Source organism: Pyrus communis, chromosome 1 (assembly GCF_963583255.1).
Source record: "Pyrus communis chromosome 1, drPyrComm1.1, whole genome shotgun sequence".
NCBI classification, from domain to species: domain Eukaryota; kingdom Viridiplantae; phylum Streptophyta; class Magnoliopsida; order Rosales; family Rosaceae; genus Pyrus; species Pyrus communis.
The window spans coordinates 4698807-4769397 of NC_084803.1; the positions used below are offsets into that span (position 1 = coordinate 4698807).

The 70591-nt window shown below is 38.4% G+C and overlaps 7 protein-coding genes and 3 pseudogenes across 11 annotated transcripts; 6 read left to right on the forward strand and 4 right to left on the reverse strand.

The window, feature by feature from the left end:
• Positions 1-1390: 1390 nt before the first annotated feature.
• Positions 1391-4270, forward strand: LOC137712025 (NAC domain-containing protein 72-like). The gene is made up of 4 exons (XM_068451177.1): positions 1391-1932; positions 2494-2781; positions 3490-3881; positions 3965-4270. The coding sequence occupies exons 1-3, from the start codon at positions 1492-1494 to the stop codon at positions 3604-3606; spliced, it is 846 nt and encodes a 281-aa protein (XP_068307278.1). The 5' UTR covers positions 1391-1491; the 3' UTR covers positions 3607-3881; positions 3965-4270.
• Positions 4271-9802: 5532 nt separating this feature from the next.
• LOC137741759 (probable E3 ubiquitin-protein ligase RHG1A) lies at positions 9803-14707 on the forward strand. Of its 4 annotated transcripts, XM_068481494.1 has the most exons (7): positions 9805-10047; positions 10830-10904; positions 11285-13105; positions 13518-13571; positions 13840-13938; positions 14047-14184; positions 14265-14707. In XM_068481494.1, exons 3-7 carry the CDS (start codon positions 11375-11377, stop codon positions 14394-14396), a joined length of 2154 nt encoding a protein of 717 aa, XP_068337595.1. In that variant the 5' UTR covers positions 9805-10047; positions 10830-10904; positions 11285-11374; the 3' UTR covers positions 14397-14707. The 4 variants fall into 4 exon arrangements, with proteins under 4 accessions (XP_068337586.1, XP_068337582.1, XP_068337595.1 ...); XM_068481485.1 differs by lacking the exon at positions 10830-10904 and having other exon boundaries at positions 9803-10109; positions 13521-13571; XM_068481481.1 differs by lacking the exon at positions 10830-10904 and having other exon boundaries at positions 9804-10109.
• Positions 14708-16760: 2053 nt separating this feature from the next.
• Positions 16761-19565, forward strand: LOC137720085 (transcription factor SPATULA-like). Of its 2 annotated transcripts, none has more exons than XM_068459098.1 (6): positions 16761-17362; positions 17550-17651; positions 17755-17820; positions 17973-18038; positions 18955-19269; positions 19348-19565. In XM_068459098.1, exons 1-6 carry the CDS (start codon positions 16943-16945, stop codon positions 19429-19431), a joined length of 1053 nt encoding a protein of 350 aa, XP_068315199.1. In that variant the 5' UTR covers positions 16761-16942; the 3' UTR covers positions 19432-19565. The 2 variants fall into 2 exon arrangements, with proteins under 2 accessions (XP_068315199.1, XP_068315207.1); XM_068459106.1 differs by having other exon boundaries at positions 17553-17651.
• A 1996-nt stretch (positions 19566-21561) lies between these two features.
• On the forward strand, positions 21562-22886 carry LOC137714626 (transcription factor bHLH95-like; the record flags this gene model as incomplete). The annotated part of the gene is made up of 3 exons (XM_068453793.1): positions 21562-21837; positions 22238-22660; positions 22788-22886. Coding segments are annotated over 3 exons (798 nt in total), but the record flags the coding sequence as incomplete, so codon positions are not given.
• A 2982-nt stretch (positions 22887-25868) lies between these two features.
• LOC137743648 (probable serine/threonine-protein kinase At1g01540) lies at positions 25869-29195 on the forward strand. Its single transcript, XM_068483583.1, has 7 exons — positions 25869-26778; positions 27038-27142; positions 27326-27448; positions 27527-27697; positions 27806-27935; positions 28016-28225; positions 28777-29195. Exons 1-7 carry the CDS (start codon positions 26084-26086, stop codon positions 28930-28932), a joined length of 1590 nt encoding a protein of 529 aa, XP_068339684.1. The 5' UTR covers positions 25869-26083; the 3' UTR covers positions 28933-29195.
• Positions 29196-29932: 737 nt separating this feature from the next.
• Positions 29933-31330, reverse strand: LOC137714645 (subtilisin-like protease SBT3; annotated as a pseudogene).
• A 1552-nt stretch (positions 31331-32882) lies between these two features.
• LOC137714705 (subtilisin-like protease SBT3) lies at positions 32883-35168 on the reverse strand. The gene has a single exon (XM_068453851.1). It carries the CDS (start codon positions 35166-35168, stop codon positions 32883-32885), a length of 2286 nt encoding a protein of 761 aa, XP_068309952.1.
• An 8044-nt stretch (positions 35169-43212) lies between these two features.
• Positions 43213-48309, reverse strand: LOC137714786 (subtilisin-like protease SBT3; annotated as a pseudogene).
• LOC137714808 (subtilisin-like protease SBT3) lies at positions 48308-49697 on the reverse strand (annotated as a pseudogene).
• Positions 49698-51822: 2125 nt separating this feature from the next.
• On the forward strand, positions 51823-54726 carry LOC137715936 (subtilisin-like protease SBT3). Its single transcript, XM_068455303.1, has one exon. It carries the CDS (start codon positions 52007-52009, stop codon positions 54302-54304), a length of 2298 nt encoding a protein of 765 aa, XP_068311404.1. The 5' UTR covers positions 51823-52006; the 3' UTR covers positions 54305-54726.
• Positions 54727-70591: the final 15865 nt, after the last annotated feature.

Consider the following 70591-nt stretch of genomic DNA (forward strand, 5'->3'; position numbering starts at 1 on the left):
TTATCCTCGTTTTATTTAAAAAAAATATTAAAGAAATTAAAATTCACTTATTATCTTCTAACAAAAAAAAAACATATGAACACAAATTCATTTGCAAAACGTACAACCCTACTCAAGTAACATATATATGAATGTGTAGTATACCTATAAGCAAGACGTGAAATCTAACTACTTAAAAGGTAGAAAAACATAATATACCTATAAGCAGTGTTGCGTTACGCGGCTGACCATCACCCCAATTAGTCCCTAGGCATTTGAAAATTAAGAAACTGCGTTTAGACTTGTCCGCCTAACTCTTCTAAACCCACCTAGGTCGTGACTCTCACTTAGACAGAAAATCGATAACTTTCTACTTGGATGACCACTCATCATATGCTTGTTCCTCATGTTTCCATTATGTTCTAATACTTTATCATATATGTCATTTTATTTTGCAGTTTATGTATACAAATATGTGTTTTTTAAATATAAATAGGCATTTTCTATACAATATAAAATAAGTTTACTTAAATCCGTATAGTCCACTTAGGCGCTAGGCCCTAGCCCGCCTAGTACATAACATCTTTTAGAACATTGCCTATAAACAAGACACATAAATATGTGATATTATAAAAAATATATATATATATCATATAGGCATATAAATATAATTACCTGTGAGTTGATTATAAAAATAAAAAAATAAAAAAGTTTATAGCATGAGGAGACCAAGAATGAACGAAAACCACGAAATAAAAATAAATAATTGTCAAGATAATTAGGAAGAATATTTTTTATGATAAATTTGATCATTAAAGAGATAATTATGAAATAAAATAATCAAATTTAACAAATTAACCTTATTTTAATAAACTTGACTGTTTCTACAATTGGCTCCAAAAAATGAATTTCTATCAAATTTCCCCTTTTCTTTTCGGAATACCAAATTTGAAGAGCATTTCTTGCGTTGGACAATTCCGTCATTCACCAATTTTTAGAATAACAAACAAATTTTTGTCAAAGCAAAACGACATGTTGACTGACCACGACAGCCGACACACTTTTACGAAATACTTGTTCTTTTCCTACATTGCTGGAGTTTTGACCGCCACGTGCCCGTCGTGCAAAATATGTCACACCTCGTACGTATGCGACCAATAATTAAACTTACAAAATGTTCGGATTTGGAATTTGCAATGTCGAACAGTAGGCTTCCCACTTTGACCATGCTACCGCCACCCCCACGACATGTCGTTTCATTCTCAACAGCCACGTAATCCAAATAAAAACACGGCGCCATCGTAATGGCTGAAATGCGCGGGAGCACGTACACCTCAGCCGCACCGGATCGCCAAGGCCGGCACATGAAAGCTTCAGGGGTACGCTATTTCATTTACCTGATAAACCCCAGAGTCCCCGTTTCGTAAACCCCTCTTCGCAGTCGAAATCCTCCGCAGCTCGAATCGGAAATTCCCGAAAACCCTAGAACAAGCTGACGATCTCCATTTACGCATGGGAGATCCTAAAGCGACGTCGTTGCTTTCGTTGGCTCCCGGTTGCCGATTCTACCCCTCGGATGAGCAGCTCCTCTGCTACTACCTCTCCAGCAAGAACGCCTCCGAGGCGGGGAAATCGGGCGGCTACGATTTGATCAGAGAGCTCGATTTGTACGAACACGATCCCTTCGAGCTGCCGGACAGCGCTTGCTATTCTTACGGCCACGGAGGGAGGAAGCGGCACTGGTTCTGCTACACGGTTAGGGTTTTGAAGGAGAGGAGGGCGAAGAGCGGGTATTGGCGGAGGAAAGGGAGGGTTAGGGACGTGTTGGGTCGTGGAGGGAAGGTTGTTCTGGGGAGGAGGTCGAGCTTTGTGTTTTATTTGGGGAATTCGCCAAACGACGCCGTAAGGACTGATTGGGTTCTCTATCAGTATGCTCAGGTCGATCATGTTAAGGTAATTTTCGTACATTGTCGATTTTTCAACATTTCGGTTTGGATGAAGGAGCATTGCGTTAGGGTTTGAAATTCTTGTAGAATTCTTGTTTTATTTGTTCTTGTTTTGTATAATTTCGTTATTGTTATTGTTGTGTCAGTGTCATATATTGCGTGATTCTGGTTGGCTAGGGAAAGGGCAATTTTTGCTTTTTTATTTCTTTGATTAAATTGTTGAATGTTTGAGTTGAACGAATAATTTTCCATGTCTATTGAGTTTGTTTGCCAAGTACGTTAGTTATCAGAAATGTCTCATTAGAACCCAATAGGCTGTGTAAGCAATTAAGCATAGACGAATATTTGTTTGGACACGGTGAGACGTGACTAGGAGTGTAGGTGTTGAAACTCGCTTTTGCAAATTTATTCTTCATGATGTTCAACTATGGTCTAGCTTTGTATCTGATCGAGCATTGTACCTTGTGGCATATAACTGATACACCCTTTAGTCATTACTGCACGGTTCTAAATATAATCGCGTGTGTGCACACGAGTAACATAACATGTCATGTCTGTTCATGTGCAGGCTGCTTTTGTCCTGTGCCGTATATTTGTCAGATCTGGTAGTGGAAATAGAATTTCAGATCATGGTTTAAGTTCTTGTGCTGAAGAAAGCGCTTGCACTGTTCGTCACATTGGAATTCAGCATGATGGATTTCATGCTCCCAATATCAGTGAAAATGAAAAGCATGGTGACACTTCTGTGCCTAGGAAGAAGGAGATGTCAAAATATCCCTTGAGGCTGGACCAAGAGCTTGATGATCGAGTCATGACAGGGCCTGTTTCTATTTCAAGAATTCAGCCTAATGAACAGGTAAAGGCACCTTAAACAAATTCTTGTGCTACAGCTGTTATGCTACTTTCATCCTTCACATACATGATATTCTATACTTAAATAACGACAGAATCTTACATAGCTGCTCAATAGAATTCATCTATCAATTGTTGATATATCCTAACCGTTTCAATAATTTACGCCGTTTTTCATTCCGTTACATCAATGGTACTCTGCCTTATTTTTTAGATCAAAAGGACATCTTGTATTTTTATCCAAGTCTTCTTAGTTTTTTGCCTAGAAAGTTGTGAAGTTCGTTACTGTGATATGTTTAAGAAGTTAATTATTATAGTTTTCTGTTGGGAAGCAGTGTCTTTCATTAGCATCAGACATTTTCTGATGCTGTTTTGTGATAGGTTTGCACGTTGCAGTCAGAAATATCCACATGCTTCCAAACAGATGAAAAAAGCAAAAACCTATTGTTGGAGTCTTAACAATCTCAAAACTGTCATTTCACAATCCTCATAACTTTCCTGTTTTTGTTATTTAATGCACTTCGTGTCTCAAAATTGTTGTCTGAAGTTTGTAAGACGGTGGCGGCTTTTGAATTTCTACTACTGGTGTATACTAGTGCACTATTGATTCTAAGTATATATGAAAGATGTCTTGTTACATTACATGCTTCGTCTTATCCTGTTTTAAGTTATAATTTTTTCTTCTAAATTATTTGGATTTCTTTCGGTGCAGGTGCCAGAATCTGTGCTTGGTGGTAGTAATCCAATATTGCTTGATAATTTGGCAGCCAAGCACGTACTTTGCATTATGGAGGGAGATTTTATAGAGTTGGATGATCTCATTGATTGAGCATCCAATATAAATATTATACCAACTGGATCGTTCTTATTAGAGGGGGTCTTGAAGACTGGATCTCAAAGAGGTGGAATCGACCTAATTTTCAGGCTAAATTACTGAGGTGCTAAATTTTCACTTGAGACAACTGTTCATACACTGTTTAAATGCACGACAGATGATGAGAAGGGTTTAAGTACTGAAAACCCTTTAAGAAACATTAACGGATCTAGTATACTGTTGATTATGAAGTGGAGAGAGATGAATGGCGGGCACCAACCCCTGTAAAGGTAATAGTTATATATATTGTTCTACATATTATATTTCAGTCCGCGCGAGGAAATATTCATTTTGCTTTCATTTGGGGATGCAGATTTGCTTTGTGCCTAAAAATGGGCAAGGGCTTCACTGGAACAAGAAAGACTAATATGTATGATGATGGTAAATCCGATAACGAATCTTTTACTATCAGCTGCTTCAGTGGGTTTAAATCCTGCTGCCTTGTATTTACATTTGGATACTTTGAACTTGTGGAAAGGCTGGGTCTTTGCGTTGTCTTGCGCCTTCCCTTAGCAAGGCGAAATACGCTCTCAGATTCTGTTTTTCCTTTATCTCTCTCTCTCTCTCATTCCTGGGATTTTAAGATATTCCGACATTAATGATGGCATTCATTTGATAATTTGCTATGCAGAAATTAAGCTCGTTTATATAACCTCCAATCGTGTCACATTTCCAATAATTGCTCGAATTCATATATAGGTTACTTTGTTCTCGTGACTTCTGTCATTTTGCGGGAGGTTTCATTCGTTGTTGATATGCTTGTCCGTCTTGTTCATCTTCTGTTCTCTAAGAAGCTTTGTGTTTCTAACCCTTCTATGTCTGTGTGAGACCCTTCTGGTTGGATTCTCTTGTCTTTGCTGTTAGCTTTCAGCTTTGGTTTTTGTTTCCATGTACCTGTTTCTTTGTTCAACCTTGGCTATTGCTGTTTTGGGGGCTTCCTTTGGGCTTTGGGATGAAATCTTTTTTCAGACCCCATTCAAGAAACAAAAATATCTGTTGGATGTTATTGACTAATTCATATCCCTGTAATGATTTTCTTAGGGCCATTTGAACACTCTCTTTGTGAACATGGATAATTGTTTTCTGTTCACTGAAAACGCTTTTAACTAAAGGTTCGGCCGAGAATTTTCGAACCGCTTCTATGACCTAAAAGCGCACTTGGAGTTTTAATAAAAGCATTCAATTTTTAAAAGCGCTTATAAACGAAAGTGTATGAACGATAAAAGTTCAATTGCGCAGTTTTTAAATGATTTAAAGTATTTTTAGATTTTTTTTTTTTTTGAATTTTAAAAACATTTAAAATACTTTTTCAAAATTAAGCCATTTTGGATGCGTGAGAATTCGTGTCACATATGCTGCTGAGACAGTGCTGCAGTAGCTGAGAAAAGATGTTTTTGTTTTAAGTTCCCATAAAAACAAATTGGGGATTGTGTATTTTGAAATTGGGGATTGTGTACTTTGAAAGACAACAAACCAGCTACATGTCTACTTGGCTTTACCATTCAATTCTTGACCAATTTCCGTAACAGTTTTGTGAAATTATGGAAAAATACTATTGTCTTCTTTATTTACTTTGAACGAATCTCTTCTAAAACAAACGCATGTATTGATAAATGTTATAGTCATATCAGATCTTTTCACGACGCTTCCGCTAAATTATAATTGAAATATAATTCATGTCAACACGCATATCAATAATTTTATATTACATATCAATAATATATATATATCGACATATTGATAGTTGATATCGTGTCAATATGACTATCGATATAAATCTTGACTCCTCTAATTAAACGAATTCTCTCTTGAAAGATGACGGCTATACGCTATTGCTATTGAATCAAAACACATGGGTTGTTTGGTAAATAAATACATTCATTAGTGACCAACTTTTGGTAGGAGTCCGGACCATGAGTTGTTCAAGATAAAAGCTGACAAAGAGCAAATAGGTAGTGCCAATTAATTTGCGATTTATTCACATTTTATTGGGAGGAAGTTGCATTTGTTAATCAGCCTCACAGGTCAATTTTGGTGATTGCTTCTGACCCTAAATTTTGCAAGTGGACCTCTGTGGAATGCCGATTCACCTCTCATCTTATTTATTTTTTTCTTTGGATATTTTTTGGATATGTCAATTTCCCATCTACCGCCAAAAAGCACCGGCATGCTCTCTCTACACAGCCAAATTATTTGGTTTAATTCCAGTGGTTTGGTTTTACAATGTGCAATCTGTGTTTCCTTTTTGTGTGCTAATTTGGAGCAATTTTCATCATTTTGTCTTGAGAAAATTTAATTGCTTATCGCAAACTCATTTGCTTGCTATGTGGCAATCTTGCTCCCTCAGCTCCAAAGCACTTAATGAAAAAGTACTTATTAAAACAGCTCCCACCAGTTGGCCTATCTTCATGTGTTCGTTCATATGCAAAACTTGGGGAAAATTTAAAAAGCTTTTCCCATGTGCATTATTATTATTATCCCCCATTCGATTCCCACCTTGGCCCATATGCCCACACCACCTGATGAATTTGTGTTATTTGCAACCCTAGTGATCGTGGGTTTTGTTCCCTTTAAATAAATCTGATTCAATAAATACATAACCGAAAAACCAAATTGTGGGTTAGGTTTGTTGGTTAGCATACGATGAGTGTTTCTTTACATCCAAGTTCATATCTCTTCGTAGTTTAGAATATCATCTTATCCAAAATAAGTTCTTTGGTTTTGTACCTCAACCACATTATTTATAAGGTCACTTCTAATAAAAGCATTAAATCTCTTATAAGTTAATCTTATTCAACAAGAGAGCTGCCTGAATAGGACTCGGTACGATAACTTTATCGAAGTTTATCTTGGTACGGTACCCACCTCTTTGAAAAATTGAGTAAAAAAGATATGAGAAAGTAATTGCAAAATATTTGGTCCTATACATGCATGCTTGCCAACAACCACCACAACTTGAATCTCACCACATTGTTCCACTAACTTGAAGCAAATTTTGTTTATTGCAAGCGTGAAATTGCACGACTCATTAGGTTTGGTTTTGAATTTTGATACATAATCGAAGCCTAATTATATTAATATGGACTAATCAAACATATTCTTCTGGACTGACCCAAAGCCCCCTTGACGTGTACCGTAGCTAGGGTTTTTAGCCTGTCCAAGTTTTCGCCATCTCAAAAGCACCAAAAATTTCTAATATTCTCCGTGGTGGAGGAATCGTCAAATCTTATCTCATTGGTAATTAAGATATATTATTTAATAATTAGTGATGGGTTTCATTACATAAGCAAATTCAAATAGCTGTTGTTCGGTAGATTCTGAACGGAAATATGTGGGCGTTACTATTCCACTTAACATACTTTAGAAGTGGAACATATTAACTATATCAATTACAACACGTAAAATGATATAATAACCGTAGAAGCAAGACATAAAACAAATTGAAATGGAGTAGGATTCTCTCCCATTCTTTCTCCCCTCCTATTTGAACGGTTACGATTAAACCACGTTAACATCTTATATTAATTTTTTTAGAAAAAGAGAAAGATAAAATAGAGAATGTCAGAAGAGGGGATGGAAAAGAATGAAAAAAAGAAGGGAGAGAATCCTAGTCCGATTGAAATAGCTTTGAAAGGGCAAGAGAGAAAGGGTAGAAAAACCAGAGCAGGGGGACCAAAAACAAAACGTAAGAAAAAGGAGGAGGCCCACGATTGAGATATGAACGGTAGGCAAGGAGGATTTTATAAAAAGAAGAAGTTGGAGGGGAAGAGAGAACCTTGCTTGGATACTTATTTGGGACATTTATAAATTAAAGTTCTTTGTTTTCACACCTCTTTCTTTCTTAAGAAAAGTTTTATGATGCACACATCAACACATAAAGACTCCTCCTAGTGTCTCTTAAAGGGCAAAAAGCCAAATTAATATTCAATGAATGGAACTAATTAAGAATTTTTTTATAAAACACGATAAAAAAAATTTACATGACTCTACATATGTGTATTTTTATCAAAAAATTCAAGCGTTTCACAGTATACTAGAAAATTGAGTTTATTTACAATTATATATATATATATATATATATAAATTAAACTCACTTAGATCATTGTGGAAGACCTTTAAATTAGTTTACAAAAAAAAAAAAAAAAAAAAACCTTCAGATTAGTTTGAGACCACTCCTGTAAAGGTTAAAAACATTTATACGTTTGGCAAAAACTTAAAATCGTTTATGGGTCATAGAAACACTTGTCTATTAAACACTTAAAAAAAAAAAAAAAAAAAACCAAGCCTTACTGTCTTGAAATTTATCAACCACCAAATCAGCCATATTACCCATTTAACCCTAAAATTGAACCGACAAAATAATTAAATGACCCATCTGGTAAAATTCAATTTGGGTGCGCTATTATTGCCTCTTACCCAAAATATTGATTTTTGTTTTCCCCTTTTAAGTGGTTTTTTCTTCGACCATCAACTGTGAGAGATGGGAAACAGAGTGTCCCCAAATAGTCAGTCAAAATTCGTACTCCTCTACAAAAGCACCAAAAGCCAGATCTTTAGGAAGGTGAACAAAATCTAAACTCATCAAACTGATGAGACCCCATTGCGTCGAGAAATTTTTTTGTGTGTTTAAAACACGGAGTCGTAAACTATATGTCATTATATAAGTAATAAAAAATTTTATTTCTTTAAGTGTTCCACCACTTGTGTAATGACATATGGTGTTACGCTTTGTACTCCAGGCACGTTAAAAAATATCTCCATTGTATTGTGCCATGCTCCATGTCTTGTGTAATCACACTAATTGTCCATTTTTATTTATTTAAATTACAAAGTTACACGAATAAAACTTGTACAATGAGTCAGCATAGTTGAAATCTACTGGAGTGATTTCGTATATAGTAACTGTCCAAATTTAAACTCGCATAAATTTACAATGAAAATAGTAATATGGTTTGCAATCAAAGAATAGTAAAAATTATTTTAATTTGTTTTTAAATTTTTATGGGGGGTTGTGGTCACAACTCACAACTCAAACACAGCTGAAAGGTTCACAAAGTCAGAAAGGGCTCCTCAAGAAAATGCAACGGCAGAGAAAGCAGGACATGTGAAAATGTGATAATATTGATGCGAGAGGAGGCAACAGCCAACAGGTGCTTGGCGTGAAAGAGTGCCTGTGTGGGGCTTGCAATTTGGGAGCCGTTTCCTCCTTTTTTTTCTCATTTTCTTTCTTTTCTTATAAGCCAGATAAAATTAAACTATTTACATATTTCCCTTAAGAGTAAAAATAAGAATTTGAACGGTTCTAATTTCTTAATTTTTTTTCTTGTATTTTATTATACAAATGATGTTGAAAGAGTGTAATTCGGACTCGAGACATCAGTGTGATGAAAAATATTCTTAATTAACTGAGCTGCATCCTCATTGATTAACTTTTCTTGTATTTACTACTTATTAAAATAATAATTACTCTGATTTCTAAGTAGCGTTTCAGTGACACATATGAAATTTAAATATTAACTATCTATCAAATTACAATCCTTAATTTAAATATTAACTATCTATCAAATTTAAAAATACTTGAAGAGTCATAGACAACTTACTTATCAGAAATAGGCATGCGGGGTATGTATCACCCCGATTCATGGTTTTTCCCTTGTGTTTATTGACACATAGGGAGAGATAATAAATCTTGTACACGAACACGTGGCAAATAATATTTTGATTCATAACTCTCTCGATTCAAAATAGATATACATGTCAGATTGATTAAGAGAACGGTTAATTATATTCTTTATTTCTTCTTTCTCAATTCACGACGTATTCCATTATTTCTTCTTTTCTAGTTCACAACGTTTTTCATTCTAGTTAAGTAAACGTGTTATAATAAAACTTCAACTCACGTTTTAGGTTTTTCAACCAAAAAAAAAATGCAAAATGAGGACAACCTTGGTGAGCCATTTGAATCCTCCTCCCCACAACACCTAGTAGGTGGTGCTGTTAATTAGATTTTAATTTAATTTAATTATATTTCTATAATATTCAATTTATTTCAATTTCTCTGTCAGGAAACTGCCCTCTATGACCATTACTCTCTCTCTCTCTCTTTGGGTTATTTCGTAAATTAAAGATGACTGTCCTCTTTAATCTCTAGTTCTTTCTCTCCTTTTTCTCGCTTCACATTTCATTCCATCCACCCAAAGGGCCAAAGCCTCTCCCTTTCCTCTCAACCCCCATTGCTCTCAGTGGGTTTTGTTTTCCGTTTTTCTCACCTATTTATTTTCTTCTCCAGAAAAATAAAGAAAAGAAGGTTCTTTTCATCACCCACCCGGATTATCCGGGCCAGTTCTTTCGATTTTCTGCTCCGGATTGTTTTCATAGATCGGTTTTTTCATCTGGGTATGTTTTGTTTTTCGATTTTGTTCGTTTACTTTACTGGGTTTTCAATCGATCGGTTGCTGGTAAGATTTGATTTGAAAAGACTCGGCTTTTGGATTCTGGGTTCGATTTTTGTTTTTGTTCTTGTTGCGCTTGTTGTGTTTTATCTCTGCAGCTGGAAATATAAAAGGTTGTACCTTTTCCGAACAAACCCAAGATTCTTACCTTGTTATTGGGTTTCTGTTCGTCTGTGTTGTTAACATTTGATGTCTGTTTGTTCTAGTTTGTTGTCTGTTGTTTGATTATGTGAATCACTTTTGATATCAGCTGCTTTTGGAATTTGGAATGAGATTTTGGCTTTTGAGGTTTTCGGCTATCCATCTTTGACCTTGTCAGTGGGTGAACCGATCTCGAAATTTTACCAGTAAATGAGTTTGATAAGTCATTCTCAGATTATACCGATGATAATTCATTATGTGCTCTGTGTGTGGTCAGTTGCGTGTTCGAAAGGTTGCACCTTTCGATTGTATGACGTTGTTGTGGTCAAAAGTTTCATTTTTTTCAGCTGGTGGGTGCCTAAATTTATGTGAGTTCCATTGCCTCAGAAGTATTTCAGGAGCGGGTTTAGTTTTTCGATCATTCTTTGCTTTAGTGGTGGGAGTAGGTTTGGCCAGGGTTTTTATATGTGGGAATGCTTGTGATTGAATTTAAGGATGCTTGTCTTACCTGATATAGCTGCACTTTCAGTCATTCACTCCTTTACCGCTGCAACATGATAATGAGCGTTTTATCTTGGTGTTCAGGCCAGGATAGCACGGGTGATTTGCCATTACCTCATCACTAGTCGAAACTTAGCGTGTGTCTTCCCATTTGGTCAAGTAGGTGTAGTAGTGCCATTGAAAATGCGGATTCTAGTCTTCAATTTAACTATCACCCACTCTACTCCCGCACCTACGCAGGAGCTTATAGTTAAAAATTAAGCGAGAGGTTAAAAAAAGTACCATGAAAAAAGGCATTGCCAGCAGGCGACGCAACTCACACTCTAGCATCTTCCTTCAGTTAGGCATTCAAGTTTTTCACGCATGGAACACATACATTTCCGAGAACTCTTCGACCGGTGTAGAAGATTTGTGCTTCTCTTACCTATAAAAGAGAAGAAGAAAAAATTATTGCTCTTTACTTTTATAGCAATTTTGTACCTATTACTTACTTTAAAGGTCTTCAAACTTATAACCTATCTTCTACTTTGTTATGTCAGGTCTGCCAAAGTACAAATAACGATTTATTTATACCGAAGATTTCTTCAAGTTCTTTAATTTCTTATACAAGGAGATTCATATTAGCCCTAATGCAAGGGCAGAGGGGCACTATCGGTTCCTTGCCTGAAATGCTAGATTTTGACCATGGAAGTGCATCAAACGATGCTGCTCTAGATCAGCAAATTTGCTGGAATAGCACACGGAATCCTGCCGAAAGGATTCCAGACTATGTACAATCACCTGGTGATATGAATGTTGTGAATTCTATGGGACAGGAGCGACAACACTTGAGTAGATGGTGCCTGGGTGAACCTAGTTCTAGCAACTCACAGAGTGAGGTTAGTCGTGATGAGCGGAAACCAGAACTTGGATGGTCTTCTTCAGTGGATCCTTGTGTAGAAGCTGCTTCAAGTTTAGAGGAGCGACGCTATGAACCAACTAATAACCTTTCACTGGGCAACAATGTGAATACTATTTTTACACAAAGTTCAAGTTCTGATGCAATTCCACAGAATCTGAACTTGAATGCAGCTTTTGCGGGTCATGGTGGTGATAATAGTCAAGTAATGGAATGTCCTAACACATTCAAGTATAATGTTTCTGAAAATGAGCAAATTCGACCTCCTAGTGGTTCTAATCCCTTTATGCTACCTTCTGGAACTGCTGGATTTTTAATGGGAGAGAATGATGGCAGATCGGGCAGTTCATTGGAGGGTCGTCGTGTATCTTGTAAAAGAAAGGCTATGGAGGGAAATATAGGACAGTCTTCTCTAAGTGGAAGTTGCAGTTACTTTCAGCATACAGACAGTGGTGGAAGGACTTCTGTTCCCGCTCACTATAATGCAGGTGGCAGCCTAAGCATATCTACCCCATCAGAACAGGGGAATTCAAGACTTGGAGTAGTTGGGAGAGCACTTGCTTCTGACAGCCTTCCTGATTCAAATGCTGGAAGAAGCTCAGAAGGCACTCATAGGAACTTCCGTGTGAGAATAAATCCTTCAAATCAGCAAAATTCTATACCCTCTAATAGGTTTCCATCGGGGAGGGCTGCTAGGCATTCTAGTATTTCCTCTTCGCATCATTCACCAAGTCTTCTTCCAGTTGATCATAATATGGACTTGAGACCAGCACCAGCGCTAGATAATACGAGTTCACAGAACCCACCAGTTGTCATCCATGTTCCTGCTTTGCCGCAAAATGTGCAATCATTGAGATGGAGTGGAGGGTCGAGCTCAAGAACTGGCAGCTTATCAAATTCTGTGGTTTTTGGAGACAGAGATGCTCCACAGCCTCCACCACTTGAGGAAGGGAGCTCAAGAAGCATGGCGAGACACATTTTGGATCATCCTATTTTTGTACCAGCATCTGAATTGAGAAATTCGGCTCGGCATCCTGCAGGTGCATCTAATAGAAATTTACCTGGTGGAAATGCAAGTATTCCTGGAAATGTTGCTTCAGCATCCCGGACGGGCACAAGTTCAGGTGTTAATCCAGCAGCTGCACCTACGTGGGTTCCTCCTCACAATTCTCATCCCCAATTTCCTCGAAGATTATCTGAATATGTTCGTCGATCATTATTTTCTGCTTCTGGTAGTGAGCCTGGGAGCCATGGCACTAATTATTTGCCCATGCGTTCGGGTCTTGCATCGTCACCAGAGGTTGGGAGTTCATCTGGTACAGGTAACCAGGGTCATCATCAGTCTCACCCAAGGTCAGCATCTTGGATGGAGAGACATGGTGATGGTGGACTTGGGCTTCCGTATTCATTACGGACTTTGGCTGCTGCAGGTGGTGAAGGAAGTAGCAGGCTCGTATCTGAGGTGTGTTGTAGAACTCTCTTTCTCTGGCTGTGAGGTTTTTCTTTCAGAATATTTTTGTTATCCCATTATTTAAAGCATTCTGATGAATATTAGGAGAACCCAGAACCCACATTTGTGCTTAATCACCTATTGATGTGATACCATGAGGTGTCTGATATAATTATGACCACGATGCTACGGGATATGCACTCACCTTTTCCTTTTAGTCAACCATGAAGATAATTTTTTCAGTTCTTTTGATCATTATGTTTCTATCTGTTTTTGTGTTTTTGTCATCTCCAACTATTAACATCATAATTTGTGTTATTGAAGTTTTCTGTTGCTCTAATACTACTAAGTTCATATTATTTTGCTAGTTATGGGAAAAAAGATATTCATCTAAACTTTATGAAGTTTTCTTCTCTCTTTTTAGCAGATTTGCAATGTACTGGGTCTCATGCGTAGGGGCGAGAACTTGCGATTCGAGGTTAGAAATTTATTTGCTTATATTGAAGCACGGCAGTGTAATCACAGTTTTGAAAAAGAATCTGTCTTGATAATGCACAAATGCCTTACTCTCGACACAGGATTCTGGTTTTGGAAGTTTAAGCCATATATTTCTTTTGCTTGTATATTTGGGGACTCAATGTTTCTGTTTTCATGTACAAGAATATCATAACAAAGGGCTGTTAAGAGATGTGAGAATTTTCTTTTTGAATTGTGGTCTGACATTTGGCTGTACTTCTTTGTGTCAGGATGTTATGATTCTTGATCAGTCGGTCCTTTTTGGGGTGGCTGATATTCACGACCGACATAGAGACATGCGACTTGATGTTGATAACATGTCTTATGAGGTAATTGATCTGCCCAACCCTCCCGCTTTCCCAGAAGATACATAACAGTGTGCTCCCTTATCGGTATAACTGAGATTACTGAGACATAAAACTCTCTGATTAATGCAGGAATTATTGGCTCTGGAAGAGCGTATTGGAAACGTGAACACTGGATTAAGTGAAGAAATCATATCAAAGCGCTTGAAACATAAGAAGTATGTTGCAGTAGGATCTCCGGCAGATACAGAGCCGTGCTGCGTGTGCCAGGTATTGACTGCATAATGCTCAATCTGTGTTACAGTTTCATGGTTTTGCGTTGCGTGATTTATTTATACCATTATATGCAGGAGGAATACAATGGTGGAGAAGATCTTGGAACGCTCGGATGCGGACATGATTTCCACAGCGAGTGCATAAAACAATGGCTGATGCACAAGAATTTGTGCCCCATCTGTAAAACTACAGCCTTGGCAGCATGAGGTCGACGACGTCAAATGTTTTTGCAGGCTAGCTTTTCTTCAAATCAGGTAAAGAGGGTTGCTTATGGACGCAGTCTGCCTACATATGGGCTCACTGAATCCCAATGCCTCAAATCCTTCACCTTTCCGTGGCAGTCGAGTTGAAGTTGGTCGAAAGCACTACTTCAAGCGCCGAGCGGCAAATTACATAATTATTTTTCATTTTATTTAAAACCAGGCCTCTTATTGGAGGCACCACATTTCGAAGTTGGAAAAGCACAACTGGGACTGACTTTTCACTTTATCAATGAATGATTAGGCTTTTATGTTTTTGTTATGGTTTGATTCCTTTTTTTGCTGCAGATTTTTCGTTATACCTAGAGATTTCGTGATCTCGAATTCCTTTTCTGAGGGCTTGATAGAAAACTGAACCAGTACTAGGATTTTGTTTCTGTTTAGGTTTCCTTTGCAATTCCATGGTGCTGCAGCATAGGATTGTTCAAAGGTTTCTTTGTTCAAACCATGTCAATGCAGACATGTCTTAGATCTTAGCCTTTATTTAATGGCCTCCCATTTTGATATTTTTGCGTAAAAAGTTAATTAGGCTCATCTGTCGGTCATACGTGCAAATAATCATGGGCTTGTTTGAGACTATTTGTAGGAACCACTTCTGCTCGTACGTGCCTTTGCTATAAAGTGTTTTTAGTAGCAATCCAAGTGTGTTTCATTTGAGATTATTTTTAAAACTCTTTGGTAGAAATCACTTATCCTCATTAGTGCTTTTGCTAGAACTGCTTTCAGTGTAAACAAGTCCAATTTTATAAGAGAACCAAGTGCTTCTTGACAAAGTACTTGGAAGTGACATTACTAGATGCTTCAGGAAGTTCTTTTACGACTAAGAAGTGATTCAAAATTTTTTTTACCATTTAGAAGCGCTTTTAGTTGTGAGAAAACACTTTTAACCCTACTAGAATTCTAGAATCAATCTCAAACTTGCCCTAATGTGGTCTAAGTGTAATGGAAGTTTAGCGGTGAGCTAGTTGTCGGTTCCCTCCCAACCGTGTTGGCTTTGCCGGTCCCTTTGCAACGATCAGCAGGTCTATAATTAGATTGACACCTATTTGGATCAACGTATCATTCTCATCGTAGGAACTTCACATCAATCGAGCAAGACCTCGAAAAATGGAGGCTGTAATCGAGTTCATGAATCAAGATGTTGAAATCATTCACAACTCCACAGGTTAATATAATCATTTTGATGTTTGATCGTGGTTGGGAACCTTTGGATCCGATTAAATTGCAGAACAAGAAACGTGGGATGCGCCCTAGAATTTTCATCCTTCCTCTTCCCTTGTGAGTTTCTCTTAGGTCACTTTTTAGGGCGTGTTGGGCAAACCCTAGGTAGCACCAGAACACGCCACTGAAAAGGGTGGGAACCTCGGGAATTGCACCTTTTGGTGTCCCCTTATTAAATTCTAGTTGCAGGCAAAGGTGACGTTTTTGGTTGGATTAGATGGTGGAGGAGTTTGGAGTGCATGATGTGTTTGACTTTAACCTATTCAGACGTTGAACACTGCACATTTACTCTTTTGTACAATCTCTAGGGTTTAATTGCAAACTTGGCCCCTGAGTTTTGAGGGTCTTTTCACTTTGGTCTTTCAAATATTTTGCATCCCAAGATAGCGGCTTCAATTATTGAGGTAGTCACGTTTAAATATGACCGATGGGGTTTAGTCCTACTTGCTTCATACTTGAAACAACGTCGACTTGGAAAGAGTTGAAGAGTTATTCATAGTGCCAATAACAATTCCCTAGTTTAATTACATATTTGAAAAACTAATTAGCAGCTTAAAAGAAAATTGATCCATTTAGGACTCTTTATACCTCTTCTTTGTGCAACTATGCTTTTCTTGTGGTTTAAGGCAAATGACACAGTCACCAAAGGTTGTCAGTGTTGAAAATTGCAGAAACTTGTAAGTTCGTGTGGCATTGGTCGACATACAAATCAATTCACACCTAACACTAGACTAGACATGAATCATGTATGTCATCTTATGTTAATTTTTGTGATTAGGCCTCACTGTCATCCTCTTAAATTGAGATTTTAAATTTTAAAAACTAAAGTGAAACAACTCAACAAATTTGAGCTCATGACCCGATGTGGTAAATAACAGAAAACTAGGGGCGGGGGTCTGCAATATACATAAAACAATGGGAAGGTCTACAAATTTATAAAATAAGTGGAAATTTCTGCGAATGATGACGTAAACATCTAACGGAGCACTTGACAATTAGCGCGGGAGAGTAATCAAATTGCAAGCTTTACGGCTTTAAACCTTCTTTTAAAAGAGTTTTATGGAAAATGCCAATGACAGAATCACAGCACAGAACAAGAAGAGAGAGAAACAAAGAGGAGAGAGAGAGAGGCAGAGCAGCGACGGAGAATTGGGAACGATGCTAACAAAGAACTAGAGAGTTCACCGTCTCCGGCTGAGCAGCGACGGCTCTGACGGCTGTAAAAGTGCTTCAATTGTTTCTCGTCCTCTGAAGTTTTCAAATTTTTAACTATGGCGGATCTGTACGGAACAGCGCCGGACTCGGAAGAAATCTCGAACATTCTAAGCCAGCTCATCCACGGCCATGGCTCCTCCGCTTCCTCCGCCTCTTCTTGCATGCCCTTTAAACCCACTTACATGCATTCGTCAGTGCCGCCACCAATCCAGGCGGCAACGCCGTCCGAGGTCTTGATTCCGGAGGCCAGGCATGAGGATCATCGCCGGTTTGCTCAATTGGTGAACCAGTCTGGCACGGACCAGCGAGTAGCGGGGGGGAATTCGAACTCTGCTGGTGTGTTGGATTCGTCGACCGCTTTCGATTTCTACGATTCCGGTGGCTACTTCACGAAGGAGGTGAAAGAAGGTATGGAGTCTGACGGGAGGAGGATTTCGTCTGAGAATGATCTCGGCGGTTATAGCTGTGACAGTGAGGTACTTCCCATTTTTCACTTTTTGAATTCTGTTTGGTTGCTGAGAAAATTAGGTGGAAAATTTGAATAAATCTGTTTAAAAAAACGAAAAGTATAGAATTTTTGTTGTGTTAATTCTGTTTGTATCAGTTTGTTCAACAATAATTGCGTGGAAATTTGAAATCTTTGGGGGGTTTTGGTGGAATTAGAAGGATCTCGAGGAGGCGGCGGATGGGCAACTGAACTCAGCGCCGCCGCGGAGTTCATCGAAGAGGAGCAGAGCTGCTGAGGTCCATAATATGTCGGAAAAGGTTCGATCTTTTTTCCTTGTGCGTAAAGGTTTTCGATTCGAGTATGTGACAAATGTGAATTTGATTTGTGGGTTGTAATTTTGAATTTTTGATTGGTGGACAGAGAAGGAGGAGTAGGATTAATGAAAAGATGAAAGCTTTGCAGAACCTGATTCCGAATTCTAACAAGGTACTCTTTATCCAAAAATTTCTGCAGCCTTTTTGTGCTTTCTTTTTCAAATAATTTTATTAGTCTTTGTTTTTTTGGTTAACAAATAGTAGAGGATTAGGCGAGATTTGCTACATAGTAACAGTCGATATTTGATCTTGTGCTTTTTTTAGACGGATAAGGCGTCAATGCTGGATGAAGTGATTGAATATTTGAAGCAGCTCCAGCTTCAAGTACAGGTGAGATGGTTTTCACTGTTTTCGGAATATAATCCTGATAAAAGCATTTGCTTATGTAATCCTTTCGAAGATCACTAGATCAGTCGTCTTGACTTGGGTCGATCGTTAGCTATGCACTTGATATTCTGTTGTCCAAGTTCAATGTGGATTCTATTGACTGCTAGCCCTAGCCTTGCTTCTTGAAGCGGCAGCTAGATGCGAGTCTGATTCTCGCCGTGCTTAACAAGCCTGACTGAACTCAATGACAAATTATAGAAATGTTGCTACACGTGTTGGGATTATCGAAAATTTTCATACAAAATTTTGAGAGTAGTAGATAGGGAGCCTGTATCACATGCCATGTGGTGTGCATTGTTATAATAGCATTGTTCTGGCTTCATTGTTTGACACCAAAAAGTGTTGCTTTAATTAATTGAAGAACCTATTAAACACGTACCAGTTTGGCAGCCTCTTGAAAGCTGTAGTGACTTGGTTGTCTTTCATCCGTGATCTGATGTCATATGAAACATGATGTTTTTCCATGGCCTAGACCAGCTTTTCTCTTACGGTCTTACTATGTGCTTTATGAAGTAGCGTTATATTTTGTTGCATTTATTGAAAGTGAATTAACAGTCTGATATTATGTATTGCTCTTGTCATGAGCCAAACTTAGTGAGATCTACGTCCTCTGATGCGCAAGTTTGGTTTCTAGACAAATCATCAAATTGCGAAGGGGGGCAAAGTTTGTTAATTGACATCTAACTGATTTGGGTTTTCATGGAAAGATTTCGGGTGTACTGCATATTCATTTTTTTGGGGGGACATTATATGACTCACAACTAAATAGGTTGTGTCTTGTGTATGAAGCCACTACCTGAAGTAACCTTGTTTTTCATTTTGAAGCTGACATACATTTTGTTTCTGGTTATATTTTCAGATGTTAACAATGAGGAATGGATTGAGTTTGCATCCGATGTGTTTACCAGGAGTCATGCAGCCTATGCAGTTGCCTCGTATATTTGAAGAAGGAAGTAATAAATTTCCAAAATCTGGCAAAGGAATAAGCCCTTTTTACGGGACTCATGAGAACTCGGTGCTGTCTGCTTTTAATTTATCCGCTGGATGCATGATATCAAATCCGCCAATGGTCTTACCCTCGGTTGCAAATGTAGCAACTTCAGAAGCCACATTTGGTTTTGAACCATCGATTCAAGCTCACTACAGACCCTTCAGTGTCCCCTCCTCCTCTAAGGTAACTCTAGCATGAATTATGGAAGTAACTTAAAATTTTTTCGAGAACTAATGCGGATCATTTTCTTGCTCCGTGAAGGAACTCTTTAGCGACGGTGAACCACAATCAAAATTACATACCATTCGGACAGGGAAAAGCACTTCGTCGGACGTTGATGTATGAGATTGCAGCCTGTTTTCATACCGTTCTTTTTCTTCAACCAACCAAGAGACTATCATCGTCTTCGAAACTGCTGACTTCTTCACATACTTTGATTAATATTTTGCAAAGTGTAACAGGTTGACGCGATTGTCGGATTTCTACTGTTGATGCTTCATAGCTTGTAGTTATATAAAAATACTTGTACCAGTCTTGGTATTCTCGATTTATAAAGCCATGGTTTTTTCGAGCTTTAGATTAATGTCTCAATTGCTGTCCTTCATGATAAGAAACAAACATTTTCTAGCATGCACAGACGTGGCCCCTCTCAATTTTTTTGGTTGGAAATGATTTGACAAAATTATCCAATGTATCTGTTCTTCATTTTTTTTACAAGACATTTGAGTTCAACAAAAGCTAAACATCGACATCTCTTCAATGTATTTGTCACTCAATTCTCGTCCATGACCGCCAACAGGCAGATATCAGAGTTGGTTATGACACCTTCCTCCCAATTGTACGTCTTACATAGAGAGCTCCCGACCCTTTAATACATGATTTAACTCTTTATTTTATTGACTATAACAATATTGACATAAAATACAATTAAAAGGCACTAAAAGGCGGGGATGTGCGCTAAGCATACGATAGAGGATTCGGCCGAATGCTCAACGAAATGCCTAATCGAAAAACCTAAAGAATTTTTTTTGGCAATGCACTCATTGTTGAGATGAAACGAGGATTAAGTCTTATATTCTCTACTACTTAATTGTATTTCCGATAAACTAACTTACTAGTTTCGCCACTGATATAAAGTATGTAGTGAGATTTTTGTCCTGCACATTTAGCACTCCACTTATTTTGCGTATACTCTATACCGGAGTATAGTAAAATTGTCGTGTCAAAAGTAAATCTCATTTATGCACAGTGGCTTTTAAGTAATAGCAGGAATGCCATTGAAATGAGGACAAGAGAGATGAGCAGCCGATAGCGTTACAGGGAAGAAGAAACGTTTCCTTTTGACTCATTCTGGGCAACGAGACAACGTAATATTGTATGGAAAGCATGGGATGCTTTGGCCGCCGTTTCGGTGTCAGAAGTTTCTTTTCTTTTGATAAACATCATAACGGCCGTTAAATGCATTTCGCAATCAATTCGTCCTCCAACTTCACTTCAATTTACTAACATGCCATGAATCCACGATCCACGTCTTGGTTGTTTTGGGGTCCAAACAGAAATGACCGTAGTATGACAAACACAAATTTAGAAGGTAGCTTACTTGATCATTGTTTTCTCTTATTATGCTTCGTCTAATGATATACTTCTTTTAATGTTTAAAGAGGTTATGCGTTCGAGTTATTACTTGAAATGAAAAACTAAAATTTAGAATTGGAGCTTTTTAGTTATGGAGCCAGCATTTGTTGCCAATACGTCATAAATAATATATTGATATCATTGTCTTAGACAAATCATACATACATATTTTCAATACCTTTTCGATAATAACAACAAACTGCATTGATGGTTCGAAGATCAATTTTGCTTTAAATCAATATTTTTTATGAGAAAGATTTAATCTTGAGTGCATAAGAAGGAGCACATCAATTCTAATTAATGTAGCCACGTACATCCACTTACGTTAAGAGTCTTGTTTTATTGGTCAGCTAGTGACCAAATACTTGCGTTAAATCAAATATTCTAAGAGGGATGGTGTGATTCGGTAATAAAAATGGGCGAAGGAGGGTGAAAGAGTAAAGGCAATATAGGAGGGTCCGGAGAAGTCGTTTTCGAAGGATGGAAAACGCGCTTTAATCTGCCTTGCGTTATTTTGTTTGGACTCCAAAGAACGGCATTCGTCTCATGATTGTATTTTGTTGTCTATTCCAGTCATATCGTCAAAAGCCCGCCACCTTTCGTCGCCTTCCTCCTCTTTCTGAAAACGTCCCACTGAAGCTCTTAACCAAATCTCTCTCTCTCTCTCTCTCTCTCTCTCTCTCCCTCTCTCTCTCTCTCTCCCTCTCTCTCTCTCCCCCCCCCCCCCCATATGCTATATAATCCCTATATAAAAAATATATTTTATTCATACAAAATTACCCATGTCCTGCTTCGAAAAAACCTATCTGGGCTTTTGCCAATTCAAACTCAAATTACAATTCAAGAACTTGCAGTGGTGGTGGTGGTGGTAGCGGTAGCGGTGAGTTGTTAAAGCTGGAAAAGGTGAGCTCCAGTTGCGCCACACCTACAAATACAATGGAGCAGAAAGAGGTAGTGATAAAAGAAAGTAATGGCAAGGTTGGTGGCCGTGATCGTGATGGCGGGGGCGATGAATCGGATCATGGGGTACACACTTGGACTGAGAGGGGAAGAAGGAAGAAGATGAGGAGTATGTTCTCCAACCTTCATGCTTTGCTTCCTCAGCTTCCTGCAAAGGTATAAATTAATTAAACTACAATTTCAATATGTTTCACGAAAATTAAGCGTCTAAGGAAAATCCTCATGGGCTCGATTGTTATTGCACCCCGACTGTTATCACACTTTTGGTGTTTTTTAAGTGTTTATCGCTGACATTATCACTTGTATTTGTGCATATACTATATATTTTGACCTGTGCCTAAAGAGAGTAACCTAAAACAAACCATATATACAATAACAAAGCTTTATCTCATTAAGTGATGTTGGATGTATAAATCCTATAACGTTATTGGGTTCGGTTAAACAGTTTAGCAAAAATTCGATAATCATTTGGGTTGTAAATCCCGAATGGATTACAATATTAAGAACAAAAGAAGTTAAAAGATAATATATGCTGTTATTTTCCAATGATGTGCAGGCAGATAAGTCCACCATTGTTGATGAGGCAATAAGATACATCAAATCCCTTGAGCACACTCTCCAAACAACACAAACACAAGGGCTTGACAAATTTTCTGCATTGACAGTATCAAACACAGAGTTAACTTGTGATACAAGGGAAGCATTTTTGGCTGATCATTTTCATCAGGGTCCACCAACATCAAACAACTTGGCATTGCCGGCTTCTCCTTTTCCGCCTCCCGCTTCCTTCCAGACGTGGTTTTCCCCAAACTTTGTCATGAACATGAGCGGCAACGATGCTCAGATCAGCGTTTGCTCACCACCAAAGCCAGGGCTCTTGACTACTATGTTTTACATACTAGAGAAGCATAAGCTGGATGTAGTATCTGCTCACGTATCCTCGGATCGATGTCATTGCATGTACATGATCCATGCTCATGTAAGTAGACTAAGAATCCATATGATCACTTAGCATTCATTAGGAGGCCAAATTATCATTTAATTAGTTAATCTGCTGTCTAATTATGCTTTTTGTTTTAACTTGTTTTTCGTTATGTGCCGGTCAGGCGGGTGGAGCTTGCGATAATTTTCCAGAGGCATTGTCAGTGGAGTACATATTCAAACTAGCAGCAGGTGAAATGAACTTGTGGCTCTTGTCATGTTGATTAAATGTACTTGATAGCGTGATTACCATCTTGCTAGAAGTAGAACTAGAAGAAGCTAGGAAAATTGAGCTTTTAGTAGAAGTGCTTTTAGGAAGGTGTTGTGGAGTGGATACTATATGCGCCTACTGGTGGCCTGTAAAATTGAGCTTTTCCTTTGACCTTTGCTTGCAACTTCTTCAGTTCTCCTTGAGTTAGCTCGGTAATTCTGGATGAATCTTGCCGGTGTTTCTACTTTCTAGGCCAGTAAGCCCAATGGGCTATACTGAAAGCTAATTGAATTGGGTTGGGCTGAAATTTTCAGCTTATCTTTTACCGTTACAATTACAACTATTTTTGGAGCATTAGTTTAGGAGTGTTTTGTACACTGAAACATTTATGTTCATAAGCACTTTATTAGTAACACAACATAAATTTTACTAAACTTTCAAATGTTTCCTTAAATCTCAACAAACATTTCACCAAAAATTTCAGTGCTTTTAAACCCATAAGCACGTGTACTTATCTTGTCATAACATATAAAAAAACGTTTAGTGATTTGAAAGTGCTTTTAACTCTTCTGCGAGTTGATTAAATTTGGAGATTGTAATAAAGCCAATATTTACTAGATCTAACATTTGTATTATGTTTTCTATGGTTGTGTCTTTTTCATGTCATACCCGATTATTTACCATTCTAAAACTAATACTAGACATGTTTCATGCCTTGAGGCAATGAGGACATTGAGGAGATGATATGCCCCATTCACATGGCTAGTACACTGTCGAGTCACATTATCATGTCTGCTTTTCTTTGTTTTTACTCTTTTGTTTTATGGGTTTGTTCATAAAAAGGTGACCCAAAAAAAGTGTGTTTCTTATTTTCGTCCAAACCTAAATTTGATGTCCAAATGGAGCATGTAAAATATTAGCAAATGTTAACAGTGATCTCGGAGTATGACATAAAACCACCCTTTGTGCAAACGCTTTGATTGTGACTCGATTTAAACAGCATGCTTTTAATCGTAGATGCATGTTAAGTCAATTGATTAGGAACTTGTGTAAGTCTCTTTGCATCCAAATTAAATTTTCTTCTAATAAATAAAGTAGGTCAAAATATATTGTTATGTAAAAGAGAACATGCAAATAATTCACTTTAAGCCTATATAATCTAACATCTCTCCGTACCAAATTATCTTTGAAATATGCCGCGTGAGTACACTAATAAGTTTTTTGACGAATTAAAACAGCTAGTGAGCATATTGATGCACACAAGCAAACATTGAGAACGATAATGATTGATTTAAAACTTGAGAAACATAATTGATGAAGGGTAGTCCTATCTACATACTCATTTTTACTCCTCACACACTCTTCTTAGTTCATGACTGTCGAATTAAATGAATTGAAGAAGATCAATGATAAAAAAATTAACAAACGTGTATGAGGATAAAAATGAGTTTACGAACAATACCATCTTTCATGAATATTCCAAAAAGGTCACGTGATAAAAATCGTAATAGTCAAATTTGGTGTGAAAATGAGAGCTTCTATTAGTTTCGCCAGCAAACGGCCTCGCTGGTTTTGAAGTCCACCTACACAAGTGTCCAGTTCTTTGTGGGCCCAATGAAAGCGGCCCATTTGATGTTAACCCTCTTAATAATCCCCTTCCCAAAATTCTAATCAATCTCAACCCTAATCCTAATCCTAATCACAATTATAATCTATCTGAGGATCAATTAAAATATCATTCCACAACATCGGAATAAAATAATAAAAAAACAATTAAAAGATTTAATAATAAAGAATCCAATTCTGACTGTCGCACTTAAACATAACCGGAATCTTTGAAATTTGAATAGCGAGCATCGTATTCTATGAAGAAATAAAGTCAATAGCCCTCAACCAAAGTAATCATATCTTAATTGAATTAAATTGTAGTAATTAATGACAAAGTTAAGAGAGTGTGTGTATCTAAGTGTAGCACTATGACCAAAAATGAAATAAAATAGATATGAATAGTCTTTTAAACTCTTATACTAAGAGAACACTACCAGTGAAATCAGCAACTGACACTTACACTGAAAGATCAAAGTTAGAGGAGCAAATGAGATTAGATGCATCAATAGCCCTAGCCGTAAATAATGCAAACGGTAGTGGCTTCAACATATTGTTTTTTATCTTATGCACACTCCTTGTTAATCTTAACCGTTGTTTTTACTTTAATAGTTCAATTTAACACCAACAAAACTAAAGGAGTGTGTATAAGATAAAAAGAGATTTGTGAAAAGTATTACCTTCATGCAAATTAACGTTGTATGTATCAATTGTGCAATGATATAACTAATGTGTTAAGTATCTTGTACAAATAGTCCACTAGTAAGAATGAAATTCAACGAAATTAACAAGCCTAACACAAGTGATGTATCATGTGATTTAACTCGAGAGAAGTGAATCTGCACACCTTTCTTCTTCTTTGATCAATTTTTTTTTTTTGATAACATTTAGACTAAATAATCAAAGAATATTAAGTGGACACCAATAATTCTGAGTGCACAAATAGGCAAGAAGCCTGTAATGCACGGGGTCACGTGCACAACAAGTAAGCGTCGAAAAACGATTGATTGTAGCATTTTTCTTATAATTAAGCAAAGTTAAAGTGTAAAGCTACATTTATTACCACATTTTTGCTATGATAGGGATAGAGTATCTATAGTCAAATTAAAAAGAAAACTAATAAAAATGATTTGAAAACTTTGAGTTTTAACAATAAAGACAAAATAAAAAGTAAAATAAATAGTACCAAGATTGACTTTTTAGTGTAAAAATATAATTTTTCATTAAAATACATGGTATTAGAAATTTTTCCTTAAAGTTTTCCAAATTAAATGCAGATGCATTTAGACGTTACATATTCTGGACGAAATAAAAATAGGATAAAAATATAACATTTTACATTTGTAAATACATAAATAAAAGCATACAGCAGCAGCTTGTGGAGCATTCTCATCATCTGGTTCATGCTTCTCTCTCCGCACTTTCTCTCTCATCCCCCACTCGCACTGAGCTGAGCTCACCACCCCAGCTTCTCAATTTCCCCATTTGTACAGTCCCCACAGTCTCACTGCCTCCTCTCCTTCTTTCTCTGCTTTCTTCTTCTTCTTCTTCTTCTTCTTCTTCTTCTTCTTTGAGGAAGGAGGAGGAGTGGAATTAGAGTCTACAATGTCGGGCTACTCGTTTCTGAACGACCAGCTCTCGAAGAGGACCTCCATTTTCGGTTTGCATTTGTGGGTAGTTTTGGGAATTTGCGTCGGAGCCGCCATTGTTCTCGTCCTCTTCCTCATCTCTCTCTGGTTCACTTCCCGCCGCAACAGCGCCTCCTCAAAAGCCAAGACCTTTACCCACAACTCCTCCACTATCCCAAACGTCTCCAAAGAGATCCAAGAAATCAGAATTGACCACGCCCGGAACCACCCATCGCAACCCGACCCGAAACCCACCAACCACCAGAGTCACCCCGACCCGGTTGCCGACTCTGACTCCTCCGGGGCCAGACCCCAACCCCTGCTTCTTCAGCAGGACGATCACCACGAAAGCCCGGCAGGGAGCGCCGGCCGGCAGAGAATTCACATTGAGATTGGGAAGGACCACCGGATTTTGTACCCGGAGAAGGGCGGCGGCGGCGGCGGGTCGTCTCATGGCAGCGGCGAGGTTCGGTCTGGGGACCAGGGGATGGTCGCCGCGCCGGAGGTTTCACATTTGGGGTGGGGCCATTGGTACACTCTCAGAGAGCTTGAGGATTCCACTAATGGGTTTGCCGACGAGAATGTGATTGGTGAAGGCGGCTATGGAATTGTTTACCGCGGTGTTTTGGAGGATAATACGATTGTTGCTGTAAAAAATCTGCTTAATAACAAGTATGTAGTTACGGTTTTGTAAATTTAATTTTTGATATGTGCTTAATATCGTACTAATTATGGTCAGTTTGAGATTATAATCATGTTTAAAGTGAACCCAGTTGGGAAATCTGAGAGCTTTATCTTGTGGAGTTAGTTAAATCTGTTAGATTTTCATGGATTTTGGGAAAATATATATTTTTGTTCCAACTGCTGCATGAACTTTGTATTGGGGAATTCGGCATGAGGAAGCTTGATGATTTTACTTTGCATGGTTCAGGGGACAAGCCGAGAAGGAGTTTAAGGTCGAAGTTGAAGCGATTGGCCGTGTTCGCCATAAGAATTTAGTGAGGTTGCTTGGTTATTGTGCTGAAGGAGCTCATAGGTAATTTATCTTCATTTGTTATATCGTGTATCCTTTCGCATTTTGATCTTTGGTTTAATGCATGACCTTCTCTTGAATCCTTGATGGCTAATTCGTTAAGAATCTTTGTGATTATTTCTTCTTTTTGGTTTAACTATAATATCCTTTCCTTATGATTGCGCTAATGCAGTAGGGTTTTTGTAGAATGCTTGTATATGAGTATGTTGACAATGGAAATTTGGAACAATGGCTTCATGGTGATGTTGGGCCTACAAGTCCTCTTGTGTGGGAGAGTCGTATGAATATAATACTCGGGACAGCAAAAGGGTATTCCTTGTATTAAATGACCTTAGTTATTTCAATTCTCCGTGGTTTACCATAACATAAACTCTGCCAATATTATAGGTTGACTTACTTGCATGAGGGGCTTGAGCCAAAGGTCGTTCACCGTGATATTAAGTCTAGCAACATCTTACTTGATAAGCAGTGGAATTCAAAAGTATCCGACTTTGGCTTAGCAAAGCTCCTTGGCTCAGAAAGGAGTTACGTGACAACTCGAGTGATGGGAACATTCGGGTGAGTTTAACCTCTCTACGTAACTGTTATTTGCTTCCTATCTGGAGAGTGGAGAGTTATGATCTTGTTCTTGCACACTTGAATCACACATTCGGTTTTGCTTTGTAGATACGTAGCTCCAGAATATGCCAGTACTGGTATGTTGAATGAAAGAAGTGATGTGTATAGTTTCGGAATTCTCATAATGGAGATAATTTCTGGGAGAAACCCAGTGGACTACAGCCGCGCTCCAGGAGAGGTTTGTTTTCAGGATCTTCACTTGATAATACATTGTCTTCCAACCAGAATAACTGGTACTGCTTGGTGATCAAACTTCAGGTGAATCTAGTTGAGTGGCTTAAAGCAATGGTTACAAATCGGAATGCTGAGGGAGTTTTGGATCCTAGGTTACCAGAGAAGCCTTCTTCCAGAGCACTGAAGCGTGCTCTTTTGGTTGCATTGCGTTGTGTGGACCCAAATGCTCAGAAGAGGCCTAAAATGGGGCATGTGGTACATATGCTTGAGGCCGATGAGTTCCCTTTCCGAGATGTGAGTTGCATTCATTTCTTCCCCTCATAAATCTTTCCAGCTGGATGTCTGTTTCCTAGCTGGTTTATGATGCTACACCTTGTTTGAAACTGCTTTCTACGTGTTTCCTTATTTGTCTTCATAGACTTGCATTCTACATCATGAAGGATTGGCGTGATATTTAGATTTCACATTATTTGCTAACACTTGATGCATGTCTTTTACCTTGATCTGGTGTTGCAATACATTGTCAATTTGGTCTAATGTGCAAATCTTTGAGATAAATAATTGGAGTTCCCTAAAACTAGTGTATTTCATGAACTTCTCAGTCACTTATTGCACCGTGCATGTAAGCAACTTATGTTACACAAGATTAATACGAACTAATAAGTGTAGGTTTCACATTAACTTTTTGTCTGCAAATTGGTGCAATTTTCTTATGGCAAATGAGGTTTCTATCCCCGTTCTTTTTTTTTTTTTTTTAACATGAAAGCACGTAAAACAAAGTTCTACATCTACCTGCATGGATTTGAGTTTCTCATCTATGATTATTTTTGGGCAAATAATTTCAGGAGAGCAGGGCTGGAAGAGAACATGGACGCTCACCACGTGATGCTGGAAGGATGGACAAGCGTGTGATTGAATCAGGTGATAGTAGCGGGTATGAGAGTAGTGCCCAAACTAACATGTCGTTATGGAGAAAGCAAGAAGTTGAAGAAGAGCATTAGCCCCTCACCAGCCACCAGTTTCATGTGTGAGGTGGATTGACGCACCTCGTTTTGGCCCTATGCCTCTGTCTAGGTGATAAGTTAAATTCTCTGTTATTTATTTCCCTGTATAGCCCCATTCACGTCAATACGAGCTTGCACTTCGGTGGATTCTCTAGCATTTTGTTCCCTCCTCTCAATGTAAGTTGAATAACCAGAACACCGTTTTTCATTCCACCGTCTTTGTTATGGTAATTCAGTTTTCAGAAATAGTAAATCTCTCATCTTTATTAAAGTCTCATTGTATAAAGTTTGTTCCTTGACTGTCTTTCCGCTCTGTTAGGTAAGTTGTAAGTTCACATTGTTGAATTCTTTGACTGAAAAAGAACGAAAAGGACCAACGGTTTTACTAGGACATTTCAGTTAAGAGGCGTAATCAACGGCATTAGTGGGTTTCGTGCAAGGTTTAGGGTTTAGTTAGAAACATTCGGGCCCGACTGCATTCTGTTAGGTTTGACAGCTAAGGATGTCATATGCATGCACAAAGGCATGATGAAACCTTTGGACCCCTCAAATTATGCAGTGTTGCTGGTTTTGGTGTTAATGTAAAAGTTTATTAGAAGGACCTTCTTTCTTTCCGGCCCTTTTGTTCTTTTTGGTCCCCCACACACCAAAAGCATTTGTTGGTGCTTTTGTATTTGTTTTCTTTCACTTTTGGACTGCAAATCTGTGGTCTCTGTTGAAAATCTGAAAGTAACTGCTCTACTTCTCTGTATGAAACTAGTAATTTACGGCCACTACAGGACTTGACACTATGTGATTATATTGATCAATCCATTTCAGATGGCCATACGTCGCCTTCGGAGCGTTGCTATTGATCTCGACCGTCAACGCGAAACCTTGTTCTTGATTCTTTCCAGTGAATGTTAGAGTGCTAGGCTCCATTGCAATCTTCATTCCTTTAGGAACCTCCACAAATGCAAAGTAACTTGATGCATCATCTCCCACATTTTTCACAACCCTAGTGAAGTTTTTGGCTTTTGGAGAGTTGTCTGTGCTGTTGAAGATGGCTATAAAAGAAGGGTAGTTTAACTTTAGTTGTATTGGCTTTTGTTGCATACTCTTTACTTCAAGAGCCTTTTGCCTTTGGTAGAACCAAAGCAGGAATGGTGAAGTCTTCCGCGGACAAATCTGGCATATCTGACACAAAGATTGCAGCGTAAGCGCCTGCGTTTTTTACCTCTTCCAGTTGTCCATCAATGCCACCTCCCCTGGGATTATCACAGAAGACTACTTTTCCGGCCACTTCTTTATGATCTAATGCTCCAAAATCGCATGTTGATTTGCTCACGCTGTCTTTCCCGTAGTACAATGGCTTATCAGCAATGTAAACGCTTTCGGGGAAGTATGATTCTCCTTCAACTGCGAATCCGTTGTCTAGAGTCAAGGTTGCAGTGAAAGTACGATCAAGTGTGCCAGCTCCTGCTGTCGTGATCCAGGGTGCTCCATTGTAGGTTGAGTTATGAGAAGGACCGTCATTCCCAGCAGCGCATACGACAACAATTCCCTTCTCAACTGCTGAAAGAGAACCGATGGCAATGATATCGTTGTAGTAAGGAAGGAAGTCGAAGCCAAGAGACAGTGACATGATATCAACACCATCAGAAATTGCCTGATCCATCCCGGCAAGCACATCACTAGCTGCACTCTTCTTTGAAGATGCCGCCCACAAGACCTTGTACATGGCAACATGTGCGCGCGGCGTCAACCCTCTTGCCGTTCCTTTGGCATATCCAAAATGACCTGCGCTGAGTACATGGTTGCCTGCAGCTGTTGACGATGTGTGTGTTCCGTGACCAGAGAAGTCTCTGGGTGAACCATAGTCATATTCTTTGCTAATCCGTATACCTGCAGCTTCGAGCCCTTTGCTGAAAGATCGAGCACCAATGAGCTGCTTGTTGCAAAGAGACGGGGTGAATGCTGTTCCATTCTCGCACACGCCTTTCCATCTTAATGGCACCTCTGACATTCCCTGATCGCCGAAACTCTCACTTTCTGGCCAAATCCCTGAATCAAGAATACCTATGATCACATCTTGGCCAAATGAGGCATTAGGCCATAAACCGAGGTTCTGTCCAAGTCCAAAAAACTTAGGGCTGTGAGTTGTGAACATCTTGCCAAAAGACTCGGGATACGTGGCAACATGAGCCGGGGATTTCTCCAATCTAGACAGCTGAGAAGGAGTGAGCCTAGCACTGAACCCATGCATGACATGGCTGTATGAGTACAGCAACGTTTCACAGTCATCATCAGTTTCTGCAGGAGATGAAGACCAGAATAATTTTACGGTGGACTTGTGCCACGTCTCATACGTTAAGAACGATTCGAGTTTCTGGATTTCCTCAACATTCGACTGCATTGTTGATCTGCAGCAGCATTAACAACTGAAGTGCGATCATGATGTACAAACCCATCTTTCTAGTTATCGATTTGCAAATAATAGAGCGATTTTCGAGCTCTATAAGAACCATAGGTGATTGGTGAATGATGTTGACCTTGTTTAAATGAAAAACGTTATGTTCCAGGTCCGATCGAGTATACAATAAAATTTATTGTCCATTTTTTTTATGTTAAAACGAAAGGCTTACTATGTTTAGTGGTTTATGTCGATGCTACTTAGAGAGATTGTATAGGCTTCATTGTCGATGCTACTTACTTTGTTTAAACAAAAGGCTTACTGCATTTTTTTCCTTCTGTTTTTTTTTTTTTGCTTTTTTGTTTTGTTTTTAATCCTTGGGAGTTGGGAGTTCTAATAGCTAGGTCTGTTAAAACCAATCTGCATGCCCGTTTCTCTTTTTTCTCGCCTTATAGTTGGAGAGACATAAACGCGTAGTAACATAGTTGTAGAGTGGTGATGAGTTGATATTGTGTTATATATTTTACCCTAATCTTAATTATAATTTATTGGTTATTTTGGTAGAATTTTGATTATTTGTTATGTATTTTCAATGTAGGACATTCGACTTCCTCTGGAGCAAAACGTTATCAAACGGACGAATATTGGGGTGATTCAATTGGAGAACGTTTATGAGTCCCTTATTTTGTTTGTGTCAAAGTTTTACATTTTTCTATGTTGGAGGTTCCAAGTAGGACATAATTTAGGAAAACCTAACCTTCAAAACATGCATGTATAAGTCATAAGTAATTAGAAGAACTACATAGGATTGTTAATGCAACGGCGGAATCCTAATGCTTAAATTGATTTTCAAAACTATTTCATTTTGTTTTCTTTACTTTGCCAATTTATTTAATTGATTTTAATTAAATTCATTTTTTAATATTTTAAGTTACAAAATCACCCTTTCCCAAACTTTGTTTTAAATAATTAATTGAGATTTGGTTTGATATAAATTATTTATTTAATCTCTGTGGAGAACGACTTTACTAAAACAACTATACTACAATTATCTAGAATTTTGGCAAGTATTTTAAGTGTTTTTCATTCATATTTTATTGGATGGTAAAAATCCTATCAAGTAACATGCTCGTACATTTCTCTCGTCTTATAGTATGAAAGATATAAAAGCGTGACATAGAAGCTCATTTCTTTTAGTTCCCACACGACACCAGACCACACACCAAAAGCATTTGTTGGTGGTTTTGAATTTTGTAATCTTCCACTTTTGGACTGAAAATCTGTGGTCTTTGTTGACATGTCGCATAAACCAGAAAAATGCAGCTACTAAAAGACAACAACAGCTCATGAAACCTGGCTTCCAAAAAGGGTCACCGCTCCCATTTATTGAAACTAAGAGGAGAGTTTAGCGTAAAAGATCGAGCCTTTTCGATCATTATTGAAAATTTGAATGTAACTGCTGTACTTCTTTGTATTGTATTTTGTCATTCCCTTTTATTTTCGTAATTTTTGGATCCTGCACATTAATATGCAGATGGTATCATGATGTCTGAAACTAGTAATTTACGGCCATTACCGGGCTTGATACTATGTGGTTATATTGATCAATCCATTTCAGATAGCCATACGTCACCTTCGGAGTGTTGCTATCGATCTCGACACTCAACACGAAACCTTGTTCTTGATTCTTTCCTGTGAATGTTAGAGTGCTAGGCTCTACTGCAATCTTCATTCCTTTAGGAACCTCCAAAAATGCAAAGTAATTTGATGCATCATCTCCCACGTTTGTCACAACCCTAGTAAAGTTTTTCACTTTCGGAGAGCTGTCTGTGCTGTTGAAGATGGCTATAAAGGAAGGGTAGTTTAGCTCAGTAGGTTGTTGCCTGCAACTCCATTGATTTCGTCGGATAACAGCGCTCATCTGCTTGGTAGTGTATCCGAGGCCACATAGAAACTCGATATAATCCTGCACATCCATGTCATAGACGAGTCCAGGATTCATGGCTCTGTTCGGGTTGATATGGCCTGCACCGAACTCTAAAGGCGTGGCAGCAAGACCGTCTCCTTGGTCTTTTATGGTGTTTCTTGTGTTGTCGAGGTTGTACGCTGTGGTCATGATCGCTGATCGAATGGCAGCAGGGCTCCATTCACGGTGAACAGCCTTTAGGAGAGCTACAACTCCTGCAACATGAGGTGCTGCCATTGATGTCCCTGACATTAGTTGATAGTCTGACGCCAAATTATAGTTGTTTACTTCCATCAACATCTTGTTAGGTGCAACTGCAGCGAGTACATCAACACCGGGAGCAAGAATGTCGGGTTTTAGAATGCTTGGGGTGACGGGGTCTGGTCCTCTTGAAGAGAAATCCGCTACTTGCGGTGCCGGTTTTGTCCCCAAATTGGTGTTCACAAAGGTAAGGGTTTTAACTTTAGTTGTATTGGCTCTTGTTGCATACTCTTTAATTAAAGCGCCTTTCGCCATTGGAAGAACCAAAGCAGGAATGGTGAAGTCTTCCGAGTCCAAATCTGGCATATCTGACACAAAAATTGCGGCGTAAGCGCCTGCGTTTTTTACCTCTTCCAGTTGTCCATCAATGTCACCCCCATTGGGATTATCACAGAAGACTACTTTTCCAGCCACTTCTTTCTGATCTAATGCCCCAAAATGGCATGTTGATTTGCTCACGTTGTCTTTCCCGTAGTACAACGGCTTATCAGCAATGTAAACGCTTTCGGGGAAGTATGATTCTCCTTCAAATGTGAAGCCGTTGTCTAGAGTCAAGGTAGCAGTGAAAGTACGATCAAGTGTGCCAGCTCCCACTGTTGTGATCCAGGGTGCTCCATTGTATGTCGAGTTATCAGAAGGACCATCATTCCCAGCAGCACATACGACAACAATTCCCTTCTCAACTGCTGAAAGAGAACCGATGGCAATGATATCGTTGTAGTACGGAAGGAAGTCGAATCCAAGAGATAGTGACATGATATCGACACCATCAGAAATCGCCTGATCCATCCCGGCAAGCACATCACTAGCTGCACTCTCTTCTGAATCGCTAGCCCACAAGACTTTGTACATGGCAACATGCGCGTGTGGGGCCACCCCTCTTGCCGTGCCTTTTGCATATCCAAAATGACTTGCACTGAGCACATGGTTGCCTGCAGCTGTCGATGATGTGTGTGTTCCGTGACCGAAGAAGTCTCTTGGCGAATCATAGTCATATTGTTTGGAAATCGGTATGCCTGCAGCTTCGAGCCCTTTGCTGAAAGATCGAGCACCAATGAGCTTCTTGTTGCAAAGGGACGGGGTGAATGCAGTTCCATTCTCGCACACGCCTTTCCATCTTAATGGCACCTCTGACATTCCCTTATCGCTGAAACTCTCACTTTCTGGCCAAATTCCTGTATCAATAATTCCTATGATCACATCTTGGCCAAATGAGGCATTAGGCCATAGACCGAGGTTCTGCCTAAGTCCAAGAAACTTAGGGCTGTGAGTTGTGAACATCTTGCCAAAAGACTCGGGATACGTGGCAACATGAGCCGGGGATTTCTCCAATCTAGACAGCTGAGAAGGAGTGAGCCTTGCACTGAACCCATTCATGACATGGCTGTATGAGTACAGCAACATTTCACTGCCATCACCGTTTTCTGCAGGAGACGAAGACGACAATGACTTTACGGTGGACTTGTGCCACGCCTCATGCGTTAAGAACGATTCGGGTTTGTGGGAATGATCCATGTGAATGATGTATGTCTGGATTTCCTCAACATTCGATACTGCATTGTTGATCTGCAACAGCATTAACAACAGAAATGTGATCATGCTGGACAAATCCATCTTTCTAGTTATCGATTTGCAAATAATAGACGATTTTCGAGCTTTAAAAGAACCATTGTTGATTAGCGAATGATGTTGACCTTCCTTGTTTAAACGCAAAACGTTATGTTCAAGGTCCGATCGAGTTTAGAACAAACTTCTTGTCGATATTGTCTATGTCAAAACAGAAGGCTTAAATAGATAAAACAAAAGGCTAATGGTTTATGTGTTGAGAATTAAGCTGCCTCCTAGCTTTAGAGACAACCTGCAGAAGGTAATCCTGCAGATGAAATCAGAAAGGAAGCAGAAAAGCATGAAGAAATGAAAACCTTACTAAAATTAGAAGGAACTTTTTAAATTCAACGGCTAGTTTCCTTTCCTAGTTTTAGAAAGTTTACAGCTGGTGTTTTACTTTTAATTGTACTGAGCATTCTCATCTTCTTCCAAGTGGATGGATGATATCCTCCAAGAACCATTAATGGTCGAAGAGGAGTACTAGGTCCCTAGTTCTAGGATCTGGTTTTAGACCGGCTGTGGTAAGATATAGTTCTGTAATTTTGTTTTGAAGATTAAGAAAATACAGAAAGTTTTTTGCTCTTCCGTCTTCTCTCTAGCAAAAACAAAAACAAAAACTTATTCAAACGATTAATCAAGTTTGAATCTTTATCAACCAAAAAACAATATGCCTGGTACCATTTCAAACATGGTATCAGAGCTCTTGGTCTGATTTCGAAGAAGGGACGTGATTATGTGAAGATACAAATCCAGAAAGGGTTAAAGGTGGAACCTTTATAACCATTTGTGCTGTGCTACCTGAGAAGATGGCCGGATCAAGCTCCTCTGGTGGTGATTTACGAACACCACAATTTAATGGTTCAAACTACGATTTTTGGGCTGTAAAAATGGAAACCATTCTCATAGCATACGATCTATGGGATGTGGTTGAAGTTGGTCTTGCTGGACAACAAACTTCCAGAGAGGAGACCTCTGAGGAAGAAGGAGAAAGCGAGTCTGAGCACACTCCAGTTGAAAGACCAGTTGTTACAAAGGAGGAAAAGATCAAGAATGCCAAGGCTCTAAGTCTTATTCAAGGAGCAATCACTGATGAACTTTTTCCCAGAATCCGAAATGAGAAGACTGCAAAGGGTGCTTGGGAAATCTTGAGAAGAGAGTTCAGAGGAGACAAAAAGGTAAGAGCTGTGAAGTTACAAGCCATTAGAGCTGATTTTGAATATCTAAGAATGAATGATGTTGAATCTCTGGATGACTACCTGGCTCGTTTTTTTGAGATAGTAAACAACTTGAAATCTCTAGGAGAAGATGTAACAGAAAAAAGGATCGTTCAAAAGCTGTTGATGAGTCTAAGTAGAAGGTATAAGTCCATAGTGTCGATTATTGAAGAAACCAGAGATCTAGATACTATTAGGATTGAAGAAGTCCTAGCCTCAGTGAAAGTTTATGATAAGAGGGAAGATTTGCATGATGAAAGAGACAAATACACAAGTACTGAGAGGGCTTTCAGTAGTCTTAAAGTTGGAGGAAATGGAAGTGGCACTGGAAATTTTAAAGGGTCTCAGTATAGATCAAATCCAAAGTTTGGTCAGTACAAGAAGGGAAAGAACTGGGGTCAAAATAGCAGCTGGAATAATGGTACTGGTGGTGGCTGGAACAACAAGTTTCCTGCACACAACAAACAAACCAGTGGCAGTCAAGGGAATGTGAAACCACTATGCCAAGTGTGTGACAAATATCACTTTGGTATATGCAGATATAGAGGAAAACCCAAATGTGGCAGGTGCAGTCGATTTGGTCATCTAACTAAGGACTGTGATAATGGTAAACAAGTTGCAAATTGTGCAAAGGAAGAAGATCTGGTCACAGGAACAATGTTCTATGCTTGTCATGCAAGCTCAATTGCATCAAGTAAGTCTGTGTGGTTTGTGGACAGTGCCTGCAGTAATCACATGACTTCTCAAGAGTCCTTGTTGATCAATCTTGATAAGTCAGTGACCTGCAAAGTGAAAATAGGTAATGGTGATCTCGTTCAAGCCACAGGAAAAGGAACACTTGTAGTTGAGACAAGAAGAGGGAAAAGATACATAAATGAAGTGCTGCTGGTTCCAGGATTAGATGAAAATCTGTTAAGTGTTGGTCAAATGATGGAACACGGTTATTATGTTCTATTTGGTGGTAACATGGCTGTGATATTTGATGATAGCAATCTTGAAAATGTGGTAGCAAAGGTTGTTATGACAGGGAACAGATGCTTTCCATTGTCTTTTGAATCTATAAATGCAGTGGCTAGAAAAGCTTCAATTGAAGAAGAGTCAAGGATCTGGCATAAAAGGCTTGGTCACTTGAACTTTAACAGTCTGAAAAGGATGCAGAGAGAAGGATTGGTGCTTGGATTGCCTGCATTATCTGAGATGAAGGAAGTCTGTGAGAGTTGTGTCTCTGGGAAGATGCATATTGAACCATTCGATAAAGAGAAAGTTTGGAGAGCTAGTCAACCATTAGAACTGGTATACACTGATGTTTGTGGACCAATGCAGAATGAATCTGTTGGTGGCAACAGATACTTCATAACATTCATAGATGACTTCTCAAGAATGTGTTGGGTGTATTTTCTAAGGAACAAATCTGATGTGTTCAATGTGTTTAAGAAATTTAAAGCTTTTGTTGAGCTGCAAAGTGGTTTTAAGCTTAAGAAGCTGAGAAGTGACAGAGGAGGTGAATATACCTCCCATGAATTCTTGAATTTCTGTTCTAATGTTGGAATGGAGAGACAGTTAACAGTGGCATACTCCCCTCAGCAAAATGGTGTTGCTGAGAGAAGGAATAGAACTATTTGTGAAATGGCCAGATCAATGATGGCTGAGAAGAACATTCCTGTGATTTTTTGGGCTGAAGCAGTTGGAACTGCAGTGTACTTGCAGAATAGGTGTCCTACAAGCTCAGTGAAGAGTAAAACACCATTTGAAGCGTTCACAGGAAGAAAACCAGGTGTAAAACATTTGAGAGTGTTTGGAAGTATTTGTTACAGCCACATTCCATCAAATCTGAGACAGAAATTTGATGATAAAGCAAACAAGGGAATATTTATGGGGTATGGCAGCTGTGAGAAAGGTTATAGGATCTATAATCTTCAAACTAAGAAGATCATACTCTCAAGAAGTGTTATATTTGATGAGAGCAAATCATGGAATTGGGAAAGTAAGCAAGAAGAAACTGTTTTCATGCCACTCAGTTCTGAAAATGAGAATCCAGAGATAACAGAACCAGAAGGGCTTATTCATGAAACTCAAAGCTGTGACTCTCCAAATTTCACTCAATTAGTGTCTGGTGATGAACAAGCCACTGGAAGTAACAATGGCAGTACTAGTCAAGGCTCAACACCAAGTAATACACCTGAGAAGCTGAGAAGCTTGGAAGACATTTATGCAAGATGTCATATGACTATCATTGAGCCTGAAACCTATCATGAAGCTATTGAAGACAATGCATGGAAGGAAGCAATGAATGCTGAAATTGAAACCATTGAGAAAAATGGAACTTGGGAGCTTGTGGAAAGACCTGCAGACAAGCCTGTTATAGGAGTCAGATGGGTGTTCAAAACCAAACTGAATCTAGATGGATCAGTTCAAAAACACAAGGCTAGGCTTGTGGCAAAAGGGTATGCTCAGAAACCTGGCATTGACTATAATGAAACCTTTGCTCCAGTGGCAAGGTTAGATACAATTCGAACTTTAATTGCACTTGCAGCACAGAAGGGTTGGAAGCTGTTCCAATTAGATGTTAAATCAGCTTTTTTGAATGGAGTACTTGAGGAGGAGGTTTACACTGAGCAACCAGAAGGGTTTGAAGTCAAAAATGCAAGTCACAAGGTCTATAAGTTAAAGAAGGCACTTTATGGTTTGAAGCAGGCTCCTAGAGCCTGGTACAGTGAGATTGACACTTATCTCACAAGCTGCAATTTCAAAAGAAGCATCAGTGAGGCTACCTTATATACTAGAACTGATGATGAAGGGAATATGATCATAGTCTCTATATATGTTGATGATATAGTATACACTGGAGGTAGCAATACATTGCTCAGTGAGTTTAAAAGGGACATGATGCAGAAATATGAGATGACTGACTTAGGACTCTTACACCATTTCTTGGGAATGGGAGTTCTACAAACTGAAAGAGGTGCCTTTATTCATCAAAGTAAGTATGCAAAGTCCTTACTTGCAAAGTTTGGACTGGAGGATTGTAAATCTGTGACAATTCCTCTTCCCACTGGTGAGAAACTGAAGAAAATTGATGGAAGTGAGCTGACTGATGAAGGTTTATTTAGGCAGATTGTTGGCAGTTTGTTATATTTAACTGCAACCAGGCCTGATATAATGTATGCTGCTAGTTTGCTATCAAGATTCATGCATGGTCCCACGAAAAAACACATGGGAATAGCTAAAAGAGTTCTCAGATACATTCAAGGCACTCTCAGCTATGGTATTGAATTCACAAGGGACAAGGAGGCTGTTTTGATTGGTTTTTGTGACTCAGATTGGGCTGGAAGTGAAGATGACAGTAGAAGTACATCTGGATATGCATTTAGCTTTGGAAGTGGTGTTTTTTCATGGGCCTCAGTCAAGCAAAACACAGTTGCATTGTCAACTGCAGAAGCTGAATATGTCTCAGCAGCTGGAGCAACAGCTCAAGCCATTTGGCTAAGATTTGTGTTGGATGATTTTGGTGAATTGCAAGCTGATGCAACACCATTGTTTTGTGACAACATGTCTGCAATATCAATGGTCAAAAATCCTGTTTTTCATCAGAGAACCAGACATATAAACAGGAAGTATCATTTTATTCGAGAAGCATTGCAGCAAGGATCCATTGATGTGAAGTATTGCAGAAGTGAAGAACAGTTGGCAGATATATTTACAAAAGCCTTGCCTAAAGATCGATTCAATTACTTGAGGATGAAGTTAGGAGTGAAGCCAGTAAGCAGCTTAGGAGAGGCTGTTGAGAATTAAGCTGCCTCCTAGCTTTAGAGACAACCTGCAGAAGGTAATCCTGCAGATGAAATCAGAAAGGAAGCAGAAAAGCATGAAGAAATGAAAACCTTACTAAAATTAGAAGGAACTTTTTAAATTCAACGGCTAGTTTCCTTTCCTAGTTTTAGAAAGTTTACAGCTGGTGTTTTACTTTTAATTGTACTGAGCATTCTCATCTTCTTCCAAGTGGATGGATGATATCCTCCAAGAACCATTAATGGTCGAAGAGGAGTACTAGGTCCCTAGTTCTAGGATCTGGTTTTAGACCGGCTGTGGTAAGATATAGTTCTGTAATTTTGTTTTGAAGATTAAGAAAATACAGAAAGTTTTTTGCTCTTCCGTCTTCTCTCTAGCAAAAACAAAAACAAAAACTTATTCAAACGATTAATCAAGTTTGAATCTTTATCAACCAAAAAACAATATGCCTGGTACCATTTCAAACATTATGTCGATGCTACTTAAGAGAGATTGGACAGGCATCATTGTCTGACTTGATAGCCTGCATTTTTCTTCTGTTTTTTTATATTTTATATTTTGGTTCTTTTCTTTTGTTTTTAATCCTTAGGAGTTCTAACCTGTCTCTTAAAACCAGTATACACGTCTCAATGTTAAAACCGACAGAAACTTACCTATCACATAGTGTGTAGCGACATGACCGTTTCTCTCTTTTCTTGCCTTATAGTAGGAGAATGATTAAAGAATACACACTACAAGTTGAGGTTCTCTATTTTCAGTAATAAGAAGATAAAAGAAATTTGGTTTGAGTACTACAACCACCATAAGACATTGAGAGGAAACTGGCGAAATCATGCGAGAACAAACTTTATACAATGAGATGCCAATGAAGACGTGAGATTTACTATTTCAGCCACGGACGCTATTTTATTCAAGTGTCGAATTTGAAATTGAGCCTTTCATGTGCCCTCAATTGTACTTTCTCTACAAGAAAAATGGCAGCCACGTTTCAAGTAACAGTTATTTCAGCAACGGCCGCACTTGCTCGTGAATGAAAGCCATAATGTTTATGCACTTTGGTGCGGTTTGATCCCCACCGATCCACCTTTCTTCTAATATTCAACAATTTAATTAACCCACTAACACTATCTTTTGTCAACAAAAAAAAAAAAAAAAAAACTTGCTTGTGACTATTACACTCTTTTCTTGTAGATTTGTAGTGATGTTCCAATTACAATCAATTTTTGAGAACGAATTCACTGATACGATGTTAGCTGAACTAAGAGCTAATAACTATTGGTTGTTCGACAAAACCAACAAGCTACGAGGAACTTGGACCAAACGACCACTTACATATAATCATTTTGACTAATTATATTGTGGCAGCTCAAATTTGGCACATTATTGTACCATTTATGTTGTTCTAATCATCATTAGGTTAAGGCTTAAACTGTATTAGTTTGCTATTTTACTATGTTCAAAATACAATAAACCACATGATTTCATGCATCAATATCTTATATGTGATCACCTATCTGATAAATATAAAGTATGTTGACTTTTAAAAATTGGGGTTTAAAATTACTTGAATTTTCATTTCCTTTCATCCCTCCATGGTGAGGGTAACCTAAGATGCTTCAGTTTCCACTGAGACCTAATCAGAGAAGAGCTTTAACCGACCAATGTAGCATCTTCCCTTTCTACGGGCAAAAACGCAACCAATCGACCATGGAGATCCATAAAAAGCAATTTTTATGAATGGGCGGTGTGTTTTGACGATGGCCTTGCCCATTGTGGCTGTGCTCATTTTGAATGTGAAGATCAAAACTACATACAAAAAACGGTTACTTTTACAAGAAAAGGAATTTCTTTAGTAAGAAGTAGGCATCTCAATGTTTCTAGTATAATCTATTCACGCACCTGATTCATCACATTAACATCGCAAATGAATGGTGTGATACGATGCAATTTAACCTTTCCGCTCTGTTAGGTAAGTTGTAAGTTCTCATTGTTGAATTCTTTGACTGAAAGGGAACTAAAATGACCATGCTACATTCTCTTAAAGAGGCATAATCAAATTCATTCGTGGGTTTCGTGCTAGGTTTAGGGTTTAACATTCGGGCCCTACTGCATTCTGTCAGGTTTGATACCAAAGAGCATTTTCAAAAGAAATGTCAAAATCCTACGTGAAATGTTACTGTGCATATTTGACATCAAAAGTCTCTCTAATTGAAATGTTATTTGCTTATTGGATTTGAAGGCTTAGTGATTTGATGTCAAATTTGATATCAATGTCAAATTTATTTTTAATTCATTTTAATAGTGGATCCCTTATTCCACTAACATTTCAACCAATAAAAATTTATTTCAACATTTTTTTAATAATTACAATCATTTAAAGCTCCATTTAAATAATAAAATAACATTTGACAATTCAGTTGGAGAATTACAAAATTTGACATAAAGCTTCAAATTGCCACATCAGCCATCAATTGTAATTTGACTATTATAATTTGATATTTTCTTTGGAGATGGTGTAAAGGATGTCATATGTATGCACAAGGGCATGATGAAACCTTTGGACCCCCCACATTATGCAGCTTTGCTGGTTTTGGTGTTAATATGAAAGTTATTAGAGGGACCTTCTTTCTGTTTCTTTCTTTCCGGCCCTTTTGTTCTTAGCTTCATTTTTTTTAGGTCCCACCCCACACCACACACCAAAAGCATTTGTTGGTGGTTTTGAATTTTGTTTTCTTTCACTTTGGGACTGAAAATCTGTGATCTCTATTGACATGTCGAATAAACCAGAAAACTGCAGCTACTAAAAGAGAACAACAGCTCATGAAACCTCTCTACCAAAAGAGGGTCACCTCTGACATTTATGAGATTCTGTCTTCTCCTAGGGACTAAGAGAAGAGTTTAACGTAAAAGATCGAGCCTTTTTTATCATTATTGAAAATCTGAATGTAACAGCTGTAATTCGCTGTATTATATTTTGTCATTTCCTTTTATTTTGTAATGTTTGGATCCTGCACATTAATATGCAGATGGTATCACGATGTCTGAAACTAATAATTTACGACCACTACAAGGCTTGATACTATGTGGTTATGTTAATCAATCCATTTCAGATAGCCATACGTCACCTTCTTGCTATCGATCTCGACCCTTAACACGAAACCTTGTTCTTGATTCTTTCCCGTGAATGTTAGAGTGCTAGGCTCCACTGCAATCTTCATTCCTTTAGGAACCCTCCAAAAATGCAAAGTAACTTGATGCATCATCTCCCACGTTTGTCACAACCCTAGTGAAGTTTTTCGCTTTCAGAGAGCTGTCTGTGCTGTTGAAGATGGCTATAAGAAGGGTAGTTTAACTCAGTAGGTTGTTGCCAACAACTCCATTGACTTCGTCGGATAATAGCGCTCATCTGCTTGGTAGTGTATCCGAGACCACATCGAAACTCGGTATAATCCTGCACATCCATGTCATAGACGAGTCCAGGATTCATGGCTCTGTTTGGGTTGATATGGCCTGCACCGAACTCTAAAGGCGTGGCAGCAAGACCGTCTTGTTGGTCTTTTATGGTGTTTCTAGTGTTGTCGAGGTTGTACGCTGTGGTCATGATCGCTGATCGAATGGCAGCAGGGCTCCATTCACGGTGAACAGCCTTTAGGAGACCTACAACTCCTGCAACATGAGATGCTGCCATTGATGTCCCTGACATTAGTGTTGGATTTTTGGATTGCCGGGCCCATTCCGCTCTAACGACACCAATACTGTTTCCAATTTAACCACATGCTCAATCCGTCAGGTATGGGGTTTTACCACAAAAGTTGGATTTTTGGATCGCCGGGCCCACCCCACTCTAACGACACCGGTATTGTCCCCAACTTAACCACCTGCCTAATCCGTCAGATGTGGGGTTTTACCACAAAAGGTCTCGGTATTAGTTAGAGTGGGACAGACCCAGCAATCTAAAAATCCAACATGCTATCAGAGAGCAAACGGGGAAACAAAGGGCAGAGATATTTTTTCACAAAGAGATATTTTTTGATATTGATTGAATCTCCCAGTACATGAGACAACTGATAAGGCAAATGATCAGCCCTCTTACAAAAGATCTATGCCATACATGTTGGCAATAGATTAGAGATCCAAACATTTCAAATTACATGCAAGGATTAACTTTAAAGCAAAGGATTAACTTTAACACTCCCTCTTAATGCTTTGCAGTTTCACTCCCAAAAGTTCTCTTTGGTAGATGAATACGTCCTTTGGTAATGCCTTGTTGAATATATCAGCAACTTGATCTTCTATCCTGCAGTAAACAACATCCACTTCCTTGTCTTCCACAACACCTCTGATGCTTCAGAGCAATATGCTTTGATTTGCCATGACAGACAGGATTCTTGCTCATGGCAATAGCTAACTTGTTGTCACAAAGGATAGGAGTTGCTGATTCTTGTTTCTCACCAAAATCTTGCATAATTCTTCTCAACCACACCTTGAGAAGTTGCAATTGAAGCCGACACATACTCAGCCTCTGCCGTTGATAGTGCAACTGAATTCTGCTTTTTAGACGCCCAAAAGAATACACCAGTCCTTAGCGTAAAAGTATAGCCATATGTGCTCTTCAAGTCATCCACACTACCTCCCAAATCACTATCACAGAGCCCATACAATTTTGGCTCAACATTCCTTTCATACATAATACCAAAGTAAAGTGTACCTTGTATGTATCCTAGGATCCTTTTTACAGCTCCATAGTGAATGCGAGTAAGCTTGTGCATAAATCTGGACAACAAGCTTGGAACATACATAATATCGGGTCTAGTCGCTGTCAAATACAAAAAACTCCCAACTAGGCTTCTATACATAGATTCATCAACATCACCACTACCATCTTCTCTTTGAAACTTTTCATTCATAACTAGAGGTGTTGCAACAGGCTTGCAACCAACCATTTTGAATTTTTCTAGAAGTGATTTTGCATATTTCTTTTGAGTAATAAAGATACCATAATTTGATTGAATGATATTAATTCCCAAAAAATAATGCAATATACCTAGATCACTCATCTCATATTTCCTCATCATGTCATTTTTGAAATTCAAGATCATTTTATCACTACTTCCAGTATAAACCAAATCATCAACATATAAGGAAACGATAAGGATATCTGAAATACCTTCGGTTTTGACATAGATGGCAGGTTCATTCTCACTTCTTTGAAATCCCCTTTCATTGAAATATGAGTCGATCTCTCCATAGCATGCTCTTGAAGCTTGTTTCAGGCCATAAAGTGCCTTCTTAAGCTTGTACACCTTGTGCTCTTGTCCTCTAAGAACAAATCCTTGAGATTGATCAACGAACACCTCTTCTTTTAGGACTCCATTTAGGAAAGCGACTTGACGTCAAGTTGGTGTAGAAACCACCCCTTTTGAGCAGCTACAGAAATAAGGCCTCTGATTGTTTTATGCCTAGCTACCGGTGCAAAGGTTTCTTGGAAGTCAATCCCGGGTTTCTGAGAATAACCCTTTGCTACCAATCTAGCTTTGTTCCTTTGAATAGAACCATCTTGATTGAGCTTAGTCTTATAAATCCATTTCACTCCAATGACGATGTTGTCACAAGGTATGTCCATTAGTTCCCATGTCTTGTTTTTCATAATGACATTGATCTCCTATTGCATTGTAGCCTTCCATGTATCTTCTTTCACTGCATCATCAAAGTTTTCCGGTTCTACAACACAGAAATTACAGCTTTCATAGACTTCATTTAAGCTTATTAGCCGAACCAGCGTTGAACTTGGACTCGAAGGTGTGGGAGAGTGAACTTGAGGACTATTTTCAGGTGACAATTGTGGAATTTCTTCCTCAATTTCCTCATCATTTGGCTAATTTTATTCTTCAATTCTGATTAGTGTAGATTCTTCTTGGATGGTTGCTTGATTCCAATCCCACGAAGATTTTTCACTAAAGAGAACATCTCTACAAACCATAACTTTCTTCCTTTTTAAGTTGTAGAGTCTGTACCCTTTTGTGTGTGAAGCATAGCCTACAAAAATGCATCTTTCACTTGACTCATCAAGTTTTTGTCTTAGTTCTTTCAGAACATAAGCAAAGCAGACTCTCAAGTGATTCACGGAAGGCTTTCTTCCACTCCATGCCTCAAATGGTGTCATGCCTTCAACTGCTACTGTCGGATGCCTATTCATTAAGTAGATTGCTGTATTAATTGCCTCACCTCCACAAATATTGAGGCATTCCCTTGTCATACAACATTGCCTTAGCCATTTTGACTAAGGTTCTATTTTTTTGGCTTAGTTACTCCAGTTTGTTGTGGAGTGTAACTGACAGTAAGCTGCCTTTCCAAGCCAATATCTTGACAAAACTTATCAAATTATGTGGATGTGTACTCTCCTCCTCTGTCACTTCTAAGAACTTTGATTAGATAACCATATTGTCGCTCAACCATAGCTTGAAACTTCTTGAAGATTGAGAACACTTCTAATTTCTGCCTTAGAAAGTATACCCAAATCATTTTGGAATAATCATCTACGAAGATTAGGAAATACTTGTTTCCCACTTGAGTAGAGGACTTCATGGTACGCAAACATCTGTATGAATCAATTCCAATGGAGCTTTTGCTCTCCCAGCTTTACTAGGTGGAAATGAATCTCTATGATGCTTCCCAAGTGCACAACCTTCACATATTTCTTCATTTTTCTTTTTCTTGTAGTTTCTTAAGACTTTGAAAATTCAAGTGGCCAAGAATTTTATGCCATAGCTTTGAATCTTCTTGCACTTCCATCTTGAGTGTTGATTGAGTTGCATACTCAATTGTAAGAGGAAAACTTCTACTCTTCCTCATCTCAATCTTAGCCAAGAGTTGTTCACGATTCCTCCCATCATATATCTTGCAAGTATTGTCTCCAAAATACAAGTAGTAGCCATGCTTAATGAGTTGTCCAAGACTTAGCAAATTTTGCTTCAAATCAAGAACTAACATGATATCTTTGGTGAACATCTTTCCATTCTTGTTGGATTTTTAAATCGCCGGGCCCAACCCACTCTAACGACACCGATATTGTCCTCAACTTAACCATCTGCCTAATCCGTCAGGTGTGGGGTTTTACCACAAAAGACCTCGGTATTAGTTAGGGTAGGGTAATTCTATTTAAACCCATCGGGTTTCATTGAACCCACCGATGTAGGACTTTAACACTCCCCCTCATATGTAATCTCATTTAGTGGTTCACACGTAGAGATCCAAATCGGTAATTGAAACTCAGAGGTCGGCTCACGTTAGGCCCACCTGTTTTCAATAGAACATTTAGTGGTTCACACGTGGAGATCCACATCAGTAATTGAAACTCAGAGGTCGGCTCACGTTTGACCCACTTGTTTTCAATGGAACTCAACGGTTGTCTTTATATTAAGAGTTCATACTTGTTTCCTTATGAGTGACAAGCTCGTTGGCTTGCACACAAGCTCATTGGCTTGCACGGGCCCGAACCATGGGCTCTGATACCATGTTAATATTCAAACAATCTTTCATCTCAATAAACTAAACACACGGATTAGGCTAGAAAGATGAAGCAACATATGACAAATATGAGCAGTAGCTTGCTACGGGAAAACATAGGGCAGAGAGCAAACGAGGAAACAGAGGGCAGAGAGCTTTTCTCACAAAGAGATATTTTTTGATATTTTTTCACAAAGAGATTTTTTTTTTTTATGTTGATTGAATGTCCTAGTACCATGTTGGATTTTTGGATCGTTGGGCCCACCCCACTCTAACAACACCGACATTGTCCCCAACTTAACCACCTACCAAATTCGTCAGGTGTGGGGTTTTACCACAAAAGACCTAGATATTAGTTAGAGTAGGGTAATTCTATTTAAATCCATTGGGTTTCATTGAACCCACTGATGTGGGACTTTAACAATTAGTTGATAGTCTGACGCCAAATTATAGTTGTTTACTTCCATCAACATCTTGTTAGGTGCAACTGCAGCAAGAACATCAACACCGGGAGCAAGAATGTCGGGTTTTAGAATGCTTGGGGTGACGGGGTCTGGTCCTCTTGAAGAGAAATACGCTACTTGCGGTGCCGGTTTTGTCCCCAAATTGGTGTGCACAAAGGTAAGGGTTTTAACTTTAGTTGTAAACGCTTTCGGGGAAGTATGATTCCCCTTCAAATGCGAAGCCGTTGTCTAGAGTCAAGGTAGCAGTGAAAGTACGATCAAGTGTGACAGCTCCTACTGTTGTGATCCAGGGTGCTCCATTGTATGTCGAGTTATCATCAAGACCATCATTCCCAGCAGCACATATGACAACAATTCCCTTCTCAACTGCTGAAAGAGAACCGATGGCAATGATATCGTTGTAGTAAGGAAGGAAGTCGAATCCAAGAGATAGTGACATGATATCAACACCATCAGAAATCGCCTGATCCATCCCGGCAAGCACATCACTAGCTGCACTCTCTTCTGAATCTCTTACCCACAAGACTTTGTACATGGCAACATGCACGCGGGGCGCCACCCCTCTTGCCGTGCCTTTTGCATATCCGAAATGACTTGCACCGAGCACATGGTTGCCTGCAGCTGTGGATGATGTGTGTGTTCCGTGGCCAAAGAAGTCTCTTGGCGAATCATAGTCACGTTCAGAAATCGGTATACCTGCAGCTTTGAGCCCCTTGCTGAAAGATCGAGCACCAATGAGCTTCTTGTTGCAGAGAGACGGGGTAAATGCAGTTTCATTCTCACACACGCCTTTCCATCTTAATGGTACCTCTGACATTCCCTTATCACTGAAACTCTCACTTTCTGGCCGGATTCCTGTGTCAATAATTCCTATGATCACATCTTGGCCAAATGAGGCATTAGGCCATAGACCGAGGTTCTGCCTAAGTCCAAGAAACTTAAGGCTGTGAGTTGTGAACTTCTTGCCAAAAGACTCGGGATATGTGGCAACATGAGCCGGGGATTTCTCCAATCTAGACAGCTGAGAAGGAGTGAGCCTTGCACTGAACCCATGCATTGCTGTATGAGTGCAGCAACATTTCACCGTCATCATCTTTTTCTGCAGGATATGAAGACCACAATGATTTTACGGTGGACTTGTGCCATGCCTCGTGCGTTAAGAATGATTCGGGTTTGTGGGAATGATCCATGTGAATGATGTATGTCTGGATTTCCTCAACATTCGATACTGCATCGTTGATCTGCAACAGCATTAACAACAGAAGTGTGACATGTTGTACAAATCCATCTTTCTACTTATCGATTTGCAAAGAATAGAGCGATTTTCAAGCTTTATAAGAACCATTGTTGATTAGTGAATGATGTTGACCTTCTGTGTTTAAACGCAAAACGTTATGTTCAAGGTTCGATCGAGTTTATAATAAAACTTCTGGTCGGTATTGTCTATGTCAAAACGGAAGGCTTAAATAGAGAAAACAAAAGAGTTACTTGGTTTAATGGTTTATGTCGATGCTACTTAAGAGATATTGGACAGGCCTCATTGTTTGAGTTGATACCTGCATTTTTCTTCTTTCTTTTTAATTTTCTTTTTGTTGTTTTTTGTTGTTTTTGTTGTTTTTTGTTATATTCTTTTGTTTTTAATCTTAGGAGTTTTAATCTATGTCAATTAAAACCAATATGCATGCCTTAATGTCAAAGCTAACAGAAACTTAGCTATTACATAGTTGTGTAGTAAAATGCCCGTTTGTCTCATCTCGCCTATATATGAGAGAGATAAACGCGTGGTATAGAAGCTCTTTCTGTCAAAACTACTTAAAAGTGGACGTACTCATGATGTAGATTAATTTTGTACATACTATCCCTCGAGTTTTTATTTTCTTACCCTAGCAATTTTATTGTCACAGTTCTAGTTTGAACTAAAAATTAAGAGGTGTAAAAATCACCTTCCTTTATAACCCTTTATTTGGGAGAAGGATTGAAGACTGCACACTACGAATTGACGTTCTCTCGATTTTCAGTAATGAAAAAAATAAAAGAAATTTGATTGGAGTACTACCACCATGAGACATTGAGGGAGACTTACTTACAATTCGTCATGTAGTACGATGTGAGAAAGTTAAACTGCATCATATTGCATCACTCATTTACGATGTTACTCTGACGAATCAAGTGCGTGGATAAGTTATTCTCAACACACTAAGATGTCTACTGCTTACTTACGAATTCTGTTTCTAGTAAAAGCAACCTTTATGCTACAATGGGCAAGGGCATCATCAAAATGCATCGCCCGTTCATAAAAATTGCTTTTTATACAATCTCCATGGTCGATTGGTTGCGTTTTTGCCCCGTAGAAAGGGAAGATGCTACAGTGGTCCATTAAGCAACCATATTCCCTAGATATAGTCTCTTCTCTGATTAGGTCTCAGTGAAAACTTGAGCATCTTAGGTCACCCTCACCATGGAGGGATGAAAGGAATTGAAAAATCAAGTGATCCCAAAATTTAGAAGTCAACATACTTTTTATTTATCAGATAAGTGATCACTTATAAGAATTTGATGCATGATTGCATGTGGTTTATTGTATTTGAACATGGTAAAATAGCAAACTAATAAAGTTTAAGCTTAACCTTGGAACAACATAATTGGTGCAATAATATGTGCCAAATCTGAACCGCCACAATATAACTAGTGAAAATGATTGTACATAAGTAGTCGGTTTGTCCAAGTCTCTTTATAGCTTGTTGGTTTTGTAGAACAACCTAGAAAATTTTATTTGGAGCCAATAAACTTTTTTTCACACCTTACTTTTTCCCCTCTAGATCTCCATTTAACAATTATCAGCCCCACCACAATGAATTCTAGGGTGAAAGTTCACCACTTTCTGGGACCTTTACTGATGCCGACCACGAAAGTTATCAACCTCACCACCTCAACTTCCACCACTTTTCGGCGTCTCCTCTCCTCTTTATCGTCTTATATTCTCTCCCTCCCCGTACTCTGTTATCTCTTACTCCCTCTTCTTTTATGCCTGCAGGCGATATTCGAATAGGGCAGCCATGAAAGGGGTCTTCATGCTTTTGAGTTTAATTTGAAGTTCCGATGGATTTTGGAGTTTTGAGATTTTATTTCTACAATTGGGCAGCCATGGAAGAGAAGCATCAAAACCCGTGCTTGAATAAATCCTCAAACTCGTGGTGTGGAAAGAGATTTTTATTTTATTTTATTTCAGGTTGAAATAGAAAATTCAAAGAACACTTTTAAAATTGAGTACAGAAAGAGATTATTTAGGTTCTAAAACAATTTCTCTTCACTATATTTTGTTAATGATACTGATATTTACTTCCTTCCACTTGCATTTTGCATGCTTTGTGTACCCCAATTTCCCCATATGCCCTTGTTTTGTGGCGGTCCATACAATGACAAGATGGTCTCCTTGGACCACTTTGTATTCTGGTCTCACTGAAAAATTTCTCCAAATGAACGGTCTTCATCTACGTAAATATATTATCCATAACATGCATGGCAATTGGACACCAATAATATATGAGTAATGATATGGAGACTAAATTTGTGAACTAAATGATGTGTCACCATTAGAAAATTGGCACGTTTATCAATGTTTAAGTAATAATCCACTCATCAACTTCTATGTGATTTAGTTTACAAAATTTAGTCTACAAATTTAATCTCTCTAATATTATTTGATAATATATCATCCATAATATACTCCCAGTTGAGATAATCAGATGGTGATGAGGACTTTTTTGTTGGGATTGGTTCCTAAAACTCCTAAATGGCCTTATAAGTTTACAAACTTTACGAATTCATTTGTATTCTAAATTTTTCATATCGTCCCTTGTGCTCAACATCCATGACTAGTTACTATCATGTTTCCTTGTATTTTTGGCTTTCCATTGCCACCATCTCACACCTCGCAATTGTCTCAACCTTTGCTCAATCCCAAAACTATATCATCCACATGGATTCATCAGTGATGCCTAAAGCCTTTTCTGATCACCATTCATGGTACTTGGCAACGTTAGACTCCGCATTAGGCAAGTTTACCCCTAGCACCACTGCGACCTCCTTCTCCTCCGCCCTCTCTTCCAAACTCATTTATAGTTATACTCATGCCATGAATGGTTTCAGTGCAAGTCTCACTGCTTCCGAGCTTGAGGCCTTAAAAAGCTCTCCAGGCTACATTTCTTCAGTGAAAGACTTGCCAGTAAAAAAAGACACAACTCACACCTCCCAGTTTCTTGGCCTCAACTCCAAATCCGGAGCGTGGCCAGTTGCGAATTACGGCAAAGACGTGATCATCGGGTTGGTGGACACGGGCGTTTGGCCAGAAAGTGAAAGCTTTAACGAAGATGGAATGTCAAAAATCCCACCAAGATGGAAAGGAGAATGTGAAAGTGGCACCCAATTCCACTCCTCATTGTGCAACAAAAAGCTTATTGGGGCAAAGTTCTTTAACAAAGGGCTCGTTGCCCAGAATCCCAATTTGACCATTGAGGTGAATTCAACGAGGGACACTGACGGGCATGGGACCCACACCTCGTCTACGGCCGCAGGAAATTACGTGGCCGGGGCATCATTTTTTGGTTACGCCCCAGGAACTGCCAGTGGCATGGCTCCTAGAGCGCATGTGGCCATGTACAAGGCTTTTTGGGATGAGGGAGCATTGTCTTCCGATATAATTGCTGCCATTGAGCAAGCAATTATAGACGGTGTGGATGTTTTGTCCTTATCATTTGGGTTTGATGGTGTTCATTTGTATGAGGATCCTGTTGCCATAGCAACATTTTCTGCCTTGGAGAGAGGTGTTTTTGTGTCCACATCGGCAGGAAATGAGGGTCCTTTATTTGGTACCTTGCACAATGGTATCCCTTGGGTTCTCACGGTTGCAGCAGGGACAATTGATCGGGAATTCAAAGGAACTGCGCATCATGGAAATGGAAACTCCGTCACGGGGTCCACGCTCTATCCCGGAAATTCATCTTCAACCCAATTTCCAGTTGTTTTCTTTGATGCGTGTAACAACACAAAAACATTGAAGCAGTTGGGGAAGAAGATCGTCGTGTGCCAGGACAGAAATGATACGTTGTACTATCAAGTTTATAATGTCAGCAGCACAAATGTTGCCGGAGGCATCTTCATTACCAGCAACACAGATTTGGAGTTATTCATCCAAAGCATTTTTCCCGCAGTCTTTCTGAGTCCAAAGGAAGGTGAAGTGATCAAAGATTACATCAACAGCAACTCACGGCCAAAAGCAAGCTTGGAGTTTCAAAAGACACTTCTTGGGGCCAAACCAGCACCAAGTGTTACCAGCTACTCGTCTAGAGGGCCTTCCTTTAGCTTCCCCCGGACCTTGAAGCCAGACATTCTGGCTCCAGGGTCGTTAGTCTTGGCTGCATGGCCTCAAAATATCTTCGCGGCCATGGTAGGCAAGAAAGACTTGTTTAGTAATTTTAATCTGTTGTCAGGGACATCCATGTCTTGCCCCCATGTAGCTGGAATAGCGGCGCTTCTGAAAGGTGCAAACCCAGAATGGAGCCCTGCTGCTATTAGATCTGCCATGATGACGACATCAGACATATTGGATAACACGGGTAGCCCCATAAAAGACATCGGTGACGCTTACCAGTCAGCTAGTCCTCTAGCCATCGGAGCTGGGCATGTCAACCCTAACAAAGCCCTAGACCCCGGGCTCATTTACGATGCGAAAATTGAAGATTACGTTAACCTTCTTTGTGCACTCAACTACACCAATAAGCAAATCCAAACCATCACTAAATATGCCTCGAACGACTGTTCAACTCCTTCCTTAGATCTTAACTACCCTTCTTTCATTGCATTCTTCAACTCAAACAAGAGGCACTCGGACGTACAAACGACTCATGAATTCCGGAGGACAGTGACCAACCTAGGAAAGGGGCCATCGACCTACGTTGCCAGCGTGGCACCGTTGAAAGGATTTGTGGTTGGAGTGGTTCCGGAGAAGTCGGAGTTCACGGAAGTGGGTCAGAAGCTGAGCTTTGTGCTGAGTATAAAAGGTCCAAGAGTAATGAAAGAGGCGGTGGTTTTTGGTTCTCTGAGTTGGGTGGAGAGTGAAGGTGAACATGTGGTGAGAAGCCCCGTCGTGGCTTCAAGCCTCATCAGTTGATCAGAGATAAGTGTCGCAGCAGAGATAACTTGCCTGCTCTATAGCAAGCATGTGATCATTCCCTTGCTAAAAAAAATGGCAATTACAGTTTCAAATAAATATAGGATGTCAGGCTTACAGCAGCTTTGTGTCTGATTAAATTAATTAAAGCCGGCAACTAGCGATTTCAGGTTATTGGTAAGGTTCTGTGTGGTTTGTTAGTCATATACGGTATAGCTTTGTTTATTGGTGAACGTACCGTTGGAACTTTGGAAGACATTAGACTTTGTAAACTGAAAAAAATAAACAATCAACTTTGAATGTTTATTTAAGTTGCATGCATGTGTTGTGCTTGTCGAGTAATTTTTTGACGCGATCGTCACATTCACATGTTGTAATTGTTATATTTCTGGTAGAGCACAAATATTTATTTTATTTTATTATCATGGTGTTAGTTTACCAAATATTGACTATGTCATACCTACATTATGACGAATGAATAATTAGTGGCAGACAATGTCAAAGTAGCACTAGTCTATCAGTTTCATTCGACAAAAACTGACATGGACCCAATCCATATACCGTAAACAAAGCATGGCTAGGTTCTGTGACTTTGATTAGAGAAACCATTATATTCGTGATGTGTGTTTGGACCCAAATTTACATCATCGATCCGTGCAATCAAGATTGTTGAAAATAATTTTGTTATTGTTGAGGGATAATAATATGATTTTTATCATAATAATTATCTTTTAATATGAATTATCTTGGCGTATTCTTAAACGGGATGCAGATTATATCCCTAAACAAGCGGTACAGTTCAAATTAATTTGGGATGTTTGGCGTGAGGTGGTGGTGACAGATTGACAAGTAGCCAGAAATGAATTTAAAATGAATTTGAAATTCATTAAATGGGGATCAGGATGCATGGATGGGTGATGGAATTGTGATAAGATAAGAAACCCTTGGTAGGCTAGGCTTTTTGTCATGATGGGATAAGTCAGGATGGGCTTTTATTATCTTTGAAAAGTCAGCCATTTGAAGATAGGCTTTAGCACCTATGCTGTGGATCAGTCATTCTACGAGTTTGAGTTTCAGTCGGTTTCTACATTATCAAGCCGTGCCAAGCAAAATATATGGCTGTTATAAATACAGAGTCGCAGGCAACATTCAAGCCCTTCCAATTCAACATAAAAACTGCCCTGCGCAAACTCTCGCTTTACGCGAAACCTCTTAACAACCTTGAGATTTTTATTTTCTTTTTCCCGCCGACAGCTTTTCAGTTTGGATAAACAGCACTGTGAAGGGCAACATCGAACATCTTCAGTTTGGATAAACAGTATTGTTGCTGTAAAATCAGCCGACCGCGGAGCACCTTCAGTTTGGATAAACACCATTGCGTCGAGGCCGACTGGTTATCTATCCAAGTCTCGATCGAGAAGGATTTTCGAATCCTTATTAGCAAAGGTCATCTCATTAGCCTTCTTGGCGAAGTGAGGTGTTACAAGTTACTACATTCGGCACATTGAAAGCCGAATTTGATATTGAACTTCCCAGAACTAGCAGCCTTGTCTTTAGGCTCTAGAACCCGAAGGCCGAGACGTGTTCCTTCTTCAGCCGTAGTCGCAAGATCAAGAGGTCAGCAGAGCACCCAACGCAACATCAACACATTTTACTCCTCGGCCGACGAGTTGGCACGCCCTGCACACAACCGAATGACTTAGTTAGCTTATTAATTACTCGGTCTCCGTGCCACGTAGGCTTGGTAGTTTTTAGGGTCAACATTTTGGCACACCCAGTAGGACCTAGTGCTAAAACTACAAAGTTCACATGATATATCAAGATCTCAATCAGGGTGAGATTTGGTGCCTATTAAAGGAAAATGTTGAGAAGCAACAAAAACTCCTTGACCGGATCCTTGAAGCACACGAAGAAAGGCAAAAATCTTTCTCTCAAATGATAAAGGTGAAGGTTCATCACAGCTTACAAGATCAATGGTCAAATGAAGATAGAGCTCAATTTTATGAATGGCTTGATAAGAAAACGCATTTTTGTCTTGGGTTCAAATCAATTCCATTTGAAGAATGGTTAGATCAAAAGATCGGGGGGCAATTTTTCGCTTCGGCCTCAGAAAATTGTCGAGATGGCCGAAGAAGAACCTAGGACACCTTTTTTTTCAATTGAGATTGAAAGTGTGGTAGGCCTAGAAGAAAAAGTTCAAGTCTCTGAGCCAAAAATCTACTTAGAAAATGATTCATCAGAATTCTCCAATGGCGAATATGGTCGAGACATGGTCTTAGACGCTAAAGTTACGCCAATTGATATGATTATTAGTGATAAAGCCGATATGGAGAAATCCCGTTTGGCCACGTTATTTGAGTTAAAAGACAAAATTAACAAAGTAATTATGCCTGGGGGGTTTAATACTTGTCCAACACATTCGGCGGCTGATAACGAAAAATATTTCGCCAAGTCAAAAGTATTTGGAGATGATTTTTTATTTTGCCTAGAGCAAAATCAAATTGAGAATTTTGATGTAAAAAGATCTCGGCTTGGAATAAAGTATCGTTGGCCTCCTCCTGATTATAGTTCGGTCACTTTTATTTTTGTCTAAAAAGAAAAGGGAATAATATTATTTTCTTAACCATTCGGCCTTTCAGGCCGATACGTAAGAAAATAAAGGGGCAGCATATGGTATAATCGGTGGTTAAGTTTTTTTAGTCTCGCCGAGAGAGATTATTTACTGATATGCTGCGTGCAACAAGAAAGGCCACCCGTGTTGTAGTAGGTCTCCGCATGGCCTAGCCTATTCACCCTGTGGGATGGGCATTTGGTGGTTAATATCCGCAGGTATTTGGTTTGCCCAATTATTAGTCAGACAAGATTATTGGTCAGAGGAAGAAAAGAAAAAGCATAAGATAATCATAAGATAATCAGGTGATAGGCCACCCATTTGTGGTAAGCCATACGTGCCTAATCTTGGCCAATCGGTGAGGGTTGCTATTCAAAGGATTTTATTGCGTGGCTTTGGTTCAAGTTGCATTGATTTTAGTGGAATTTTCAACATTTTTAGTTCAGACTGGTAACTTCAGTTTGGTTCAAAAGGAAGTCACCACAGTTCAATAGATATCAAGGACTTGATCTCAATGTTCGAGGGTTGTTGGTTGAGCTCGACCATAGTATAATTTAGCGAGGCAACGTTTACAACAGAATGAAGTCCCACTGAATTGGAATTTTAGCCAAAAGATATATCATGCAGAAATTAATCATGGCATGAACTGTTCCAGCATAAGGTGTTACATTTCGTCATCAAAGCAAAAGTTGTATCATGGCATGCAAATTGGAGTCTCGGCCGAAAAATATATCATGTTGAACCATTCAATGCATGCTTGCAGCTTCGTGGGCAAGTATGTATATGTGTGTGTGTGTGTGTGTGTGTGTGTGTGTGTGTGTAGCCAACTGTTTGCCAAGCTAAGTAAGCATGAGCTGGTGTTCAGCACCAGTTACCATAAGCTCATTCGGCCTGCAGTAAATATATATGCTTACATGAAAAAGTGTTTATGTAATGTGTGCCGCCATGATTTCTGCGTTGCTGACTTTGATTGATGACAAGCCAAGCTACCAAGAGTGGTTTCTCTCGGCCCCCAACCTCAATGGAGACACTTGTTTTGGTTTTCCCAGAATTTCTTCAAGTTTTTTGACTTAAAAAGCATCAAATAAATAAGGATGTTATTCGGTGAGTTTAGCAGAGATATTTGGTGAAGCTGGGAGTCAGAAAAGAATAAAATGAGATAGAAATATGCATGGCTGACAACATTATTCCAAGTTGGACAAAATACTCCAATAGGCCAAGATTTGATTTTGTTTTTTTTATGGCCTTGGTTATATATATATACACACCAAATGGGGGGAACATATACCAAATTAAATTATTATCAGAGATAGATTAGGCGGTAAAACCGTTCATAGAATTAAGACTGCGGAAATAGAAGATGTATAAAGAACCTAACAATTCAATATATTGAATGGTAAAGAAATGAGGTTGGTTGAAACGGAATATCCATGGATGACAGATAATAACATAAATGCATACAATTAAATTGAATGTATTTGATATATCCATGAAAATGATGAATTAAAATTAATGATGCAAGTAATTTATGAAATTAAGTTTTTATTAAAACTTACTGCAGTTTACAAACTGTTTTTGCCTAATGGCAGATGAAGAACATAAACAACATGGTGCTCGCAGGCATCCTTAGTAATACAACTTATAAGTGTTTGAATATTTTCTGAGTGTTTTCTTCTATTCTTTCGAATACGCAGAAGATTTTTCTTTTCGACTAAAGTCCCCGTCTGCTGAGAATGAGCTCCCCTTTTATCCTGCTGAGAGGAATGATTGATGCTGAGAGAATTGAGGCGGGAATCCTGCTTACATGTGCTGAAAGCTGTTAAAGGTTGGCAAATGATGAAGATTTACTATAGATTCACATTTTGTCTTCAGAAAAGCTGGATGAATAGTAACTTGTCTGCTTTTTACTGTTGATAAACAGTAATCTGTCAGGAATCTGAAATGATGACTGCTACTGCTGATGATGCTTTTCAGGATATGATCACATGGGAAATTATTACAACTTTTGAATTTCAAATGTCATATGGATCTTGGGCATCTGGATAGTCCGACCATTTGACCGGATGCTGGGACGAAGCGTCCGATGAGTCTGAATTTGAGTCTTCTCTTTTGTGGAGCATTGCTGCTTATGTCATCAACTGTTGGGCCAAGTTAAGGAGTTGGGAAGATTTTGAGGATTTCTTTTTTTTCTTTGAACTGGAGGATTTGGAAGACTTAGATTTTCCTTTGAGAGAGGATGAAGGACTAATGTCTGATAGTGACTGAACTTGTTCCTGAGTTTTTTGTAGTTCAGGAAATTGCTGGTTTTCTGGCAAAGCCTGTGTTGAAGGTGTGGAGATTGGCGGGGTTGGTATCAGGGGAAATTCTGATTTTACTAAATCTATGATTTTTTTATGGTTGAATTTGTCCCACCATTTTACCCATCGGGTCCTGTAAATACCGCCACAGTCTGCTTCAAAATTCCATTTCAAGATCCACGGGATTTTGTATTTGGCCATGAATAATGAAAAGAAGGAAACCCTTCTGTCAAAGCGGCTACGATCAAATTTGTTCTGGAAGCCAGTGATGAGGGGTTGACGAAGGTCATCTGGAATGAGGTTGACATTTGACCCATGAGAAGCCCACCATTCTGGAAACCATGATGGAAATTTTAACTTGAAACTTTTTTCAAAAGTTATGAACCATGAATTACTGAAATCAGCCGTTTGGTGAAGAAAAATATTAGTCCATACTTGGATATAATCATAATAGCTATAATGATTGTTTGGGATGAGAACATGTTGGGTATGAAGGGGTTTGGTTTGGTAGAGGGAAATTCCCCATTCTTGTTCCGAAAGGAATTTTCCAATATAAAGGAAATGGTATAATATTTTGTTGTCATGAGTGGTGCTAAAAATGGGTTTGATAGCAATGCTTTCTGTCTCAGAGAGAATGAACTGGTAATATTTAAGGCTTTTGAAAGATTCAGTTGGGAGATAATGATAATTTGGGGGAAGAAGAATTTTTGCAATGCGTTATGGTGATTGGTTTTTATCAATATGATGTGGGATGCTAAAAAGCCTTTCTGAGTTTGGATTTTTGAGAAAGGATGATGTTTTAGCAAAGCTAGCTGTTTTTGGTCTTGAAGGAGATGGGGTTTGTAGTGAAGAATATGGATCATATTGGGTAGTTAATGATGTTTGGTAATTTGGTCGGATATTTCCTATGGTTGATCCTAAAGGAGTGAATCTATTTGTGATGGCTAAGGCCGATGAGGAATCGGGAATATATTCCTGTTTTACTGGTGCTGGGGTTAGAGTGGCTGGGAGCCTTCTTTGGTTAGTACCCATTATTCCCCTGCAAAAATTCTCTGGTTAGAAAATCAGGGATGCAATTCTGGCTGTCTTTAATGTATTTAATTTCAAAATCAAAAATACTTAATATGGCTTGCCAGCGTGCAAAAATCTGTTTTGATCCAATGTTTTGAACGTCTTTTTGTAAAACATGTTTTGCAGATTTGCAGTCAACACGAACTAAAAATTTTTGGTTTAATAAATCATCTTGAAATTTGCTAATGCATAATACTATAGATAATATCTCTTTCTTAATAGTACTATAATTATGTTGAGCAGAATTCCAAATTCTTGAATGGAAACGAACAATTTGTTCAGGAGCTTCGGAAGAAGTTTTCTATTTGAGGATACCTCCATAACCAATGTCAGATGCATCGGTTTCAACTATTTTGAATGAGTTGGGAGTTGGGATGCCAAGGCAAGGCAAGGCACAGTCTTGACATGATTTTTTATCTGTTTGACAATTGAAGTATGCATCGGAGACCATGATGGAGGATTATCTTTAAGACAATCAAACAAAGATTTGCACTGTTGTCGAAGATGAGGATAGAATTCAGAAACATAATTGAGAGATCCAAGAAAACACTGAAGTTGGGTTTTATCAGTAATCTGATCTGAAAATTTTTCAGCAAACTAAATGACTCGATCTATTGGTTGGATGGTAGACCTATAGATATGGTATCCTAAAAATCTGACTTTGGTTTAAAATAATTTAATCTTGTTAGCCGAAACAACTAATGTATTCAATTTCAAAATCAAAAATACTTAATATGGCTTGCCAGTCTTTATAATGGACCTATCCATTTTGATTGTTTCCCAGATCTTACCATAAGTCTTTCAGATCCACACATGCTAAAAACACTCACACTTAATATCAAAACTTCAGGATACCAAGTCCTAGAAGGAACATAGCCTTTGGCCCTTATTTATAGAGTCTATTACAAAGTCACTGGCACTAACATGAATTTCCAAGCTTTAACCAAAAGTCCTCGTGACCACACACTTTTAATCCAAACAGCCTAAGAAAATGCAAATATAAAAGTCCCCAGAACCATTAGATTGGTGTTTAATTAATGAAAGTAAGCCAGTAGCTATACAAAACAGCCTTGTCAATCTTGACAATGTTGAACAATATTTTGATGGTACAGTAAAAATTAATTTTGACCGACCAGCAAGAAGATCTTGTGAATCTGTACATTCACATAAATCATTTGCTTCTAGCAGAAATTCTTTTTCTGAATCCACATCAGCCAATAGATTGGGTCGAGATCAAGATTTAATAAAATCTTTAGTAAATAAAAAGTTAAAAAAGCAGGAAACTAATTTTGCCACTGCCCAGCAAGAATTAATCAATGATTTGATTAATATTAAATTAAAGTCAGTAGACACCTCATCACAAGTAGCACATCCTATTTACAAACCTCAAAATCAGAAAGCACAAACCTCACCCACAGCCTCTGATTTTGAAACAACATCGGTGAATCACCAATTACTTGTTTTAAACAAATCATACAAAATCCGATGGAAGAAGCTCAAGGCCGACATCGAGTCTATTGAAAATCTACCCAGAAGAAATGTTTTCAGAAAAAAGTATTCTGATGAAGAAAAAACTAACCACAGTGAATGGAAAGCTTTTGTAGAGCAATATCAATTTGAAATATCTTTCTTTGATTTTATTGAAAAATATTTTGAGCCAAAAAACAAATTTACGATTGTTACCAAAGAAAATTGGGTTAAGAAAGACAAAACTTTGATTTCATCCAGTCATCCCCCCAAAGAAACTATTTTGATTTCCACTGGCAATACCCAGATCTCAGCCACTCCTTTTAAAATTCCAAAAGAAGAAGCATGTTTCAAATCTGTCATTGAACATAACAATTTTACAAACCAGAGTCTTTATACTATTGGAAAACAGTTAGATAAAATTGAAACCAAAATAAACAAATTGTCTCAACCAAAATCTTTTCAAAAAGAAAAGCCATTAGTAAATTTTCCTGATACTTCTTCAAGTTCTATTGCTTTGAATAATAAAGGAAGAAAATTTTAGTACTTCAGATTTTTCACCAGAAACTGATACTGATACTTCCATCCAGAAGATTGAACATGCTTTTCAAAATATTGATCTTCAACCAACTTTTGATCTTAAACGTATTCGCACTACTCCTGTCAATCCCACAACTCTCACAAAAAACTGTTATCCCAGACAAACACCTCCAGATCTTTAATTTGAAGAAAGAAATATCCAAAATCAATTCTCAGTCTCTGCTGACAAACTCTATGAATGGAATATAGATGGATTGTCAAAACAAGAACTTCTTAACAAACTTCAACACATGTCCATGGTTGCTAACAGTTATATTACCAACCATAATCTTACACAAACACAAATTGTCGACCTCTTAGTCACTGGTTTCACAGGAATGCTTCATTCCTTGTGGGAAAAACACTTAACCTCTCAATCCCAAGATGAAGTACGTCATGCGATTAAAAAAGATGAGGAAAGTCTCCCCATCTTTGATGAAAATATAGGACAAGGAATACCTGATGGAGTAAATACTTTACTTTATACTATCATAGAACATCTTATAGGAACACCTAACAATGTCACTACTAGAGTTCACGACCAACTGAGTAACTTAAGGTGCCCTACCTTAAGTGATTTCAGATGGTATAAAGATGTCTTCATGTCCAGAGTTATGCTTCGAGAAGATAGTAATCAACCATTTTGGAAAGAAAAATTTATTAATGGATTACCAAACCTTTTTGCACATAAAATAAGAAATGTTTTAGTAAATGAAGAAGGTATCATACCATATCATACCGTTACTTATGGAAACATAGTTAATGTTATCCAGAAGGAATGATTGAAAATGTGTATAGATATGAAGATTTCCAAACAAGTCTATAAAGATAAATCAATTGCCAAATATGAGTTTGGAACGTTCTGTGAACAATACGGTTTACCTCCCATCGCTCCTACTCATAAAAGGAAGAAAGCTCAAAATACGAGCAAATATTCCAAACCACGTCCCAGGAATCATAAATACAAGTCAAAGTCATTTAATAAACCCTTTCAATCCAACAAGTTTTATGAAAAACCTAAAAAGAAATCATTTGGAAAGCCTGACAAGCATCATCAAGGTAAAAAAGGAAAATGCTATAAATGTGGCAAATTCGGCCATTATGCTAACGAATGTAGAGTCAAGAAAACCATTAACCAACTGAAAATCTCTGACGAAGAGAAAACACAGCTCATCCAAGTTCTAGAACTTAAGGATACCGACTATAGTTAATCGGAAGGAGATTTGGAATTATCCTCTTCCGATCATAGTAGTTCCAGTGAAATTTCTTTGCCAAACATCAAGTTAGGATGTACCGATACTTATTGTAATAAAATATCAGTGCTTAATAAGCAAGAAGAATAAGAAGAATTTTTAGTTGAATTAATAAGTAAAGTCAATGACCCAGAATTAATATCTTTTTATTTAAAAAAGTTAAAGAAATTAATTTCGCAAGAAGAATCAAGTACTAGCCATACACCGCCTCAAACGATTTCTCTTAGCACCACATTAGAAAGGTTCAGTAAGCCTAAAAAGGAAATTACCATTAAAGACTTGCATCAAGAAGTCAATCTAATCAAAACAAAAATTAGGTTTCTGAAGTCCGAAAACACAGAAATTTGTTCACATCTCAGTAAAGTCCACACTCAAGCTCTTGTTGAATAACAAGGTAGTTCTTTTTCGGACCACAATTCTGATGCTCATTCGAGCAAGGCCCCTTCCAAAGATTTAGTCTTAGGTCTTTTAGACAAAACAAGAATCAGGAAATGGTATTCTAAGATCAAGATAATAATCAAAGACTTTCAACTAGAGACCATAGCATTAATTGATTCGGGTGCAGACTTGAATTGTATTCAAGAATGATTAATTCCTACTAGGTATTATCATAAGTCCACTGAAATACTTAGTGCTGCAAATCAATCCCCGATGAAATTGAAATATGAAATTCCTAAAGCCCATATCTGTCAAGACAATATTTGTTTTAAAACTCCATTTGTTTTAATTAAAAATATTTCTGATCCAGTTATATTAGAAGTCCCTTTCATAGCTTTAATTTATCCTTTTAAGGTCCATCATAATCAAATCACTACTAGTATATTAGGACAAAAAATTACCTTTGAGTTCTGCATGGAAACAGATCTCAAAAAATTAAATATATATATAAGTAATTGCAACACTCATGATGGGTGACAGGCTAAGCTACCAAGAATTAGGTTCTTCTAGGCCCCATTTGCAATTCGACCGTATGAGTTGAATGGTTGAAGTAGTTAGAAGGTTTTTCTGGCAAAGTCGCTGAGCCTTGTATGGAATTGTGGTAGTCAAGGAAAACCACAGTGTTAGCAAAACATACATGTTATTGCCAAGGAACAAAGTTTCTTTTTCAGCGATACGACGAGATTTTGTTGGCTACGAACAATTAATTTCCTTAACTATTCGGCTTACGAGCCGAAAATCAAGGAAACTGGGGGGCAATGTTTGGACCCAAATTTACATCATTGGATCATGCAATCAAGGTCATTGAGTGAGCATAGCTCCCAACCATCAAATAGAAAAGTGAACATAATTTTGTTATTGTTAAGGGATATTATTATGATTTTTATCATAATAATTATCTTTTAATATGAATTATCTTGGCATATTCTTAAACGGGATAGGATGCAGATTATATCCCCAAGCAAGCGGTACAGTTCAAATTAATTTGGGATGTCTGGCGTGAGATGGTGATGACAGATTGACAAGTACCCATAAATGAATTTAAAATGAATTTGAAATTCATTAAATGGGGATCAGGATGCATGGATGGGTGATGGAATTATGATAAGATAAGAAAGCCTTGGTAGGCCAGGCTTTTAGTTATGATGGGATAAGTCAGGATGGGCTTTTATTATCCTTGAAAAATCAGCCATCTGAAGATAGGCTTTAGCGCCTATGTCGTGGATCAGTCATTCTACGAGTTTGAGTTTCAGTCGGTTTCTACATTATCAAGCCGTGCCAAGCAAAAAGTATAGGTGCTATAAATACAGAGTCGTAGGCAACATTTAAGCCCCTCCAATTCAAAACACAAACTACCCTGCGCAAACTCTCGCTCTACACGAAACCTCTCAACAACCTTGAGATTTTTATTTTCTTTTTCCCGCTGACACATCTTCAGTTTGGATAAACAGCACTGTGAAGGCAACCGGCGAACATCTTCAGTTTGGATAAACAACAATGTTGCCATAGAATCAGCCGACCATAGAGCACCTTCAGTTTGGATAAACAGCACTGCGTCGAGGCCGACTGGTTATCTATCCAAGTCTCCATCGAAAAGCATTTTTGAATCCTTATTGGCAGAGGTCATCTAAGTAGTCTTCTCGATGAAGTGAGGTGTTACAGGTTACTACAGTCGACACATTGAAAGCCGAATTTGATATTGAACTTCGCAAAACTAGCAGCCTTGTCTTCAGGCTCTAGAACCAGAAGGCCAAGACGTGTTCCTTCCTCGGCCGCAGTCGCAAGATCAAGAGGTCGGCAGTGCGCCCAACGCGACATCAACACATTTTACTCCTCGGCCGAGCTCGGCCAACAAGTTAGCACGCCCTGTACACAATTGAAGGACGTAGTTAACTTATTAATTACTCAGCATGTGCGCCACGTAGGCTTGGTAGTTTTTATGGTCAACAATGTGTTAGAAGTTAATTAATGGTCAGACAATCGTACGCATTTTCAAATTATTTTGGCTCATCACTTTCGAAAGTTGAAGTTTTATTACAAATAAATTGGCAATATAGAAAGAAATTCAATTATTTATAAGCACATGTAAGGTTTTTCTTTTCTCTAATGTAGGATTCACTCTCAACACACCCCACATGTGTGAAAAATTTTCAAGCTTAACATGTAGGCAAGTTTTATTAAAAATAAACTGGCAATATGGAAAGTAATTTGATTATGTATAAGCATATGTAAGGTCTTTTCTTTCTCCGACGAAGGATTCACTCTCAATACACCCCTCATGTGTGAGAGATTTTCAAACTTAACACGTGGAGCACGTCTAACCGTTGAGTTTAACACGTGGGACAACTTACCCTGTTATCATGAAAAAAATTGAAGTTCTGTCATAAAATCAATTAGCAATATGTGAAGTAACTCAAACACTTACAAGCATATGTAATGTCTTTTCTTTTATTCAATGTAAGATTCACTTTCAATACAATCATTCCACTATTTACATGAAGGTTACTGATTATGTTATACTTATTGCATGATGACATTACCTGCAGGGCTCTCGAACAAAAAAATCTCTTTTATACAATTCAACAACTTTGTAAGTTTCTATTGTCTTTCGCTATCCCATCGCTTTCGATCTCTAGAAAAGAAGCTGGGAAAGACATATGGTCGAGAATCCAGCATACGGATTTAAGGCTTCTTTTAAAAAATAAAAAAAAAACATTGGTATACAAACGAATCACGATTCCATTCTGTATTGTTGAATTTGTCAACAAAAGAAAACAGAGAGTTTCGCATCAAATGTAAATACGGAAAGTGTTCTTCACACAAAATTTTTCTTCTCATGCGCACACTTATATTTATTTTTAATTTTTGAAAAGAGTAATACTATTTATATTATGTTCTTATACCATATTTTTATACTATTTTAGGTGTCATCTGACGTGGACAGTCACATCATTTGAAAATTTGACAAAACTCAAGGAAAGGAAGAAGAAAGACTCCTCAATTACCACAATCATCATTTAATCAACCAATTTTTCTTAATTATTAGTTTATTAAATAATAAACTAAATTTAAAATTTTGATTAATTCAAATGATGTGACTGTCCACATCAAATGCCACCTAAGGTGGTATGAAAATGTGATACAAAAACATGGTATGAATATCATTACTTTTTGAAAAATTTTAGAGTGCAAAATAATTTTCCACTATGTAAAAAATAGTGTTGGGAGTAAATGTACTTTTGCTTTAATTAGTGAGTAAAGAGTTTCTATTATGTCACTTAGTATTACGGTCTAATGGTATTCTTCATCACTTGTAAGTGAAAGGTCTTAGGTTTGATCCTCGCTGAAGGCAAATTTAAACCATATTATTACTAGCCCATTGTTAGACACATCCCCTATCGTTTGTTCAAAAAAAACAAAAAAAAAAAAAAAAAAAACGCTTATGTTAACTGTTAATGTTTAATGGGAACTAATAACAATACCACTTTTCAAGATTAGAAACAAGTAGATGTTTTTAGCAGCATCTTAAGTTTTTAATGAAAGTTGTAACTTGTTTTAACTAAACTCTACTTGGTACTAAAATGAGGGACCTGCTTCATTTATAGTCCGTAAAAATATCGAACTTCCCTTTAACGAAAAGTTGGAAGGATAATGTCGGAAAGTGGGTGCAGAATACAACATTGTTAGGTGCAAATTTTTCTTTCATGAATTGACATGAAAATTTATGTTGTGTTTTTCTGGACACTTAACATTTCTTAGTTTAAGTAGGTTCTTTCTGTTCTAAAGTTGGTGTAACGTCTCTTATTCCCTGCTGGGGAATCTTTCCCTTCAATAATTGGAGGTGGAACTATGGAGCCAAAGAAAGATCGTATTTCAATATTTGTGCAAAAAAGGAGACATTAAAGATGGGAATCAGAAAGTGACACAACGCATAGGCAACAAGCAAATTCACATCACATGGGAATGGGACTCTGAATTTATCTTGTTTTCTTCACTCTGGTTTTTACTGCAACAAGTCCGTTTCCGTTCGGATCAGCTCTACTATTTACGGAGCATGATCGGTAGTACTTTAGTATTGCTTGGATGGTCATCATGTGTACCCACCCATATACTGTGGAGTTTTTTTTGTTTTTTTGTTTTTTTGTTTTTTTTTTTAAATTTTTTTATTTTTTTTTTAACCAACGATATTATCTACATTGCTTTAGTATTGCTTGTATAGTCATCATGTGTTGTAGGGCTGGGCACAGGTCGGGCCGGGCCTAATTTTGAAAGGATCAGACCCGGGTTTAAAATAAACGGGCCAGGTTGAGGCAGGTACAACATATTTGAATACAAAAATCAGACCTAACCCGGTCCTATTGAAACGGGCTAGTTCGGCCAGGATCCACAGGTCCTGTTTTTTTTTTTTTTTTTGGATACAATTTAATTGGTTTGATACAATCAAGGCCGTCTCCGCCCGAACCACCACTCAATAGCACCGCCTGAACCACCGCCACTCAATGCCGTCTCCACCCATGCCCACCTCACCATTAGATCCAAGCCCACCACACCCAGTTCCAAATCGCCACCCACAATGAGATTCGATGTTGTCCAACTCAGATCTGTCTATTCTCCTACTCAAATCTTTGATAAGAAGCATGAAATCGAATGTGTTACAAGTGAAGTCACCTAATGAACACAGATCGAATGTGTCCTTTTTTTTCTTTTTTTCTTTTTTTTGGGGCACATATTGAATTGAACACAGTAGCTGCACATATTGCACAAATTGAACACAGATGGGAAAACCATTACGAGTGGGAAATCAAATGTTGCAGGCTACAGAAATCTAAAGGATGCAAAATCAAATGAAAATAATGAGAAAATGCCTTGCGTGAAGAATCAGAGGTTAAAGAATTCACTTGAACTGGCAGCGGCAATGGAGTGTTGGTGGTCGCGACGACGGTGATATCGTCGAGGAGAAGAGAAGATGGGTGGTACGGGTGCTTGAGTTCTCTAAGTTTGGGATGTCGTCGAGGACTTGAGGAGGACAATCGAGGTTGCTGGGTCGTCATGGTGGTCGCCAGGGCCTACACTCGCGACGATGGTGATCTCAGGGTAGTGGAGGAGATGACTGATGGAATGTGGGTAGAATCGTGGAAGGAAGGGGACAACGCACATGAGAGAGAATTGACTTCGAGGACTCAAGTGACAGAGTCAAAGAGACTTTGCTCAGTTGTTCCATTGCAATTACAAACGGATCGGTCCAGGACCCCATTTTTCTATACATCTGGAACCGGCCTGCCCCTAAAATTTCATCACCCCGTCCCGCCCTACCCCATTTCTCTTATTAAAAAATTGGAACCAACCTGTACCCGCCCTGAACCTTGATTACCTGCCCCAACATCCGGTTTCTATACCCGTTTGCCCACCCCTAATGTGTTGCCTCCTTAACTCACCCTTATACTGTAGAATTTCTTCTTTTTTTTTTGTTAACCAACGATATTATCTACACTAACTAGTAATAAAGTGATTCAAATTCTCCTTTTGTGAAAATCAAACCTAAGACATCTCACTTATAAGTGAAGAGGAATACCACTAGACTGTAGTACTAAGTGGCTTATACTGTATAGTTAAAAAGACAAAAAACAATAAATAGCAAATTGGTCACTCACTCTTATTAAAAAAAAGTAAATTGGAGAAATGGTCCCTTAACTTTGATTGAATTGTAGCTTGATCCTTGAACTAAAAATCCATTAGATTTAGTCCTTCAACTTGACAAAATGTGGAAGCATTAGTTCTTTGGTAGTAACACCATGAGATTTTCTGTTAATATGATGATGTGGTCTTTGTGGGCTCTACATTTTTGTTAATGTGGATGTCATGTGGCCTAAAAAATCCATAAAAAATACAAACACAGTGAAAGGAATAAGAAAATACATAAAATAAAAAAGGTTGAATTCTTTCTCCCATCTTCCCCTTCCGCCCACCTCCTTCTCCAAACCCAGCCACCATTGTAGCCCTCTCCCAACAACCAAACCATAGAAAGTTTCACATCTAAATTTGGAACACAATCTTCCTTTCCAAACGACTTCACACAATGACCTCCATCCTAGCAGCACCTTAGTCTACGCTGCCTTGACAACTCAATATCCGGTTCCCCACCACCTGCAATCGAAACCCTCACCACACATACGTCAAAACTTGGTGGGCTACGAGTTGGGGATCGGCTGGGTTGTGGGGATTGGTAGATGGAGGTGGGGACTGGGAGGTGGGCTGGGGAGTTGATCAAGGACTCAAAGTTAAAGGGGCAGGCTGCGATAGTTGAAGTGCGAATAGGTCTATAGAATTTTTTTTTTTTTTTTAAATTATGGGCTCGTTTGAATGTATTTTTAAAAAGACTGAAAGCGCTTTTAGAGAAAATGTTTTTGGGTTCCAAAAGCACTTTAAGTGTTTTTTACAAGAAGCATCAGTTTTGTATTTCTTCCTGGAAGCACTTTAAGTGCTTTTCTAGGATTTACTAACATTTTTGACAAGGTTTGTTTCTATAAATATTTTCACAAAAAACGGTTTCAGACATTTTAAAAGCACATCC

Bases quoted from the DNA above. Each gene is read 5' to 3' on its own strand.
- LOC137712025 (XM_068451177.1), top strand. From the start codon at position 1,492: ATGGGAGATCCTAAAGCGACGTCGTTGCTTTCGTTGGCTCCCGGTTGC. The intron at 1,933-2,493 runs GTAATTTTCGTA...GTTCATGTGCAG, and splicing joins CTCAGGTCGATCATGTTAAG to GCTGCTTTTGTCCTGTGCCG. The intron at 2,782-3,489 runs GTAAAGGCACCT...CTTTCGGTGCAG, and splicing joins GAATTCAGCCTAATGAACAG to GTGCCAGAATCTGTGCTTGG.
- LOC137741759 (XM_068481481.1), top strand. From the start codon at position 10,050: ATGTTTTGTTTTTCGATTTTGTTCGTTTACTTTACTGGGTTTTCAATC. The intron at 13,572-13,839 runs GTTAGAAATTTA...TCTTTGTGTCAG, and splicing joins GCGAGAACTTGCGATTCGAG to GATGTTATGATTCTTGATCA. The intron at 13,939-14,046 runs GTAATTGATCTG...TGATTAATGCAG, and splicing joins TTGATAACATGTCTTATGAG to GAATTATTGGCTCTGGAAGA.
- LOC137720085 (XM_068459098.1), top strand. From the start codon at position 16,943: ATGGCGGATCTGTACGGAACAGCGCCGGACTCGGAAGAAATCTCGAAC. The intron at 17,363-17,549 runs GTACTTCCCATT...TGGTGGAATTAG, and splicing joins GTTATAGCTGTGACAGTGAG to AAGGATCTCGAGGAGGCGGC. The intron at 17,821-17,972 runs GTACTCTTTATC...TGCTTTTTTTAG, and splicing joins TGATTCCGAATTCTAACAAG to ACGGATAAGGCGTCAATGCT.
- LOC137743648 (XM_068483583.1), top strand. From the start codon at position 26,084: ATGTCGGGCTACTCGTTTCTGAACGACCAGCTCTCGAAGAGGACCTCC. The intron at 26,779-27,037 runs GTATGTAGTTAC...TGCATGGTTCAG, and splicing joins AAAAATCTGCTTAATAACAA to GGGACAAGCCGAGAAGGAGT. The intron at 27,698-27,805 runs GTGAGTTTAACC...TTTGCTTTGTAG, and splicing joins CGAGTGATGGGAACATTCGG to ATACGTAGCTCCAGAATATG.
- LOC137714705 (XM_068453851.1), bottom strand. From the start codon at position 35,168: ATGGATTTGTCCAGCATGATCACATTTCTGTTGTTAATGCTGTTGCAG.
- LOC137715936 (XM_068455303.1), top strand. From the start codon at position 52,007: ATGACTAGTTACTATCATGTTTCCTTGTATTTTTGGCTTTCCATTGCC.